Source organism: Leuresthes tenuis, unplaced genomic scaffold (genome assembly GCF_036924035.1).
Source record: "Leuresthes tenuis unplaced genomic scaffold, fLeuTen1.0.hap1 SCAF_6, whole genome shotgun sequence".
Classification (NCBI taxonomy): Eukaryota; Metazoa; Chordata; class Actinopteri; order Atheriniformes; family Atherinopsidae; genus Leuresthes; species Leuresthes tenuis.
In genome coordinates, this window is record NW_027325360.1 from 37,005,981 (window position 1) to 37,078,069 (window position 72,089).

The 72,089-nt window shown below is 39.7% G+C and overlaps 2 protein-coding genes across 3 annotated transcripts; both read right to left on the reverse strand.

Annotated features, from left to right (window-relative positions):
* Positions 1–8,965: 8,965 nt before the first annotated feature.
* Positions 8,966–37,136, reverse strand: fkbp15b (FKBP prolyl isomerase family member 15b). Of its 2 annotated transcripts, XM_072388616.1 has the most exons (30): positions 36,980–37,136; positions 34,737–34,840; positions 34,569–34,647; positions 34,361–34,430; positions 34,199–34,273; positions 33,946–34,044; positions 33,147–33,296; positions 32,956–33,024; positions 29,572–29,715; positions 29,253–29,395; positions 29,115–29,163; positions 28,892–29,008; positions 28,475–28,556; positions 28,293–28,393; positions 28,116–28,185; positions 27,605–27,714; positions 27,428–27,526; positions 21,998–22,092; positions 21,270–21,372; positions 18,018–18,050; positions 17,137–17,308; positions 16,385–16,521; positions 16,031–16,186; positions 15,482–15,634; positions 15,284–15,376; positions 14,951–15,064; positions 14,152–14,259; positions 11,240–11,883; positions 9,866–9,974; positions 8,966–9,678 (listed from the first exon to the last, which is right to left on the reverse strand). In XM_072388616.1, exons 1-30 carry the CDS (start codon positions 37,027–37,029, stop codon positions 9,601–9,603), a joined length of 3,606 nt encoding a protein of 1,201 aa, XP_072244717.1. In that variant the 5' UTR covers positions 37,030–37,136; the 3' UTR covers positions 8,966–9,600. The 2 variants fall into 2 exon arrangements, with proteins under 2 accessions (XP_072244717.1, XP_072244718.1); XM_072388617.1 differs by lacking the exon at positions 18,018–18,050.
* A 657-nt stretch (positions 37,137–37,793) lies between these two features.
* On the reverse strand, positions 37,794–43,147 carry fgf17 (fibroblast growth factor 17). Its single transcript, XM_072387056.1, has 5 exons — positions 43,116–43,147; positions 42,987–43,023; positions 42,615–42,792; positions 41,281–41,387; positions 37,794–38,148 (listed from the first exon to the last, which is right to left on the reverse strand). The coding sequence occupies exons 1-5, from the start codon at positions 43,145–43,147 to the stop codon at positions 37,858–37,860; spliced, it is 645 nt and encodes a 214-aa protein (XP_072243157.1). The 3' UTR covers positions 37,794–37,857.
* Between the last annotated feature and the right edge of the window lie 28,942 nt (positions 43,148–72,089).

The following is a 72,089-nucleotide window of genomic DNA, read 5'->3' on the forward strand; positions in this document are numbered from 1 at the left end:
AAAACAAATAAATAACTATTATGGCTCTGCAGTTAAGTACAGCCGTTTAGTAACAAATAGTCAGCCGGACTCCTCTCACCATAAATACTCGGTTCAGAGGGTGTGTATAACAGTCAGACATGTCCTCATTACAGGAGTTTCCAGTTGCGTTACGTAATAAGCTGCCCTGCAAGGAAACAGTTTGCGTGTGCATTGCAGTATCATAGGACAACTTCCTGTATCCTGTCTCACACTGTTTAACTTCGCAGAGGGCTATGTGCTCACCATCCAAGTCACAGGGGCACTAACACGAGAGGCACCATCTGGTAGCATTATTGAATATACATGTTGGTGTCCTACCTGGCTCCAATCAAAAGAGGACAAACTGGTCAATTTCACAATAACTCACTTACAGAAATGGGATGAAGGATGTAGCAGCAAGACATCAGACAAATTATGTGCAATTTATTGACATGGAGCTTTCTACATAGTTAGACAAAACAAGTAAGGATTAAATTATTTTACCAATCTCATCACTGCAATCCTCACAACAAGCTACTGCTCAAAATCACTAATTCTCTTCATTACCTGCTTTCAAGAAAGACTCTTTAGCAGATTTGAGAAATTGCTTTGTTTTATTGAAAACATTACCAGTATTAGAGCACTAATCTAATCTCACCTTACAGAGAAATGAAAACAAACATTGAATTTGTTGTATTGTCTTTCACAGTCACATATACTTTGGCTGGTTAATGGCATGAATCTCTGTCCTCCTTAGAGGTATATACATTTGCTGTTTGTCCAGAATTTGGAGATGTTTAAAACCAAAACTTGAAATAATCATTCCTAATGAAGTCATTCAGGAGCCAACTATAATTCTGCAATATCCCATCTATAAAGTCCACTTCTGTGGACATAGAGGGACGTTTGCATGGTGATCATGAATTATGGCATGAATTGGTAGTGGGAAGAAACTGTAAATTGCAACATAACAAAACAACTCAAAAGTTTTTGAGTTTTATAATAATAACTGAGGTAGTTACTCAATGATAACTTTTTTTTTTTGGAGAGTTCTTAAGTGTTGCACTTTCAAAGAATGCATAGTATGCTCATACATGACCACAACTAGTGAATGTACCTTTATTTCCCTCACAGGTGTGCAAAATCTGTAAGACAGAGACATTATTTAGCGCTATGAGCAACATTCAAAGTTTTCAATATTTCAATTGGTGTTTAAGCTTAACAATCTAAAACACAGTTAATATACTTCATTGCTATGTTTGACAGGCCTATTTAGTGAAACTGAATAAGGAGAGAGACCTCAAGATACTAGCAGGCTTAAAATCTATAGAAATATATTTAGGGACTATACATAAATCTCATATTTACAATATTACCAAAAGCAAATCTTATTCACGAGACTGTGCTTCCAGATATCTTCAAATATCACCCTTAAAATAAAATACTGTTTTAGACATCTAAAATGTATGTGTCGTGTTTCAAGGGTTTTGGGCTCATCAATTATACTAATTCAGACCACTGGATTTGACAGTTCATAGTGCAAGAATGGGCAGGAAAAATACTATGAGGAAGCACCATGAATGAATAAGACATTTTAATGCTGTGCATTCAATCGTGGCTCATTTTCACAACAAGTCTGTTAAACATGCACTTCTTCAAGTTCATGCTACTTCACCACTGTGACAGCCTGTTATGGAATCCACCAAATAATTAATTGCAAGTGCATGCAAATTTGTCCCAAGAGTGGCATTACATCCCACAACTGTAGGGGGAGCCAAAAAGCAAAACATTGCCAAATTCTCTGGTGATGATTTTTTTTATTTTTATAAATGAATTAAAACAAACAGTAGTTTTGGCTAGTCGTACATACTAAGTTTGTCATGTCCAAATGTCTATCTATCCATTTTCTATGCCTACTTTATCAAATTCAAAGGGTCACAAGGGAACTGAATCTTATCCCAACTACCACTCTGACAGGTCACCAGTCCATCACAAGGTAAACACATGCTCATACACATTCCTTCAGTCAATTTAGAGTCACCAATTAGCATATTTTTGGACTAGAGCAATCTGACATTTTAGTAATACATACAAGCCAGGGTTAACATACTGATTTTGGCTGCACCATAAACCTAAAATTTGAAGTATTTTTCTTCTTTGATGCCTTTGTTCAAAATAAATCAGCATTATTTTAATGCACACAATGACAGAAAATAGTCGTTACTATTATTAATGTTATCATTCTCATCATTATTATTATTATTATTCATTATGCTGGTCCTCCTGCTGTGCAGTTACCTTTGGCCTGTAGTCTGCCTTGTCCTCTCAAAATGAAGACCGTCCACACTCAGGATTAAGAGGTAGGAGGCACTTTGTCTGGAAACGTGTGTGTCCCCAAACTGATCCCACTGAATCCGTTGACCGGTCCCATTGAATCCTTCACAATATCAAATTCACACTGAATGACTAATTTCACAGTAGAGAAAAATTCATAGCAACTATTAACGCAACATCAACTCACACTGACACTAATCTGAACTGAGGGTTGGGATAGATTTGAGAGTCTTGCTACAAAACTATAAAGATAGCAAATGTTTACAATCTTAGTGTTTTCATACGAGCTGTATACTAATGATGGCTTTTTAAAAAAATAACTAAGGTTTGCATTCTCTCATTTGTTTAAGAACAGCCAAGAGGGAATCAATTTCCAGCCTCGGTGCCTGAAGGCCTTGCTACTCAGGGAAGTACGTGACCAACAACCACTCTCTACATTAGATGTTGGGCGAAAAAAACCCAACAGAAATTTAGCTTTGAAATGATATCAGGACTGATGTCTTTGAAAGACAAAGCCCACTCTCACTCTGTGGTTCCTCTCACACAAAGAGACTTGTGGTAACGTAACCAACTGAGTGAAGAACAATCTTCAGATGTCAGCACTTTCAATTACAGAACTTTCAAATCACTGAGAGAGGACCAAGAGTAAAAAAACAGTGATACTGAAATAATGCCAATGAAAGTGAGCCCCAAACACAAGACTATACAAAAACAGACTCATACTGATGAACCCTGATAGATGGGGTGTGTTTGGACACTTTGGTGTTACACCTAGGATGTAAACTAAACTATGAAACAGCATAAATCATGTTATTGAGGAATATTGTAATCTTTTCATGTTGGGAGACATGAGTCAGTGGTGCTGTAATCACTGGATTACATTAAAAAAAATAGTATCTAACCTCCAGGTCTAGTTTATATTTGAAGGGATTGTTCTCCTCTTGGATGTGCCTCCGCTGCATTCTCTCTGAGACTGGGTGCAAGACCACTGGCTTGATCCTGAGGTTGAGGATCTGGGCTGACCTGGACAACTGCTGACTGTCTATGATTTTGGGATTAGGAGCCAGAGATCCCCACCCTTTCTGGTCTGGATGCTTCAAAGGAGTTCGGTGCTGCAAAGCCCTCTTCCTTGTGTTGTTCTGTTGTTCCGCCACAGTACAGTACCAGTCAAAAGTCTGAACACGCCTTACCATACATGTATGGGTAAACTGGGTCCAAATGTTTGACTGGGACTGCATATTTTCATTCAGCTGCACAAACTTTCCAAACCACTGTTTTCAGCTTGATTTTTGACCTTGTTCTCAACAGACTCGTTCATCTCAGCAGAAGGGAGGAAAATCAGTTCCTTCATGGTCAATCGAGGAGAGTTAGCACTGTGGTGGAAAGGACAAATGGGTCACGCAAGGCAGCACTTTAAACGACTAAAAATGGTTTTGAGGATCAAAAACAGATTATCATAACGAGATACCATCTTTGTTTTAACAGAAACGGGGAACAGGCAATGTGTGGGTGTCTGAGTGCATGGTCCAGTTTCTATTACTCCCCTTGGCCCTTCCACTTAGCCCCTCCATTTTTCAAAGATGCACTTTTTATCTAAAGGATCAGGGAGCAGTGGTCATTTTTATGGCTCGTTGACTATCATCTCTAAAAGATAAAGGGGCAATTTACCTTTATAAAAGGGAGTGGTAGTGTATCAAAAAGAGGATTTGGGATTGGCCCTGTGGCTTCAAGATGATAACTTGTGAGCATTCAGCTTCCTTTGCCACACATTGCTGTAGTTTAACACGTCCTGGCCTGAAATTTGCATTTGTGAACTTGCGAGCTTGCAGTTTACAGAACCAGACGTAGGATGTTGAAGGAGTGTAATCTGGATTAAATTCATATGGTGCTTATGTTACTTAGAGTGGGAAAGAGAGTAAGAGACAAAGGTTTCTGTATCCAGACATAGGACTGTATCATGACTGACTGTAGCCTTAACATGTAAAGTATTCCTGAAACAAACACTACATCTCTGCACTATACTTTATATGAACATATAGTCATTATGTCCCTCAGTACATATACAAACAAGTTTCCTTTGTTATGTCTTCCTCTGTTCATTGCCAGATCATCATCGGTTTTCGATGTTGTGTATAGTTGTTTTCGTTGGTAAGTCTGCATTTCGGTCCTCTGCAACATGCACCCTTTGTCTTTGTCATATGTCATTTGTGTAATGTTGTAATGTTGTGTTTATCACTACTTAATTAATATACTCTGAGCTCACCTGTTTTCAGAGTCATGGGGTGGAATGGAACAACATCCAGGAACCCACATCACCATGGAACAAGATGTACAATTATTACCAGGCAGCGAGTCAATAGTCTTCAGCTGCAAGAACAGTTAAAGCTTCTTTAAACTTCCTAGGAAAAAATAGCTGGTGGATCATAAATCTTGGTAAGTTTTTTTGAGGGCAGATTACAACTAATACATATTTTTGAAAGCAAAATGTTTTCTCATTCTGGCTTGATGTGTGATTACAGCTTCTCAAAAGATCGAGGCCCTCTTTGTCATATTTTTTTTGGTTCCACAATGCAAATAATTTCGATGGATGACAGCAGGCAGACTGTAGGGACAAATATGTCCTCTGGATATCTGTATTGATTACTCCAAAAAACTTGTATATATATGTATATATATATCACGGAAAATTAGTGGTACCTTCATAGTTAAACAAGGTATCAAGGTGTCATGTGTACTGTAATTATTGTTTCAGGTGAATTTCCAGATTATCTTTTTGGAATTTAGCAAAACCATTTTCTAATTTACTGGCATACTCATTTACACAGCAACATGTAGGTACATAAATTGAGATTAGGAATATATAATGAAATCAGGGCACCATATAAAAGGCAGAAAATGTACAGATGGGTGATGAATAAAATAAGACGGCAATATGTTTCCTTCCTGTTTTACCATGCATACCTTAGTAATGGTGCAACAAACCTTGGCTATCATGTTTTCTCTGCGTCCCTCTTGATCAGCGGGCCTGGATGAGCTGTAATTGAGAATTTGGACATCTTGCTTGCTGTGAAAACAATAGTTTGCAACAGTCTTTTACTTCATCTGAACTTTCTTATACATTCTACTTCAAACCTAGCAAAATAAAACGGCAACATACAGTCTCCTTGCTCTTCCCAGTAAGGCAACCGGTCTGGTTGCAGACTCTGGGAAATCTTCTCCACTCTCAATAAGTAAGCCAGAATCAGACCACTCTGATGCATTTACCGCAGTGATGCCTGGAAAACAGTCCTCTAACATAAAAAATGAATACAAAGAACTTAATAAAATAAGTAATATAAAATCTGCTGTTTAAATTACAACCCAAATTGGGATGGGATGGAAAATGCACCCAAAAATCATAAATAAAACTAAGTGATTTTGATTTTCTTTGACTTTAATGTATTGCAGACAGTGTAATCCAAAATATTTCATGTTTTGAACGGTTAATTTAATTTAATATGTTAATGTACATCCATTTTTGCATATCTGGCGCAATTTACGGCTAGTCATGGGATACTGATTTGGTAGAAAAACAGAACTCGTGACAGGCGGAGTCTTTTTGGAGCAAAGAGGGCAGAGGATCTGTGAGATTAAAGTGTTTGAAAACATGGTTCCTCAAAGAAATAGTGGAACATCACAAAGGGTTAAAAGTTTTAATGTCGCATCTGTTTTTGGAATATGTTGAAAATGCAAAATCATATGTATATTAATAGAGTTAAGTTGAGGAGACAAACAGGAAACATCTCAGGCTCATGATTTTTTACAACCAAAACAAAGTCAAAGCATGTCTCAGAATTACTGTTTTATTCTCCCCCTCTTTCTGTCTTCATTTTCCGTGTAGTCCAAACTTTTCTCAATTTGGAGTTGAAGTTCAAATTATGTTGTGAGTTGATGCAAAAATAATCCCAGTTTAGATTTTAAACTAAATGCTGTGATATGGGAGGATTACAGGTGTGCCCACCTTCAGAGGCTGTTTCTGAGGTCCTGTTACAGGGAAGAGCCTTCATAATTCGTGGTTTACCCATACGTATATGCTGCTCTGCCTCCCAGCAACAGCTATGGGAGCATAGAGGCCTCAGACAATGAGCTTCATCCAGGATGGAAGATGAAAAGCTTCCATCGCTGAGTTTTTGTCCAGCCAACATCGGATACAGGATGAATAACGGTAACCTGTAAGGTGATACTAACAACATGTATTTGAGTAATGAATGGGTGAGAGTGATCATTTTCTACAATTACCAGAATGTAGCATGTCTGAACATTACTAGGCAAATTACATCCAATTCTCCACCTACCTCTTAGATCATCACTGTTTATGATTTTCCCACCAGTATTACTCTATCAAGACCAAATATACCATACAAAGTAACTGGTAGATCCATATGGCTATCATCAGCTATACACATGCACATGTTTTAAAAGCAGAGAACCAAATGCAATTATAAAAATAAAGAAATAAATGCTGTATCCCACAAAGCCCAGCCTGGTTTTATATGTATTGTATGTGTTTGTCTTTGTGTAATTAATATAAATGTTTTACAATTCCAACACCTTTAATTTGATTACAATGCAACAGTTAACGGGTACTATTTTTCAATTGACAGGTTAAATGTGGCCTCAAGAATATTTCATGAGTGAAATTTCAGAGAAAAATGAGTTGACGACTAAATAAAGATTTTTTTAAAGATTTTTTTAGAATTACAAGCGACTTTACTATGCTACAGCTCAGGGTCAGTTTTTAAAAGAACCCACCCCACAGACTAAAGCGTTCATGCTTCTCTGTCATTTCGATGGCGTAGTTACGGCGTCGACGTGGACCCCTAGCATGTGCACCTCCAAAAAATTCCACGTGTCACGTTGACGCGGACCACAAGGGCTGCGATTGGTCCCCTCAGAACATAATTTCCGGCAGTTGCTTTTTCCGGTCTTAATGGCAGGACACAGCGAAGAAGTTCGTTGACATTTGAAATTATCGAAAGTGCATTTGTTCATCGAGATTGTAAACTCACAACCAGTGTTGTAAATTCACCCGTTCCCAGCCTCAGCCGGTCATCCAGACCACCTCCGCAAATGTCTTCTCTGTCGCCTGCACTTCAATATTTGCAATTTAAGCATTTCTTCTTCAATACTGATGAGCTCCACCTGCAAATACAGCTGCTCCACCTCGGTTGCCATTGTTTACTGTTGTTAACTGTGACCGGAAGAAAAAGCAAGGATTCGGCTATAATCCCTGAAACCAGACAAACGCACAGTCCCACCTCCCTACCTGCACGGTGAATTGCAGAGCAACGTGTTCCCCAGACGCAGAACTTCGAATGCTCAACGCCGTCGACGACGGAGAAGCATAAATTAAGCTTAACAAACTAAGAGACGCTGTATAACGAAACCTACACCTCTGACCATTGTTATTGTTCAAAGTTACCCTTGTAACAAAACAAAGGCTATCCTGAGAACAAAGGCTTAGATTAAATTGCAAATATCACGGCCGAATATACACCGTTTTGTTTTGTCATCTGATGGCCCTTGCCGGGCTCCATACATTACGTTCGCGTCTCTACTTTCAAAGAAGATTCCGCGCACTTTGAAATGGGTGAACGCTTGCAAGCCTACAAACAGCATGCCCGAAAAAATATACTGCCTGTGAAGTGAACATTAATATTAGGAACTTGTCCTTAACCCAATCGATCTCATTAGGAAGACATGAAAAGGCTCTTCACAAACAAAGAATCTCCTATGCTAATATAATCTTAAATTACGTTTATTCTATGATATCCTGTGGACAATTTTCAAAATGACTCATCTGAAGAAAAGGTTTGTGGGTCACAGGTGACCAAAACTAACTTACCTTTAAGGAGATTATAGGTTTTTCCTGTCTGACTTTAGGACGTTAGTTTATGGTTGGTGCTTTTGTTGCTTGGCAACACCGTAGCTATATTTGGCTCTCGAGCTCCACCTGCTGGGCATTGGCAACATAATGTCTGTTTCCAAGCTTTTCTAACTAGGAATGTCTCCAGTTTAGCAGGTCAAAACCGTTTATGGATAAAATAGCTCAGTAATTTTAGTACTGGGCTAAAATCTGGTAAAAATAAGACATTGCATTAACAAATCCTTTTATTCAAAGTGACTTATGGAGCAGCAATATCTACAGGTGAATGTGGGGTACAATATCTTGCCCTGTAGTACTTCAAGATGTTGACTGGGGGACTTGGGAAGTTGTAAGAGATCAGGGTGGCTGTTCGAAGCTCTGTGCCTTCATATGCACAATAATTTCCTGGTTTTCACTCCTGGTATCCTTTTGATATCAATGATATGAAATTTCCATTGAACATGTGAATGCAGCAATTGCTATACTAAATACTATAATAATAAAAAATAAAAATAAAGTAGGTTTCTGAATAAGAAAAAAATATGTGAATGGTTGACAAATAGGCCTGACCTGGATACTCATAACCAAGTTAAGAGTGCTCATGTGATTACTCTGATGCTATTTAATTTAACCTTAGTTACCCCAGTACAAAGAATATTGTACAATCTTAGCAGATTCACTTTAATCACCTATCATACAGCCAAAGCCAATGCACAAGAAATATACTTTACATTTTAAAAATCATTCAATTACTATTGCAAGACAGATACTTGCTTGGTAATCTATGGGCTGACATTCAGTTAAGTAAATCACTTTCTGAGATATCCAATATGAGACAACTAACAAATAAAAATCAGGAGGTGTTATCGTAAAACTGGTTTAACAGAAACAAAAGCCAAAATTCCCATGTAATTTATTTTGTGGAATGAATGGAGTGAATTTCAGCTTAGTATAACAGAGTAAAAGTTCTATTCTTAAAAACCTTTTCATGCCACGGGCTAAAATCATGGAAATGATTCCTGCTGATCCAACAAACTGATTTTGCTACAGTTTCATGTCAAATAAATAAATCTGAGATTCATTATCAACCGTTGAAGCCATTTAAAAGTATACGATTTGTCTGTTGACTATGCTCTTGTTATTTTTGACCAACATCTGAAATGGTAAACTTGGGGTCCTGGATGTTGCAACAGCAACTGCAAATCAGTGGGATGACAGCGCTGAAGAGACAGGTTGCCCCAGTTCATTGTCCAGACCAGCAGCTTCACCATTCCACCACGAAGAAACAGCTGGTAAAGAGACTGCTACCCGTTTGTTGTGTAGAAAATCAAGATGCAGACTTTCATTGTGTTGGTTCCATGTCAGTTTAGCCAGTCCAGATCCTCATCATCCTCTTCATCACCAAACAGAGGGGTAGGTGGTGGACGGCCCTTCAAGCTCTGGCCACAAAAGAGAAATAAGGAAACTGTTGTACAGATGAAACTGAGTCTTTTTAATCTTGTATACATTAATGCCACAATATCGCTGACATAACACTGAGACAAACAGGGGGAAATATAAGGTAAGAGGTGCCAAGAGGCTATAAAATCTGAGAGCTTAGTCTAAAGCCTACAGATCTTTCCTCACCATCTCATCTTCCTCGTCGTCTTCAGTGGGTACAGAGTGGGCTTTGGTAGGAGTTGTAATCTGGAAAAATGGCTCCTCTCCATTTTCCTCACCAATTCCCCTAGTCGGACTAAGAGTATAGCAGAAAAAAGTGGGATGGGTCATACAAGAGGAATGAAGAAAAGAAGGAATTGGGGACAAAGCCAACCAGAACTCAGGCAGTTAGTTTATAAGACAGGATCAAATTAGTAGAGATGGAGGCACAAATATGTTATGATTTTAGTTAAGTTCAAAGGAATCTATGGGGCTTTACGGTTGGTTCACGCTTCACCAGCTCAGTCCGTTAAAGAAATGTCTTCCTGATCTCAATCAAACATTCTAAAAATGTTAAATTGGTCGAAAAGTTGTAAAAGTTTTTTTTTCCACTTTGTTCTTTGTTCCTGCAGATACAAGCAAACCATACATTATCAAGCATTAAACATATATGTGTGTGTGTTATTTGCTAAGAAAAAAATAATTTGGCCATTCCCAGTGTTCTTAAATTAGATGAAGTTTTTTTTTTATGCCGTCTCTGCTACAAAGTAATAAGACATAGCTTGCAAGGGGAACTCCGGTATTTTTAAACCTGGACCTTATTTCTGGCATGAAATACGTTTATCTACTCACCGAGAACAGTTTGGCGAAAGTCGGCATCCATTAGAAGCTAACTCACGATCGGCGTATATCCATATAACGGAGTGAACGGGGCTTAGAGGATGCAGCCTCTAAATAAGGCATTATCTGTCTTTATTTCACCAATACTTTAAGAAGAATGAATGAATGAACGTGTGCTATAGCTCTGTTAGCTCATAGCTCTGTTAGCTCATAGCTCTGTTAGCTCATAGCTGCTGGTGATAAACGTATTTCATGCCAGAAATAAGGTCTAGGTTTAAAAATACCGGAGTCCCCTTTAAGTATACTGCAAGTCAAGATATTTTCTTATACTAAATGATGGTGTTGCTGATAGATTTTTCTGTAGGATGTACACAACCAGTCAGATATTCATCATGTTACTTTACATGTATGCAAACGTTTTTTTTCCTCATTTAAATACATTTTGTAGTTTTGAAGCAGTGTTCAGGGTTTTCGGTGCTGTTGACATATAAGCCCTGTATCTACAGTAAGTGTGCTTGAGAGCCACTTCAAAGCAGTCATGGTAAAACAAGCGGATGTTTACATTAGGCTAACCCTTCAAGTTAATTATCTGACAAATGAGCGTGTTTGAATGCCAATTAGTTTGCTGGTTTTCACCCTTCTGACTTTTACACACCCAACCAATGTGAAAAACAGCAGTCACATGGATATAAAAATTCAAATGGAGAATTGTGGTCCAAGAACATTCACACCAGGACTCACTTAGTGTCCTCTCCAGAGATGTTCTGAAGAACATCTGGTGGTGGAGGTGGGTTGGCTGGGGGTCCAAAGGCTTTCTGAGAAGTGGCACTTATTTCTCCTGTGTTCTGCCTATCCTCCACACACCCTACATCTCCCACACTGTTCACTGCAGCATTTCTTTCCTGATCATCCTCAGGCATTGAACTCTCCTCAGGTCCCTCTTCTGGATCCACAGACTTGTTCAAGTCTTTTTCTTCAGTAGAAGAGTCAGGAGCAGACTGCTGTGCTTGCTCCGGCTGTACCACAGACTCAGCTGCTACTGACTCTTGTGGTACAAGTTTACTGCTTGAAACCTTGTGGAGATCAAGAGCCTCTGAATCCTCTGCCTGGGTTAGTGTATTTGATTCAGTTACTGTCGCCTCCTCTGTTGGACCTTCCTGAATCATCTGAGTATTATTGCTTTGGCAGGAGTCAGAATCAACGACATGTTTCTCTTCCTCCCTGTCTTTTTCAGTTAATTCGCTCTCTCCATTTACATGTTTGGTCTGATTAGATTTCTCCTCCCCTTGTTTCACATCCTGAATGTCTTCCTCCATCTCTTCTTCCTTGTTATGTGGTCTCAGTGAGGATTTATCTGTCCCACTGAGCAGCTGCAGAGTTACATTCTGAAATGGAAAAAAAGAAAAAAACTCAGAAATTAAAGGCCTTCTAAAATGGCTTAAGCAAAATTACTTTATGCCCATTAGAAGTGGTAATAAATGAGGCGATTGTAGCGATACGAATAAGAACTCAGTTAGTATCACAATATTAAAATAGGGAGATTTTCCAATATATAATGTAACATTTATCACTGGTTGAAAGTGAACTAGATAACTTTGCCTAACTTTGTCTGTTAAAGATTCTTTGATGGTGGAGAGGCTGCATATCAGGAGGTAGAATGGTCATCTTCCAACCGGAGGGTTGCCTTAAAATCTCCAGTCCCTTCATTTTTTAAATAGTCATTAAGAATGACGCTCAGCTCTTGGAGGAGCATTCCCATTTTTTGATCAGTGTGTGAAAACCCCCTCTATATATAAAATTCAGACAAAACTGAAGTTGTTGCCTTTGGACGCTTCAGGGAAAAAACTATCTCGCTGTATACTTGCTCTGGATGACCTTTACTCGCCGTCTAGTACTACAGCGAGGAACTTTGGAATTATTCTTTATTATTGGGCTGTCCCAAAACAATTTCTGAAAAGCCTTGAGTTTTCCAAAATGCTGCAGCCAGAGTTCTGATGAGAACTAATAGGAGAGGTCATATCTCTCCAGTTTAGGCTTCTTTTCATTGGCTCCCTGTTACATTTAGGGATGCACCGATCCGATATTTAGATCGGATATCAGTCCCGATATTGATAAAATATATGGATCGGTTATCGGAAAGTACAACCGATTCATGGGGCCGATACCTTTTTGTTAGTTAATACTTCTCCACAAGTACATAAAAAAATCCCATAGGAATCCCACAGGTTATATGATAGACTGCACTAACTACTGTGGGTCCCGCCCCCCTTGGAAATTGGAAAATCTAGCAAGCTTGTTGTCTGTTTTCTCTGCACACTTTCTGGATGCTATTTACATTTTACACTTTTCATTAAAATAAGCTAATAGCTGACACAGATGTTTATTTTCATCTATGAGACCTACATTTATCTTCAAAAATTAAGCTATCCAGCCCGCGTCTAGTCTTCAAAAAGCTGCAGGTAAATTAATCGTCTCGTGTTCTTCTACCGGTATGATGGTGAAGTTTTGACCGCAGATGACCTCAGCAGACCTGGGCTGGGCTGCTCTGCCGCTGCGCTACAGGTGCGGCTGGTCTGGACCTATCCCACCAAGTCGGAGCAAATGTGCAAACAAGCGGTATTTGGATAAACTGGCGGCACAACAGCGAACTAAACAGCTACTTTCTCACAAGAAAAAGCTTTAAAACTTGATGTTACCGGCGCTACAGCGCAATTTAAAAGAGAGTTATGGCGGTTTCAAGTGAGCTATAGCGAGGGGAGGTTCACTTCCTGTTTATAAAATAAAAGTGCAAATTCTAACCTTATGGTTTTCTTTATAATAAAAGAAAACGGCTGTTTTATTTTTGTGAAAATGATCAGAAGTGCATTACTCACTACGGCTGGCTTGAGTAGCAAAAACTCTCAAATCCAACCCTTTTTCTTTTTCTGTTGTTTTTAATTTAATTAAATTGTTCTATTCATTATCTTGAGGTTTACTTTTAGCTCAGTGTACAGAGTCATTGAATGTACATTTTAAATGTAAAAACGTTTCTGAAAAGAAAAACCTACATAGTCTGTTTCAGTGTTAGGATAAGTTTAGTAAGCAAATATTTAAGTCTAACCTGAAGCCTTCCACATAGTGAGGTATACAGTTTGTAAATTCAACAATGGTATCGGATTGGTATCGGGTATCGACCGATATGCAAAACTCAGATATCGGAATCGGAATCAAAAAAGCTGGATCGGTGCATCCCTAGTTAAATTCAGAATAGAATTTAAGATTCTTCTCCTCACATATAAAGCTCTTAATGACTGAGCTCCATCATATCTTAAAGATTTAATTGTAAGGTATTTTCCTAACAGAGCACTTCGCTCCCAAACTGCAGGTTTACTTGTTGTTCCCAGAGTTTCTAAAAGTAGAATGGGAGGTAGAGCCTTCAGTTATCAGGCCCCTCTCTTGTGGAATAAGCTGCCAGTAAATGTCCAGGAAGCAGACACCCTTTCCATTTTTAAGATTAGGCTTAAAACTTTTCTTTTTGATAAAGCTTATAGTTAGGGATGGCTCAGGTAATCCTGAAACATCCCATCTATCTATTTTTCTCTGTCTCAGCAGGTATCCTTTGAATGGTGTTTGTTGTACAAGAAAAACAAGAAAGAAAAAAACCAAACACTTACTTTGATGTTAGTGACAATAGCTGCCAGCACAGCCTGGCCGCTATACGATTCATTGAGGTCAAATTCTGCTCGCAGAGAATGAAATACTCCATTCATTACACGCTTCACCTGCAACAGAACACAACTGGCCTCAGATTGATTGTTCAAAATAATGACTTATGTCATATACATGCATTAGCCTTAGACTGCTGTCAACAAGACATCCTTCTACAAAGAAAGTCAAAATTAGGCAGCTGCGGCTACAATGTGCAACAAAAGTCATAATGGGCTCTCTGATGCCATGAACATTTGATTCAGACTGTATCAGAAATGTGAGGTGGTCATTTGAGATGATTTTGGTTCCATTTATTTATGGTAGATTACGAGGTTTTTAATAAGAGCTTTAAAAAGGTCAAAATGATCTCTGAACATTTGGCTGGATGACTTTAACATGGGCGGAGTATGCACAACTCTTCTTAAGTGAAAGTATGGCTGCTTGGGAAAACAAGTATTTGAATAACTATTTGTTGAATAACTCCTGTCCTTAAAAGGCAAAAGCTTTTAAAACTGCCTCTTCTCGTCTTTTGTGAGCCTTCTCTGCACTAAACAGGCAGGAGTCAGCAGCTCATGAAAATCCATTTACAGCTCGTATTGAATTGTACTGTATTAGGTGTCACAATTTATAGAATGATATTCATCCCTGTAGCTGTTCCCATCAGTATTATTATTGCACCTTTATAGTAATGTTGTAGATGGCCCTTATATTATAGCCTCATGTTAAAGCCTTATTCCATGTGCTTGGTCATGTAAGACACCTCACCTCTGCTGCAGTGTCCCCTGAACTCTCCTGCTCTTCAACTTTCCTCTCCAGTTCAGCCACTCGTTTTTCCAGTTTCTCCCTTAGAGACGATCCCTGCTGCTCCAAGGCTGTGTACTTAAGGAGGATAACGGTCCACATTGAGACATATATACAGGTGAATGGAATAAAAAAAAGGAAAGTGTGTATTTTAAGCTTAGAAAGAGTAGGACCATAACTAAGAACAGAAAAATATTTTTCCCTGAGAGAGGAATATCAGTTGCATATCAACAATGTCTTCATGGTGAGATCTAGCCAAGACTCACAAGTTATCTGACACACGGTATTTCATCTTACTTTTTCCTGAAGAGCTTCCAGATCTTCACTTTGTTTGCTGTGTTGTAGCAAACTCTGTTCTTCTGAATTTCTTGACTGCTTCAAAACCCTAAACTGTGGACATGAGAGACTTAATTAAGATTAAACCAGACATTGCTCATAACACTTTAAAACCAGTATTTCTAAAGTGCATTTATTTTTTATCAAAGTTAAAACTACCTTTTCCTGTAGTTGAGTTAACTTGTCCTGCAGAATGTCTCTCTGTTCTGTTAATTCACCGAGCTCTCGGCTATGCTGCTCTTTAGCCAAAGCCAACATCTGCTCACACTTCCCCTTCCACTCCTCCTCCAGTTCCACCTGTAGCTGATACAACTACAACAAATAAAGGAGATGTGCCATTAATCATAAAATGACTTGTCAATACAAAAAGTGTTGAACTTATTTGGACCTAAAGCTTTGTTTAGTGGAAAGAAAGAAAAACAAATAATTTCTTTTCCAACTGCTAAAAAAAAAACAAATGTTGGGATCTGGGAAGTTAGTAATATGGTTAAGATAGAAAGGCTAATCTGCTGTGAAGGTTGAGTTGTTTCCTTTCACACCCAAAAGCATTTCCTGCACTCGATAGTCATCATAGTCACTTGATAAACAGTAGCAGCCAAAATGTGGACACACGTACAGATATTTAATATCCATTTCCTCTCTGTGGCTACTCCAAGGCTTCATAATGAATAGCTCTTAACGTCAAACAGTCTATTGATGGGATGCAACCTGTTCAGACGTAGCATTGTCATTGCTGGTTCTGGTCTTGCGAAGCTGAGCTCGAAGGTTGTCTAGCTCCTGCTGGTTGTTCTTCCGGAGCTCCTCCATGTCCTCGTCCCAGTGCTGACGCTCTGCCTGCCATTTCTTCTTCCTCTCTGAAAGTGTCTGGAAAAAAAGAGGGGAACCAACTGTTTATAAGAATATGCAGAACATTTTTAAGGCTTCTGTCCATTTACTTCCTCACTTACTTAAATCATCTCATCTTTTTTGATAGTCTATGATATGTCGTGCATACTTACAGTAGACTACTAAATTCCTGCCCACTTTCCCCGACAGAAAAATAAACGCAATACGTATTCTTACCCACTCTAGACTTTCTTTATCCGTTTTAAGGTCCTGCAGCTCCTCTTCCAGGCTGTTGATTTTCAGCTCCATCTCTTTGCGTCTTTGCCTCTCTGAGCGGTACTGAGTCTGGGCTCTCTCTGCTACCTCCTGCACCTCTGAAAGTCAAAAACAATTTACATGGAAAATGTACATACAATCCATTCTACTGATGATCTGACACATGGATGGTTTTGTGGAGTTGCTATTGTACAAACAAATTCTCAAGTCAAAACTTGTTATAATGTAGGATTGGTAATATCTGGATCTGAATCATATTGTTGTATACATACAATCATTTTGACAAATCCACTGTACCTGAAATCATTACCAGATTATATAGTTAGTTTCTTTCAACACACTCAAATAAAAATGTTGATGAACCACTCATATAAGGGCTTATCATGGAAGTGTTACTTCAAATCAATGGCTCACCCCTTCCCCAGCCTGACGTACTACATTGTTATCCTCAGCTACATTTGAATTTTGTTGCAGCATTATGCTGCACTAGGGTAACATGCCTAATAATCAATAAGAATATAAATATTGTAGGTGTAGCCTGTTCGGGCTGAGTCACACACAATATCTTGTCCTGAAGAAAAGACTCTCAAAAGCACCAAATGTATTAAGTACACCTATGTAACCGGCATCTGATTTAATCAAACTATTTCAAATGAGTTGCCATATGTCATCTGATATTTTCCTAATCAACAGAAAATTTCATCAACTCAAACCTTGTAGTCGTGTTTCCAGGGCAGCAATGTGTTTGCAGTGGCTCTCACTGTCTTGCAGGGCACAATTAAGTTTACTCTGGAGCTCCACAGCCTTTTGCTGGTGATTTGAAGCCTCAAGCTGCAGCTGAGACACCCGTGCAGTGGATGAAGCCAGTTCCTCAGTCAGACGGACCTAATTAAGATGCAAGGGAACAGTGAGAGACGTAAGGGGAGGAGACGCACCGATGGCTGGTGATATTAAGGGTAAAAGCCCAGGCCACAGTGCAACAGCAGAATAACAAAGTGACAAGCCTGGATGAGTTGGCTACTGGTGCTAGTGATGTGAGCAGCATGTCCCTGTGGAAGAAAAATGGCGAGTGCCAACTAACACAAAATAATTCAGAAGAAAAAAAAAAGTTAGTCAAAATATCAATGAAGAATGATGTAAATGATGATCCAGTAGCAGCAGTGAAATTGGGATTACATAGTAATTCTTCATGATTCTGGTGCAACCCAATTTGTCAATCCCAAAAGTTGATTTGAAACCATTTATAGTGATTGCAAATTTAAGTGACAGTTACATGAAGTGTCCATTGATTTATTTGATCCAAGGGATGATTAAATGTCTAAGGGACTTATCTGTGGAACTCTTTCTAACTTATCATCATGATGAAATTCTTTCAGGCATAAAGAGTAGCTTTTACTTTCAGAATAAAACCTTTGAAACACAAATGCAACAATTGAGTGTATCTGCACACATGAAATCTTAATGGTTTAAACTGTTCTTGGAGTATCTTATTAATCAATTTATTTATTGTTCTTCATTTTTTAGCTTCTCCTTATTTTGCAGATGTACTACGTGATCCCAATCTGGTGGCAGAACACAGAGGAAACAGGCTCACCTGGCCATAGCCTAGGTCCAGCGGCAGTGCATGCTGAGAAAAGAGAGCAGTAAATGCTAGATTTTCCTTAGCAGCACAGTTGCTAACATAACTAGGCAAAGAGCAGTTGGCAATGAGCAGTTGGCAAAGAGTGGCATCAGCAAATAGACAGTAAATGATTAAATAAATGCCAACATAATCCCCATAAACTGTGGCAACCAAAGTGCATTTCAGGAAAAACCTTAAAGAAGGATTCAGCCAGAGTAGAACAGCTTATGTTAATTTAGATTAACATAGTCATTATAGTTCTTTAAAAACCATTTAACTCTAAACATCAGCTTTTAAAAACTAAGGAAAGTCTTTAACATTGTGACAAAGTTAAGAGGCTCAGCTTCATTAATTTAGTCATTTACATTGAAAGTCAAGACCTTTTTTAATAATGACCTACAAACAAAAGCTTACAAATACAAAAATCCTCCACTCTAAACATCCATTCCACACTCACAGTCGCATCAATTAAAACAGGCATATATAAAAACATGAGTTGGGCAAACTTTACTGAAAAATAAAGATATTTCTATCTACGTACAAAGTAAACTCCAGTAGGCCTACTATTGGTCTTTGATACCTTTATAAATCACTTGAAAACTATTTGATCCTTTTCATTTTTCTATATACACTTTGTAAGATTCATTATCACAATAATCATGGCTAAAATTTATGGCTGTCATACGTAAGTAACAGCAAACAGTTTACATTTCAGATCTTCTGGCATGTTATGAACCTTTCAGACATCTTGGCTAATCAGGAACAGGAACAGTTTCTTTTGCACCACATATGTGGAGCAAATTCCAAGCTAATTGCTGGTCTGCTGCAACTCTTTTTTTTTTTAATCCAACCATAAGACTTTTCTGTTTGGCATTTGTAGGTCAGGAGGAAGAGCAGTCATCTGCCAATCGGAATGTCGTGTTTTGACTCCTGTTCTTCCTAGACCACATGTCAAAGTGTCCTAGGCACGTTTCCACCAATTTATTCATTAGCGTTTGAATGTGTGTGATGGATTAAAAAAAGCACTGCATAAACTAAGAAGTGTTGCACGAGTGAGTGTGTGAATAGGTGAATGAGGCTTGCCGTGTGTATAAGTGCTTTGAGTGGTCAAATAAAGTAGAAAAGTATTACATAAATACAGTCATTTGATTGTGTGAATTAAACTACTTAAAGTCATTTTGATTAGTTCCTCCCACCACCCAAAAACATGCATGTCAGGTTAATTGGTGACTCTAAATTGACCCTTGAGTGAGTGAGAGTGTGGATGGTTGTGTGTCCTGTTGGTCTCTGTGTGGCCCTGTGATGGACTGGCAACCTGTCCAGGGTGTACGCCGCCTCTCACCCAATGACAGCTGGGATAGGATCCACCCCCCCCACGACCAGGCATTGGTATTAAGCGAATATAGAATGTGGATGGACTTTTATCAATAACGTTCAATTCAAGGCATCTTCTACTGTTTTACTTATTTTTGTTGTTAAATTGAGCGATGTAAATAAATTTTCCTTGTCTTGTCATAGAAACGTATAGTAAAAATTGTTGCATCATGAACCAAATAAGATTAACTACACAACTCCCACTCTTTGATTCCCAGTTGTCCACACTTCAGTTGCATGCGTCTCTTATTGCACACATTTTTATGATTTTTATTGCCACTGCCACCAAAAACAGTCATAAGTGGCACAAAAAAAAAGACAAATAATAACATTATCAGGAACGGCTGGTATAATTGGGCTAACAGGCCTCAGCCCTCCCTACATTATTCAATAAAAATGAGAATATAATATATAAATAATTCAATAAAAACTTTAAACAAACAGTTTTTTAATTTTTGATCAGAGCAGGGCAAAACCTGAACTAAAACCCATGAAATCTGTGAAAACGGGCTAATTATCTACAGCCCAAGCGAAGCAACTCAGTTACACTTGACTTTTCTTCAACATTTGAGTGACAGGTTGCAAGTCCCGCCCCCTCCATTTGCAGCTTATTTGGGCTAAATCTGTACAGCCCAAAGCTAGCAGATTTGGGCCAATCACAGATGACTACTTGATTGCGTGTGTAGGGCGAAACTTTGGCAATGGCAAGCATCGACGTTAACGAAGTGGATTTTTTTACTTTCGAATCCGTTTTCTTCAATGTCCTTAGGTGAAAAAAGTAGGGGCACATCATCCAGAGGATATCCAAATTACACGGAAAGAAAAGCGCCAATATCGTAGCTATTGTGTAACTTGGTTTGAGAGAAAGGACTGGCTAATGGCTAACGGCTAACGTTAGAAAGGCTAATGGCTAACAGCCTCTTGAAGCTTCTCTTCAAATAAGGTAGACCACCCCCATTCATGTCACACAGATGGCACATTTTGTGGAGACTCTCTTAACGTTCATTGTTTTTCTGGAGTTACTATTTTAGTTTTGTGCTGATGTTTGGATTATTGTGTTCCAAAGCAAATTGCAATAGGCTGTAGTTGAAACCAATTTTTTAGCACAAGTCCGGGTTGACCTTTTTTTAAAAACCTTTCATGGTGTGAAAGTATTTGTATTTACAGCGAGATGGTAGATGGTATATTTTCCATCAGTGCATTCTTCTAAATAGAGTTTTGGTGGTTTGTTGAAAAGGCCCATGCTGATAGTTTAAACTTAAATTCTAACAGGACACCTTTTATGTTGCTATACGACTACTTGGCTTTTATAATACATTAGCCCCCCCATTCAATGTCACCACAAGCCGTCACTGAACATTATCATATAATATAATTATATCATTAGATATACAATATTATATAATAATATTGTAAACTATCAATCTCTTTTTGAATATAAAGCTTCATTTTTGGCACTTGGCAACTTTACATTTCTAATTTTTTGTGAATTATAGGCCAAACTGTGAATAGCTATAGTTCCTTTTAAAAAAAGAAAAATCAAAGACGACTGAATACTCAAATTCACTGAGTTAACTCTGAGGTCTGAGTGATAATTACAAAATAATGATAAAAAAAAGGTCTTAATTATAAGACTTACATTTCAATCTACTGCAGCCACAAAGGCACGATAAAACAAACTTTTCAAATCCCAGGATCTTAGTGTACGAGTAAATGGGGGGGGTCAACACAAACTAACGCTGCAGTACATCTACATGCAGGAAAGAACCATCTTACTTATTACAATGCCAACCAAAAATCCTAAGCCTCAGATGTTCCCTTTTAAGAACAAGCAGAAAGATAAACTCTCACCTTGTCCTGCTCAGCCTGCAGCAGTCTCCCCTGGTTCTGTTCACTGGATGACTTTAGGGAGTAATTCCTCTGTTCCAGCAGCAGGTGACTCTGCTCCATATACCTTGAAAAACCACAGAACTAACAGATTACATTTAATAAACTTAGACTGATAACTTTCTTCAGTAAAGGTTACAAATTTCTTCTTTTTCTTCTCAAATGCATTTTTGTGGAAATCTATGCCATGGAAGCATTTCGTTGAAGAGGTTGAGCAATGTCATATGGCTTAACTTCAATTGGCTTGGAATTGGCCTGCAGGGTTGTCTTCTCTTGCTAATTTCAGTATTGAGGTTGCTGGAGGCATGCCTTGACCGAGAATCAAACCCGATGATCTTATGTACCAAGGGCATATATATGTCATGTCGTACATATGGTGTCTACTACAGGATGCTATCATGGTAAATTGTAATATATATGTTGCAGAGTGAGTTTGAGATCTATAAGATGCCTCTTTCTTTGCATTACTTAAAAGACCTAATAATTTTGGCCCTTTACTTGCTGGGATTAATATCTATGACATATTTTATGCTGTTGCGTTTTTCACTATTGCACTGCTTTTCATACAGTTTTTGTGGACACAAAATATTTTTTGAAGGAAATAGTATGAAACAATGTCAAATCTAAGGAAACAATATTTGATAGAGTCAAAAACTACCATACTTGAGCCTGTCTAACACTTTGTGACTCACCTCTGGTTTTGGTTGATGAGATCGCCAATCTTATGGTTTTGCTCTTCAATGCGAGAGTTTTTCTCAAAGACTTCCTTCTTCAAACATTCATTTTCCTACAAATAAAATGGGAGTTTTCAAGTTTCAGAACAAGTCCCAATGATATACAAGATACAATAGCTTGCAGAATTACTCAACCCCTTTTTCCTGTTTGTGTGTCTATAATGCAAATGGACCTACAAGATTAAAAAGAGTGGTCTGAAAAAACAGCAGTCTGCTCTGCAGCGAACGATGTACCAACAGACCTCCTTGAACAGTCTTTGTTGGCACGCTTAAACAGTGCTTTGCTATGAAGCTCCTAAATAAGATCTGATGATCAAGTCACAAAGATAGCCAAATATGATATACCTGTGTGCAAGAGTCACATGATCTCAGCATATCTATCCATATATATATATATATATATATATATATATATATATATATATATATACTACCATTCAAAAGTTTGGGGTCACTTAGAAATTTCCTTATTTTTCAAAGAAAAGCACTGTTTTTTTCAATGAAGATAACATTAAATTAATTAAAGAAGCTTAGCTGCAGGTATTGAAGATAAACGAAGACAGGTAAATTTAGGAGGGAGGTGAAGAGAGTGGCAATTCAGTTTGTTCAAGAGGGGCAGAAAGTTAATAAGACAAGGAGGCAAGGCAGCTTAGAGGATGCTTGTGATTGGGAGATGCAGGTTGTGATTGGGAGATGCAGGTAGATTTAGGAGGAAAGCTTGTTGTTCCCCAGGAAATAGTCAGAAGGGGGGCAGAAGCAGAGCAGTGAGGATGAAAAGTTAGGATCTGTTCAGCGGAAGTAGGACGTAGAGGATTTGTTGCAAAGTCTGTTGTCTCATTGTTGAGGTGTAAATGAACAGAGTGTGAGGAAAATAGTGAAGAAAATTTTCAGATGAGGCATTAAGGGACAGTCAGTGGATTTGGATTAGAAGAAGAAATAGTAGTTCGGGGATCAGCAAGGGGAGCACTTAGGGTAAACAGACTCTTGGGAGCAGCAAGGAAGAAATCCAGGATGTATTTAAGTGGAGGGTGTGGCCCATGTGAGACTTTTAAAAACCAGGTGGCCATTTCAGGTGAGTAGGCCTGTACAGCCTTGTATTTACTGGCATTTTTAGTGACTGTAGGACTGTTTAGGTGAGTTTGTCTGCCGAATCTGCTAGTGTGTCTTGTCCTACCTCCACCTCTGGCACCCTCTATGCTTTCATTATCCCCTACCCAAACCAGGCAAGGTTTAATTGTAGAGCACAATTCGTACACAAGGCAATTCACAGTGCTTTACAGGTGCATAAAGAAGGCAAATAAAACCATTAAAAAAAACAACAAAGATATAACAAACAAAATAAATAATAATTAATTAATTAAATTAAAATCAAAGAGTGCAGATAAAATACTTTCAGTTGTCATATGCACAACTAAATTGAACTGTTTTAAAGATCTAAACATTGTCAGAGTTGAGGCCTGTCTCACATCTTCTGGAAGACTTTTCCAGATTTTAGAAGCATAAACCTGAAACGCAGCCTCACCTTGTTTAGTCCTGACTCTGGGCACCAGCAGGAGACCCCTCCCTGAGGTTCTCAGAGACCGAGTTGGTTCATATGGCTCTAACATGTCAGAGATGTACTTTGGCACTAGACCATGAATAGACTCTATTCTCTGAGCGACAGGAAGCCGTGCAGAGACCTGAGCACTGAACTACTATGGTCATATTTCCTGGTTCTAGTCAGGACTTGAGCAGCAGCATTCTGGATGTACTGCAGCTGTCTTACAGGCTGTTATAGTAGTCTAACCTGCTGGAGACAAACGCATGGATTAGTCTTTCTAAGTCTGGTTTAGACACTATTCCTTAGATTCTGGCAATGTTTTTTAGATGGTAGAAAGCTGCTGATATTATTGATTTAATGTGGCGTCTCTATGAGTCCAACATTACCCCTAGATTTCTAACTTGATTATTAGGTTTTAGAGAGAGAGAGTCTCAAGGTGACTGATAATGCTCTCTTTTTGTTTCTGTGGGCCACAGACAATGATTTTAGTTTTGTCTGAGTTTAGCTGGAGAAAATTGTTTTGCATCCACACTCTGATCTGTTCGATGCAGTGACACAATGTATCTACAGGCCCATGTTCTCTTGCCGTCAGTGACACATAGATCTGAGTGTCATCTGCAAAGTTTTGGTAGGACACATTTTAGCTGCGTATTAGCTGGCCTTATGGAAGCATGTACAGATTGAACAATAGGGATTGACCCCTGGGGAACCCCACAGGTCATAGTCATTTGGACTGAGACTCAGTTATTACCGATTTCAACAAAATATTTCCTGACCTCGAGATAGGACTTGAACCAGTTTAAAGCACTACAAGAGATTCCCACCCAGTCTTCTAACCTCTGAGAACTAACGACTGAGACTGTCTGCGTCTGTGCTCAAGTGATTATCGTTTGTCACCTTGATCAGAGCCGTCTCAGTGCTGTGGTGGGGCCTAAAGCCTGACTGGAAAGTATCAAAAGTATTGTTAGACAGGAGAAAGTCAGTAAGCTGTTGGTATACAACTTTTTCTAGGACTTCGCCTAAGAATGGCAGGTTTGATATGGGCCGGTAGTTGTTCAGTACTGTGGCATCCAGAGTGCTCTTCTTTAGAAGAGACTTAATGACAGCAGTTTTTAAGGTCTTTGGAAATGTTCCAGTCTGAAGGGAGATGTTAACTAGATGAGTGAGTTGTGATAACAAACTGCTCAGCACAGACTTTAGAAGTCTGGACAACTCATGAAGGCAGCACGTTGATGAACTCAGACTTCAGATGATCTCTTCCACTGTTTTGTCAGTGACAGGTGTGAAATGTGTCAGCTCTAGGTGTCTAGCTGGCGACAGAGTAGTTATTTGTGTTGTGGAAATTATTGCATTTTTAATGCCTTGAACTTTGTCATTAAAGAATATTGCAAACACGTTGCACTTAGATGTAAAAATTTGTTCTAAAGCAGTGAAACTGGAGGGTTTGTTAATCTGTTTACTGTAGCAAACAGGACACGAGAGTTGTTACTGCAATTTTTGAGAATTTCAGAAAAATAACTCTCCCTTGTTCTACACATAATCTGGTTGAACACACATAGCTTTTTAAATCTCATGATGAACCTGGAGCTTTGACTTGCACCATTTCCGTTCGGCTCTCCGGCACTTCCTTTTCTGTGCCCTGACCGACTCTTCTTTTCTCCATGGCGCCCTTTGCCTACTTATCATTGATCTATTCTAACCCTGACTGGAGCAATGGTATCCAAAACATTTAAGAGACTTGATGTGTAAGAGTTCAACAGATCATCAACATTAGAGCACGGGGTGTTCTCAAACCTAATCATTTCCATAAATTGTGTCCCTGTTCTGTCGTTTATGAGTCTTCCCTGAACAACTGCAGACCCAACTGCTGGCTTGGGTATCACAGACAGGTCAAAGAAAACACAAAAATGATCAGATAAAGCAACATCAATGACATCCACATTTGAGATAACAACACCCTTTGAAATGAGCACATCTAGAGTGTGCCGTCTGCTGTGGAGGGGCTGTGGGATCATTTTCATCAGCAGGGCCCAGAAAACTGATCAGAACCACAAATCTCTTTCCAACAAAGACACTGGTATTGATGGCTATAATATTTACAGAGCTGACCATCTCAAAAGTATTGCCATTTATTTATCATGTTAATGTGCTTTCAGCTACATCAGTGATTAAGTCATTTGAAATCTAAGCTCTTGATCTGGAGGTGTCCAAAATCCTCCATATCACCGCTGTTGGCTGCCAGAAATGCTCTACCATCTCGAATGAAACTTTTACATGAACAGTATTTAAATAAATGGTTCTTATTCCTGTGGAAGAAAAGACGGTTGTTGTGGCGTGAGGAGCAGTGCTGGCTGGCATTAGGGGAGTGACTCTGGGATGCCAGTGATCACTGTCTATCCTCCTGGAGCTGTCGTGGGCCCAACTAGACGAAACACTGATGAAAGGAGGTTCCCACCGGATGCCCCCAATGACATGTTGGTCAGCACTGCTCACTGGTCTATAGGGATTATAGGGAATTATTCACCGAGTCTGGTTAATTTTTTCTTTTTTAAAGCTTACTGTAACTATCTATCCAGTAATCATTTTCTATACCGGCTTAATCCGTCAGTCGGGAAGCGGGGGGGGGCTGGAGCCCATCCCAGCAGTCATCGAGGTACACCCTGGACAGGTTGCCAGTCCATCACAGGGCCACACAGAGACAAACAACCACACACGCTCACTCCTAAGGACAATTTTAGAAACACCAATTAACCTAAAATGCATGGTTTTGGACGGCGGGAGGAAGCCGGAGTACCCAGAGAGAACCCACGCATACATGGGGAGAACATGCAGACTCCACACAGAAAGGCCCCAGGTGGGGATCGAATCTGGAACCCTCTCGCTGTGAGGCGACGGTGCTAACCACCACACCACCGTCCTACTCAGCCAAATTTGAAGTGCCCAGAAAAGGTGTCACTGATTGATTAAATCCTAACTACTACTCCTCATGAATACACATGTGCATCTGTTTTTGCTGATGATATCAGTGATATCATTATAACACTAAGGAAAACAAAAATTCCTTAAATTAAGCCTTGTCTTATTTTTTAGCAATACATGACACACTTTTCAAAACAAGGTTTGGTTTATGACCTTTTTCACTTTGACTGGGAAAAAATGTATCTTATTGCTGTTCGAAATAGTGCATGGATAAGGGCAGTTAAGGGCAGAGATAATGCCTGGTTCACTCCTCATTAATCAAGTATACTTCATGAGCAAAATCTGGCATTGGCAAAAGCGAGGAAAAATTATTAGAAGTCTGACTGGTTGGTTTCAACTATGCAATAAATGCTAATGTTACTTTCAGAAATGCCAAAGCTGATTATTTTCTTATAGAAACTTCAGTTAATCTTACTTAACCTTTTAAATTTTTGAGAACCATCTAATTGTTTGCTAAACAAAATAATGATGTGACGCTGCTGCCATATATTGTCAAGGACTCACTAAAATATCTCTGATACAGTTCAGATGCTCAGTTGTTTTAATGAGCATATTATTGAATCTGGTTCCTTGTCCTCAAGAGGACTCCTTCAGTACTTGCTCAGATGTTTCTTCTGTGAGTACTTGTTTTAGTTTTAGTCCTGTCAGTGTTTCAGACGTACTATACTTTAGGAATTTGGATTATTTCTTGTAGATTTTTTGTTTACATACCCCCGCCCCACAAAATAAATAAATTTCCATCACAGTGTGTAACGCAAGAAAATAGGAAAAAGGGGGTGAATATCTTTGCAAGCCACTGTAAATCTCTTATATTCATGAAATGAGAAGTAATCAACCCTCCCCAAGGCACTGAATGTTTTGTGTCGTACCTGGACAATTCTGTGAATACTGTGCATGATCATCGAGGTTTCCACTGACATGCTAGACACACTCAAAGAATTACTCCCCTGCCTTTGAAGATCATCGATCTATTATTGAGAAAAGGACAAGAATCAAATGTTTTTGAAGCCATTTAAGAAACCTATTCATATAAAATGAGTTTATACCTTCGAGGCCAGTTGATCCACTTTATCTGTTACTTTTCCCACGGCTAACCGAATCTCTGTATTGTGTTGCCGTGCCTCAGTCATCAAGAAGGAGGTCACATCACCAGAACCTGGGGAAAACAAACCAGTCAGAGGGTACGTCATTTCTAACCATTTAAGCACTTAAAGGGGAACTCCGATATTTTTAAACCTAGACCTTATTTCTGGCATGAAATACATTCATCTACTCACCGAGAACAGTTTGGTGAAAGTCGGCGTCCAGAAATAAGGTCTAGGTTTAAAAATACTGGAGTTCCCCTTTAAATCAGTCAATATAATATTAGCATGAGGTGGTTCCTTTAGCTGCAAGACTCCATCATGAAATGCTAACCTGAACCGAAAGTTCAGTGTACCTTACCTTCAAAGAACAAGCTCCCCTAATTTTTCAAGCCCTCAATACAAAACTCTACAAATTGAAAACTCTTAGAAGTGAAGATGAGGGTTTCTTTGAAATTGAACTGAGCAACCTTACCCAAGTATGGGACAGTTTCTGCTGGATAGACCTGGGTGACAGGCTGCATCTGAGATGGGGCAGCATGGGTCTGTGTGCAGGAGTAGCATTATTTAAACAGATTTGATGTATTTCCACCATGTGCTGAGTAAGGCCATAAGGAAAAAAAAAAAAAAAGTGAAATGTGAACAAGCTCACTTGAAAGGCATGGGTGGTGCCTGGCAGCCCAGACTGAGAGCAAACAGAGGTCAGAACAGGAAGTAAGGCTGAGGTTGGAGCAGTGTGGGGATGAGGATGTACTGCAGGGGAAGAAATGCAATTAAACAAATAATCCTGAATGACAGGAAGAATAAAAACATGAGTGGTGGAACAAAGTTCACCATGAGAAGCTGGAGCAGTTGCTGTGATGTGCACAGGAGATGAAGCTGCCGGACAATCCATTGTTCTGCTGCCACTAGTATCCTGGAAAAAGACGCAAAGCAGCGATGTAACAACACCAGAAATCATTTGAGAACTGGCACGCAGGGTTGCATTTCAATGCGTAAAGCTTTGACTGAAGTAAACAGAGCCACTACTTGTCTTGTGAATTAACTTGCTATTTAAAATCAGTTAATAGCCCTTAAGAAAATGTCATGTATATAAACACACTGTTCCATATTTGCATCCAGATACTATAAGGTTTATACGTTTTTAGAAACTTTCTTCAGTTAAAAGCTATAAAACACCATAAAACAACCCTTCTTAAAATACAATTTTAAGAAAAACTTTGAATACAAAAACAGAACTTAAATGCTGACCTCATGCTCTGAGTCACTAGATTCAGGATGGCTGGCAGCTCCTGTAAGAAAGGGTAGCATGGGCTGGCCCATCTTTGCCATGCGAAAAATCAACTTGGCTTTAGTGGCGTCTGGATTCTGAAGTCAAAAACAAGCAAACAAAAAAGAACAGTTGTCATCAACAAAGCTCCTTGGTACATGAAGACATCAAAACAAATAAAAGAAAAGCAGTTCAGGTGCTTACGGTAAGCTGTTCACTCAGAGAGTTCGACTTTGCACGGACTGGTGTCTCTCTTAGGGAAAAAAGACACTTCAGTTTCAAGTAAATGGAAGTAGAGTTCGGGGAAATACAAGTGAGCATTTGCTCAGGCTTTAATCTCACCCTGGTCTGCCGGGACCAGAAGAAGTTGCTGATAATGGGGTATCTGAGATTAAATTTTCCACATTGGGAGCTGGAGAATGAGCAGCAGAGTCTCTGGAGCTGGAACTTGCCCGATCAGAACCACTGTCTTTGGAAAACTTCACCTACAAAACAAGCTCAGTAAGCCTCTCTTCACATTACATCAACAAGACAACTAACTACGAGGAGAGAGGTTGTGTCAGATGTGGCAGCTCCTTTAAAAATGTTCTATTGTAAAAAAGGCATAAATAAGAAAGCAGATTAAGAAAGGTGTAGAAAATTAAACATCAGTGGACATTACCCGTCGAAGCTCTGCTTCAAAGATAAGAGTGCTGTTAGCCGGTACTCTATTAGGTACTCCCTTGGATCCATAAGCCAGACTGGGAGGGATGATAATGAGCCGACGGCCTGCCTTCTTCATCCCAAGCATCCCTTCCTCCCATCCCTGTAAACATGCAAAAGACAGGAAGGTGATACCTTGGAGAACTTGATGCAGTGTTCAGGGTGGATAGTGTCATCCTTTTGTAGGTCAGTTAGTAGTGATCTAATAGGAAAGTATATTAAAGCCAGAGTTACTTTGCTTTCAATTTCAAATGAATTTGGAAAAGCAAGAATCTGAAAACCATGACACCACATTAAATCAACAAAAGTTATCTTCTGTTTTAACTTTTTTATTTTTTGTGTGTTATCATTATTACACGGTTGTTGGTCTTGTGGGGATTCTCTGACTTTTTACAGATCCAGCATTGACCCAACCTCAGCTATATATAAAGGGATAGCCATAAAGGGATGATCAGCATTTATTTAAGTTGATGATGACAAAAGTAAAAGTAAAAAATAACCCTGCATTGAGGATGAGCATCCCTCCAGTCTCACCATTTCAAAGTGATCTAAAATCCATCCAGCCAATTTTCTATACCCACCGAATCCAATGTTGCTAGACATTGAAAAACAGAACTTTATTATCTAATCATCCAGTCAGTGGGTTTATATGATGAGATTAACTGGATTACAGCTATAGTTGGGTTCTGCTCCTTATCTGAGGGTAATTATCCTTTGTTACATGGCAGTGAATGAATGGAATCACTGGCACAAAGCATGCAATACCACAGTAGATAAGTGGCAGCTATCGCTAATAGAGCCACTTCCGGTTGACGTCTTCACCACCAACAACAGCAAACTCAGGCATTCAGAAAGATGGCGAACAAAGAGCAAGATGAAGCTGCGTCCCTCTGTATCTGAGATGAGCTGGTTATGGCACAAACGGGATGTACAACGGTTTTCTTTCTTTCTGACGGCGGTGACAACAGCAGTAATATTGTCTCCTTCGACTTCTGGGTGACGATCGCGGGAAAAAATCTTGAGCATGCGGAGAATACTCGATCCTATCCACTGCCGTCTCCAGGCACGTTAAGTGGGCAATCGGATCGAGTTATCCCGGGGTCTTAATTCGATCGCAAGTAACCCGATACGATCAGGGCCGGATTTAGGAGGATGTGGGCCCCTGGGCTTGAGCCAATGTGCGGGCCCCTGCTTTATCATAGTTATATATATATATACACATATATACACACACACACATATATACACATACATACATATATATGTATATGTATATATATACATATATATATGTGTGTGTGTGTGTGTGTTTTGGTGCAGATGACAAGCAGCAGATACAACTAAGATACAACTAATAAGCCATTTGTCACAAACTACAAACAACCCTGAAATGGTTTCTAGAAAAACAAAACCCCAGATCAGGGTTCCAAACTAGAATATGCTGTCGGCATCACAAAATAAAATCCTTGAATTGCTGCTGTTGTTGCATGGACTTCAACACAAACTATAAAACATTTAGTGCAAGAAAGTGCAACTCTCAAATATACTTTTACAAAGCCATATGAACAAGCAAAATAACCCAGCATTGCAAGCTCTTCACAAGTGGAAATAAAGGTATCAAAACTCAGTGAGTAGAGACTCACATAAAGCTTCCCCAGTATGACTTTCAATGGGTAGAAACTTCAGAAAGCGTTCCTGAGTGTCCTTCAGGTGACACATATCTCAACACAAACGTAAGCTGATCAACATGTGCCACATCTGGCGTGGAGTCAACAGTGATTGAGAAGTATTTCGCCATTTTTACTTCACTGACTATTTCTGATAAATCACGATCCCCCATCAGCTGAATAAACTCCTGGCATGTTTTGGAAGAAAGATATGAGGGTGTCCCTGCACCTGCATTTCCATATTTCTCTATGTGAGACTTCAGAAAGGGATCAAACTCGCTGATTAATTCCAGAATACCCAGATAATTCCCATTATCAGTTCGGCCAAAGATGTCACTGGATCCTCTAAGAGCCAGACCTCTCTCTGCCAAAAACTTGACAACAGACACAACTCTTCTCAACACTTCAGTCCAATATGCACACTCCGACTCAAATTGTTTCTGCAGTTCTGTGTCTATCCTTCCGCTGGCTGTTGCAAGTGTAATATATGTCAGCATTGCTTTTCTGCGATGCTCGCTGTTTTCGTGCTTTTTCATGCGTTCGGATGCGTGCTTCCAGTCACTGAAACCGTTTCAAAGCATGACTGACTTTTAGCATCGCTGTAAATGCTACACGCAAAGCAAAACACAGTTCCGGTGGATGGAGAGTAAAGCAGCCAGTCTTTGGATGTACTCGCCATTTCCGAGCTTGCGTTTAAAGTGCGATCCGGAAAAGAGCCGCTTCTGAAGTTTGTACACCCGTTCCGATGCGTGAAAGCTAGCATTCATATTTTGACAGCTCCCCGGTCCTCGCTCAGCTCAGTAAGCCCGCGCGGACTTCACTTTCCCCCCACTTTTCCCCCAATGCGCAGGATCAGTACTGTCCGCATTATCCGTGGTCATGGTTACGTCCGCCGCGGTGTATGAATGTATGTATGAATGGTTAGAAAGCACGTAGTTATGTGTAGACTTAAGACGTGCTGTATGAGTGCGTGTGAATGGGTGAATGTGGCATGTAGTGTCAGAAGCGCTTTGAGTGGTCAGCTAGACTAGAAAAGCGCTATACAAGTACAGTCCATTTACCATTCACAAAAATACCAAACAGCATCTGGGGCCCCCAAAGCGCCGGGGCCCTGGGCTAGAGCCCCGGTAAGCCCCTGCTAAAGTCCGGCGGTGGATACGATTCAATTTCTTGTCGGATTAAGCTTGTTACATGAGCTGAATAACTCAATTTTATTGTAATTTAGCCATTAATCCGATCCGATTGCCCGTATGTAACCACACTGGGGGGTTATTTATTTATTATTGGCGGTTACACTGAGGTCATTTAAGACTTTTCGCAAACTTTCAGGACAAAACGAGTCACATTCTTTAATAACACTGTAGGTATTATCCTGTTAATGTATGCTGCAGTTATTCTATCCATCTACAGATCACAGACTTTTAACAGAGGAAATATAATGTTATAATTCATCATTACTAAGAGCTAATGAATGACGAATGCCTGATAATTTGTTAAAACAAAAATCATTAAAATACTTCCTGCAACACTAAAAAAACTCCATAAAACGAAGTAAAAACTAGCATGACAAAATAATTTAATTTTTTTGCATTGAAAACAAACTTACAACAAGATGTTTTATATAGATAGAACTTTTCTGAGTGAATTCTTATTTATTACAGTACATTTTAACTCACTTTGATCACTTTCCCAGTTCCAATTTTAAGCCTTAGCAACTTGTCTTTGTTCTGGTTGGAGTCAAATATCTGAAGAAAAAAAAACAGTTGAAATTAAATTCATTGTGTGCCACCTTGTCAAAACAATCTACAAAAACATAAGACAATATGCTGAAATTCATGAAGGCAATTTAAAGTTAATAGTGTGAGACCTGTCCAACTGTGTGATTCTGCAGGAGCCAGCCTGTGTAGACCACCTCCAAAGAGTCTCCATTCTCCACTGCTTGGCCCTCACCGAGACTCAGATCCTGAACCATCACATAATCTAAGGAGGATGAGCTGTTTGCTTTAGCCAAACATACCTGATGATAAAAGGAAACAGACCCTCATTTACTAAAAAAAAAGTATGCAAAAAGTACTAAAAAAGTATTTGAAGTTCATTTGGAAAAATTTAGGCCAAACTGGTTCTGAAGTTCAGTTCATGAAGTAAAGGCATCAGTTTCCACAGCTATCCTGTCATTTTCAACTGTGTTTTAAATACCAAGTCATGGATGAATGGAAATGTTCCATAATGCAACTGGGACAAAACGGAAGTATTTGTAAAAGGTACAGAGGCTAAGAGAAGCTCTGGGATTATCCGGGACTAAATTGATCAGAGCAATTTGAAAACTGTGGCGTCGTCTTTGACAAAGAACGCGTTTTATCAGCTGAAGTTTATACTGCAACTTCTGCTTTCTGCCCCCCCCCCCCCCCCCAAAAAAAAGGGGGATCTATTTAATAGATCTGCTTTTACAATTGCACTCTCAAGAACTCTCCTCAGTGCTTCTGGGAGAGATGTTTTAATCATAGCAAAGGTCAGACCTAAAATTTATGGTGAGGCATGTTTTTCTTATTATGGTCCAAGTCCATGGAATAGCCTTACAGAAGGCTTGAGAGCTGAGCTGCGCTGTCAGACATGTGACATGACAATAATGTCAGTGTAAGCTGTGAGTCTTCTCATGTATTGCTCACCTCTTTGCAGAAGTCTGATGCAGTTTTTTCTGATTCAAACATCAAGGACCAGTTCTGCCTCTGGTCATCATAAAAAGTGCAATAATTGTTTGGCTGTACCTACGAGACAACAATAAACAATGCAATATAAAATTTGGCCTTTATTTTTACAAAAACACTTATGATATATGACGTCAGCCCTCGTTGAGGAAAGCAAGAGAGTCATTCAGTTTGTCAGATCATCTGCATTTATATTCTTGATGACTCAACTAACCATGAAAATGAAGCCCACATGAATCTTAGCAGTGGTCACTTGTTTTTGTTGGCTCAAGTACAGAAGAAGCTTGTACTGCAGAAAAAGAAGAAAGTACATTACATTCAAAACAAATGTCCCAACAGTAATCTCAAACAAGTGACCAAGTCATAGACGTCCAACCTCTTTTGTTGTGTGGCTGCCCAGCACAGCTGCTCCCAGCTTTCCTTGCTTCACATATTGTCCATTAATACTACATGAGACAAAAGCGACAGATTCACTGAAAGTATATTTGGGGAACTGTGACTTTAATGAGAGAATTCATTACATCCTCTAATTTTGTAAGATTTGCAGGAATCTAAGAAATACTTGAAGATGGTTTAAAACTCACTATCTGAAGGCTTGAACTGCTGAGACAAATAAAACAGCAGGAGCACCAGGCGTTAGGGCAGGTTTCTGACTGGCTGGTGCTGTAACCATGTTAAAGACATTGTTCAGCACAACCTCCACATCACAGCTGGATATGAAGTCACTGACATCTCAAATCTTAGAGTCTTACCTGGATTGGAGCTCTTCCTGGGCTGTTTGGGTGCTGTGTACTGGAATGACTCGTTCCCCTGACTAGCTTCCTGGTCTAGTCCAAAAAGGGAAGCCAACTTGGCTCTGCAAAGCAAAACAAAGACAACTAAAAAGACAATCAGACACATTTATGTTTGCCTATAAATGTACAATGTACTGTACATGTACCGTTCATAAAATGAAAGCCCAACCTCAGACATAAAACATGGCCGTATGTTTCCTTCGCATAGATAAAACGCTGTTTATGCAAGCCTTTCAGCTTCATTTGAGGGATTTCAGGTGTTAATGTCACTGCTCAGCAGATAAATTTCAAGCATTCTATCTACACAAAAACAAAAATCCATGAAAACCTTAACAACTGAACATCAAAGTTAAGTCCTGAAAAGTGCTAAACAACCATATTTTTCTTGGCATTGAAAACAAACCAGTAGATCAACTTACACAACATCTTCAAGCCACAAGACTCAGTGAAACATCAAACGCTAACTGATCAACAGCCAGAGTTGTGCTGAACAAAACAACCATTTCTACATCATAAAACACGGCACCAGCACTCCAACATCTTTAAAACCAAAACCTCAACAAGAGCTTTCTATCATCTGATCATTCTTTTTATAAAAAAAATAAATACATAAAATAGATTTGATCAAAGCAATTACTGATCTGGTTATCAAACTAGTTACAAATATTTTTTCATTTATTACTATAACCGATAAATCAGTTAGTCATGACATCATGACATATCAGTCAGTACAAACCCTTGAAACTCCTTCCACTGGTAATCACCAGTATCTTCCAAAACAGACATGTTGAAAGCCCTGAGTCCCTCATCTCCAACAGAGATGAGGGAGGAGGAGCAACCTGTTTGCATATGTGAGCCAGAATCGTTCTTCTGTGCGTTCCAACGCAGGGCTACCCCTAATCTCTCATCCCCAAGTGCCGTCACACCTGTGTGGTAGATCTCACGGTATAGCAGAAGAAAAAGCGATGCACTCCAGCTTTAATGTTAGGTCTCAGCTGAGCAGAGATGGGCTGTGGTTGAAGCTTTCCCGTTACTTCGCTAACACGCAGCATGTGAGAGGAATTAGCTGCAAGAAACACTCCTTCCTCCAGAACAGACCCTGCACTGGCTGCTTTTCCAATAAGCTATCACACAATAGTCATACAGAAAGCACAACACACTCGTCTGTCTACGAATAAGGCAAAGTTTTTCATAGCAAAGTGGCAAAGCATATTTATATCAAGTGAGTCTGGCTCATAACTAAACGGCCACAGTTGTTTTCTGCAGCACCTAAATTAGTTGTCAGCATCAAAACTTCATTGATTTTTAAGTGATATTATATCCTTTAAAAACCTGAAAAAAAACATGGTAATGTACTATTCAAATGTAAAGTAAAGAAACTATTTCATCACACAATATGGTATTTAGAGTACTTCGGTCAATTACAACATATAGGAGCTGTCTGCATAACAGACAAAATAGCTAAGTGGTTAAGACTGATAAATCTAATTTAAAGCGGACCTGAAACTGGCCAAACAGGCTGAAAAGCCTCATTCATGAATACTACTTGGAAGATGGCAGTCAGTTGAGGCATGTGACAACCGATCAGAGCAGAGCAGAGCAGAGATGCAGTTAATTTGAAAGCAGAGGAATTGTATCCAATATAACCTCCAATTCTCCTTGAACAAGCCATTTATCATATTACATTATGCGCTGATTCTTGGCGGCTGACGTTTGCAGATCCCTTACTACAGTGACTTCTGAACATCTGTGTTGTGCTCTCCAACTTGTCCTCAAATATTTATCTACGGTCCAACTCTTAACAGGAGGTTAAACTTAATTAATATCAAGGGGGTCACTTTTTATTTCGGCTCATAATTTAAACAAATTCAAATCTTACCATTACTGTTCTTCACTAGGTATCTTTGTAAAATTATTTTTTATTTTTTAAAAACTAGATAAATCGAAACCTTTTATATGCTTGGCGGGGGGAGAAGACTAACAGTCAAACAAAATGAGCACATTTAAACCTGGGATAACCTGTGTTTTAAACCAATTAAAAAAAAAAACATTTTAAAGTACACGGTTTATTTTTCCTTCCATTTTGTAGTTCAATTTAAATTTGGATCATAAACGAGAGCAGCTAACATGGGCTAAATGCTCGAAAGCTAGTTAGCTCGCAGGATAAAGAGCATTAACTTGGTGAATAAAAACAAACTCACCCTCCCGTAGGTGACAAGAAGTCCCCGTCTTCTTCATCCCCGCCGAACATCTTCAACGTTTTTATCAAATAAAACAAACACACTACATGAGATAGCTGTTTTACATGACCAGTTTGTGACTTCCCTTTCCTGGTTGAGGTGGAATCAGCTGACTTTCCACCTGATCCCCACAAGTACCATAATCAACCACTGGAGGCGCGAAAGAGCACTACAGGATTTTAAATTTTACATCCGAAGAAGTATCTGATTGAAACAGGACTTAAACGATAGATAGATAGATAGATAGATAGATAGATAGATAGATAGATAGATAGATAGATAGATAGATAGATAGATAGATAGATAGATAGATAGATAGATAGATAGATAGATAGATAGATAGATAGATAGATAGATAGATAGATAGATAGATAGATGCTACCTTGTTTTATCATACCTTTTACAATGTTGTTGATGTGGTCATAAGTTTCATTAAATATACAATGGAAATTACATCCACTCTGATGGAAAAATGACACAACAGATCAGATGAAAGCAAATATGCACAAAAGGGTCTCTTTAGCTTTGAAAACACTTGCTTAGATTAATTTATTCAAAGCCATTTTCAAACTTTCCCATTTCTCTGACAAACCAATGAAGACTGAATTCAGGATATTTGGAAATGAGAAAAAGAATGACACAAGCCATTGCATACAACACAGCACAGTTTACATAAAATCCATCTGCTCTTTTCAGTATTTACATGTAATCACTTTACAGCAATATTACTATATTTATTATGAAATTAGAGTCATCATTTACTTATTGAAAATATATACAAAAATAAAATAGCATCTATTTATTCCAACAACACAAATGTCCATGGCTTTTGCTGCATGTTAGGAAGAGGTATGTGATTTCCTGTTACGCTTTGCTCGATGTGCAGGCGGAAATTTAATGAACCCGAAGTGTTTGCTTTGGTCCGTGTTGGGGAAGGGAGGCGGGCCTGTGTGAAGCCTCTTGATGAAATGGACCTCTCTCTGGTTCTCCCTTGTCCTGGAGGCTTTGATGGGCCTCCCTTTCCTGGTGAAAGCCACATACCAGCCCTCATACCTAGCATTCTGCAGGGCTGTATAATTGTTCTCCAGAACTATCTCTGTAAAAATACAGTCCCTGCTCCGGCCGTTGGGCTGCATGAGGAGACAGAAAGGTTTCTTCTTTTAAAGCCGGACAGAAATGGGTTCAATGTGTTCTGATTTATTTAAATACACACCAAAGAAAATGATCACATTATTTCAGTCAATAAATCAAGCAGTTACATCACCAATATGTAGTTCTTGAGCTTAGGAAAGCCAATGTTCTGTCCACAGCTATTTATAATCTACTTAAAAAGAGACCATAGCACTCATTTTAAGCTTTAGGCTAAAGGAATAATTTATTCTATGTGCAAAACAACAAAACATTCAGTTGTTAACCTATGGTGGGAATAATATTTTTCAAACATTAGCAAACTTCAGTTTAATATTGCAGGTCTAGGAAAATAACTGAAATACTACATGTAGATGAAGATAAGGTTTTATTGTTTGTGACACTAAAGATGTACAGGCAACGATTCAGATCTCAAGTCTAAATTTTGAATTTAAATGTATCTGCCTTGACTTTATTTCATACGAAGCAAACTATACAAATGTCAAACAACTCCTTTTTAATTGGTTTTGATATTTCATAAACTGTATCTTTCCATTAGATAGAAAGCTGTAGCTTGCCCTTGCGGTTTTGTCTAAAGCCATAACAAACTTCCACAGTTGTGCCTCTAGTGCTTGTAACAATATTTGAGAAAGAAAGTCTCTTTGTCAGTACGATGTTTTTTATGCATTAATCCTAAGAAAATTTTATTAGCTTCTAATATAGACACACTAACTGTTTCAAGACACTGTGATTAGTAAGAGTTTCAGAGTAAGCGAAGGGGTTTTAAGAGTGGTATCAATCAACCCATGTAAGAAAAACTGTAAAAAAATTTCCAAATATCAGGCAATTCCTTTAGTCAGTGCGATTACATGCGTGCCATCAGATCGGATTAATGGCTAAATTACAATAAGATTGAGTTATTCAGTTCATGTAGACACCTTAATCTGACAAGAAATCGAATCGGATCGGGTTACTTGCGATCAAATTAAGACCCCGGGATAACTTAATCCAAATGCCCACTGGACGAGCATGTAGGCGACAGTGGATCGGATCGAGCGTTCTGCGCATGCTCGAGATTTTTTCCCGTGATCATCACCCGGAAGTCAAAGGAGACGATATTCCTGTTGTTGTCGCCGCCGTCAGAAAGAAATAAACAACGCCATGGAGAATGCACCACTGTGCATCACATTTGTGCCATAACCAGCTCATCACAAATGTAGAGGGACGCAGCTTCATCTTGCTCTTTGTTCGCCATCTTTCTCGAATGCCTTAGTTTTGTTGTTGTTGTTGGTGGTGAAGACGTCAACCGGAAGTGGCTCTATTAGCGATTGTTGAAATGGATACAGCGCTACCTATCGTACTGGGGTATGACATGCTTTGTGCCAGTGATTCGATTCATTCACCGCCATATATCCAAGGATAATTACCCTCAGATAAGGAGCATAACCCAACTGTAGCTATAATCGAGTTAATCTCATCATGTAGACCCACTGAGTGTGTCCACTTCACTGAGCCGTTTAGACTCCTGCCTACTGTAGACTGGAAAAGTTCATCAAAAAGTGGACAGCTAGCTATAAAGATTTAGATTCAGACTATTTTGGCTGAATAATATTAGCTGTAATTAGTTTGGTTTTCTCCCATATGTTACATTTAAAATCGAAGTGGTATACAAATGCATCTAAATGGCTTGTCTTAGTTAAATGTCCTCACAGCAATTTATACTAAATGAAGCTGGCTTCATATCTGTTGTACACAATAAATAAGAGCACTCATTTCCTCATCCGACTCTTGGTGAAAAAAAAATTTCAAATACGTAAAACTGTCAATTAAGCAATGAAATATAGATTTATAAACCTGTAAGACACACACACTGTAATTTAGTGTTTTACAGGTTGTGATTTACGTGTAGAAACAACAGCAGCAAATCTCACCTAATCAACAAACTGCCACAGAATGAGTGTAAGAGCTACATAGCTCAGTAGTTCCAAGTTAATCCTTAATTATCATATGGAAACACATAAAGATACTTTTCCATGATAGACTAACTTCATCTCAAGTCATACGCTGTCTTATGAATCTGGTGTGTCAATTTCTTATCTCTAAACAGACATCATATAAGCAGCAGTCTCAATATTTTAAACCAACGATATGATATAGATTTATGACTTGTCATGTCAGCCAGACATGAAAGCCCATCTTTTCCATTTCCATGAAGGAAGTGGACAGTTGACTTATGTCAAAACATACACAGTCGGAGCACAATGGTAGGGTACTTTCCCCTCATTGCTGTCAGACTTGGCCAATAAGACTGAGTTATTATCACAACCCTGTGAGGATTCTATTTTTCCAGAAAGCTAGAACATCATGTTCTGGACTGTGGTCATAAGTTCTATGACCACGGTGACTACAGATTTAAGACAGTTTAAAGTTGTAGCTCAGAGCCACACTGTATATTTGTGTGTGGACTGCACAGTCAGCTCACTGAAGAAGATTGTATTCCAAAAGTGATTAATTTGTGCATTGAGGTGATGACGACAGAACTTTCTGTGCACTGACAAAGCCTCTGTGGTCAAAAACCTCACATAGGGAGCACTGGCAGTACTGAAAGGTGTTCAGAGTGCATTTAATTGGGGTTCTAATTTTGAAATACTGTTCGCCTTTATTTAGAGTATATTTGGTTATCCTTGCTACAACAGACATGGCAGCCTAATATTATCATAATGTAAGTCAAGTTTTCTTTTTATCTCTTTGTTGTTACAACATTAATTCAAACCTTTATTAAACATTTTAAAAACGAATGTCAAGTTTGGATATACTCCGGCTTCCTCCCACCATCCAAAAACATGCATGTTAGGTTAATTGGTGACTCTAAAATTGTCCTTAGGAGTGAGTGTGAGCACGTGTGGATGTTTATCTCATTTGTCTCTGTGTGGCCCTGTGATGGACCGGCGACCTGTCCAGGGTGTTCCCCACCTCTCGCCCGATGACTGCTGGGATAGGCTCCAGCCCCCCCGCGACCCGACTGACGGATTTAAGCGGGTATAGAAAATGGATGGATGGAAGTTTGAATATTTAGCTATATATATGCAAAATCCACTGTGTACCCCAAAATGGGAATTCAGAAATGTATTTACCTTGCCGACAAGTTTCCCCTTCCGGTTCATGCAGAGGTAGCAGCCACTTTCTGCACCTCTTATTCTCACTCGACTTCCAAAGGTGTCTGTCTCAACAAACAGACGAGCTGCAATTAAGAAAAGAGAGCTGAAAAACTCTGAAAACTCTTTGCTGCAAAATGGATCAGTAAAACAGCATGAAGGATCTGCCTTGTATATCCTACCTGATCTGCATTTGATCTGCCTGGTAAATATACATGCAGACAATGCAGTCTAGAAATCTTGATTGGGTTTTTGTTAGCTGAGTCATTGTGTGAGTATAAGAATCTGCTTTTATACTCCTCCAGTTAGTCCTTCATTTTATCAAGTGGACATCCTCTCGTTTGAGTTAGAAGTCAGGACTTAAAGTCAAAGTACCAACTGATTAGACAATTGATTTCTCTGAACATTAAAGTACTGTGGAAGTAGAATATACACTCTTAATTGATTTTATCCAGCTGTTAATTATCGTCATTGGGCATTAAAACAGCTTTGTGTATTGGGGCTATAAAGACAAAGGGCTTGTCCTAATCAGCTGCTAATTCGCCAGACGATGGCTTCATGGATACAGCAGGGAGGCTAAATTAGCATACAGTCCTGAAAACAGTTCACAAAGGGAGGGACAGGCAGGCTGGAGGTGAAACTGCTGGTTGTGCCTGAGGACATCAGTTCACAGCAGGGATTTTGTGGGTGTGTTGTTGGTGCCTGCAAAATGGAAGCTTTTCACTTAATTCCTCTGAGAAAACTCTTTACTTATTCATGTCCTTCATTGTAGGTCAATCTACCAAGCTCTATCAAGTTGTGAAAGCATTTTTTTATGTACCAATAGCCATACCATACATCTAATTGCTATCTCATAGATGCTGAAAGGCCAAATTAAAGATAAACAATAAATAAAACAAAACAATGTAAATATGAGTCCAAACAAGCCCCAATTTGTATCTACCATGTATTGCCAGCCAACTATCTAACAAAGCACCAAGCATTCTCTGAAATACTCTGAACACAATACATTCCAAATATTCTGAAATAGTTCAACAAGTTAATACCAATGCTACTAAAGTTACATATTTATGTGCCAATACTGAAAACCCTGTTTCAAAATAAACAATATACCACCTTTTTTTTTAGTAGACTTATGCCTTTAAACTACCTGAAGTGGCTCAAGTTACCTCAATGCACGCTATATTTTGCAGGCCTTACAAGCTGCTTATGGAGGATGCAAGTTTATTTCAATGATCACTGATATACTTTTTAAACACGGTAGCAAGAGAGAAAAGGGCGACATAAAACAGCAGCATGAGGCCAGCTCTTACCGTACAGATTTCCATCTTCGGCAGTGGCGGTGACTCTTTTGCCCTGAATCTGGACATGTTTCCCACTGGTGCGACTGTAGAGCTGGTAAACTCTGACCTGCCGGCGACTGAGATTGTCCGTCACTGCACCCTGCGTCCTCACATACTGGTTAAAATTAGGAGACGGGTGATTCTCCCCCTTTTTTATGCAAAGGGAAAAATAAAATACATAATTTTGTCTCTCTAGTCTGGGATAAATAAACGTACTGCTCCTTGTACAACCACCAAAAACAGGTTAAATCGAATCTTTTAACTCGGCACATCACACTAATATCTGATATAGCTATTACAACTTTCTGTGTATGATTTACAAGGCTGAATACGTTGTCTTACCTGAGTGTGACACCACAGGACAAAAAAATGAAAAGATCTGCAAAAGCAAATATAAATAAATGAGTTATTATTAAGAAACCATTTAGTGGTAATTGTACAAGCAGTGTTGAGCCCTGTCAGTCGACTTACAAGTAAATACAGCGCTGGTTTATTCCATACATTCTTCTCGTTATTTCATTCGATCAAAAGATGGATTCTTGAAGCAGACAAATGCCACGAGGATGCTATGAATAAATCCAACAGTTCAAGCTGGTGCATATGCAATTTTGGTCTGTCCATCCAAACCAACAAAGCCTGTGATATATCCTGGAGAAGTTAACTCCTCTCACATTTATCAAAAACCTGATCCAGCCGACTGGGTACCGAGGAGCTCTTTAACAGATCCGCGCAGCGCATGGAAATCAAATACATCCATAACAGAAAGCCTGTTAAGTTTGTATCTACATCACTGGAGTTGAAAACGTGGGAGATTTCGGCTCGGTGCACGTCTGCTTGGGTTAATTCCAGGTTTTAAATAGCCCTCTGTCTCACTGGGATCCAGTTGCTAACTGGCTTAATGTTAAAAGGCAAAAGTCCCTCCCTGAAATCTTTTTTGTCGAGGGTGGGCACAGCACAGAATCCCTAATGATGATTTAATAGGGAGACACACACGTGCAACACACACTCAGAAAGAAAAAATACCCTAATTTTCTAGGATTACAAATATAAAAAGCAAAATCTCCTACCCGTCCCCCCCCAGCAGAAACCTGTTTAACTCATCAATCTGATTGATTTGATGTAGATCATTATTGTAGCATTGTAATAAAAGCACGCAGCCTAATAGCACTTGGCTCTGGCAATTAGGTGTTAAAGAAACTGTTGCAACCCCCACACTTCTTTGATCTTGTGTAAGGTCACACTTCCAACTCATGTTGAAAGAGCCCAAAATACATTAAATAGACACACGTTTTGTGTCTTAACTTAATTTAATATGCAGTCAACTCCCCATGATGAGCTGGACACTGTCTGTCCATGCTTTTGAAAGGAATAAGTTTACACAGGAGAGGAGAGGAGAAGAGAAGAGAAGAGAAGAGAAGAGAAGAGAAGAGAAGAGAAGAGAAGAGAAGAGAAGAGAAGAGAAGAGGAAGAGAAGAGAAGAGAAGAGAAGAGAGGAGAAGAGAGGAGAGGAGAGGAGAGGAGAAGAGAAGAGAAGAGAAGAGAAGAGAAGAGAAGAGAAGAGAAGAGAAGAGAAGAGAAGAGAAGAGAAGAGAAGAGAAGAGAAGAGAAGAGAAGAGAAGAGAAGAGAAGAGAAGAGGCTGATGTAGCAATAATGGGTGTGTATTGACATAGCTGCTGGGTTCATATGGGCATAGTTTGTGAAAACAGCATAACAAGTGCTTCCATCTTGCCCTTCTCACGTTCTCTTGACCTTATCACTACTGTCACCACTGTCAAGTGCAATAAAATGGTTGTTTGTAGTAGTTAAGCAGCTCTGACATGTTGATCTGCTTTCAACTAGCTGGCAGGAGCCAGCAGCTACTGATTCAACTTGTTGATGTCGACTTTTACAGTAAATCACTGTCAGTCCATCAATCAGTATTCCTCTTACACCAGGCACCATCAAGTGTGTTTGTTTGCAATAGATATCAGCTGGTTATCAAAAGACTCATAACAATATGATCCCATTTACATCTAGAACATTTGCATTTACTACCAGGCAACCAAATAAAAATGACAGAATTGTACAAATAGAAACATTAAGAGTGACTGAAACAGTTGATCACTAATTCCATTAGTGAGGTATTTGATTGGTCTCAAATTCATACTATGGCAATGGATGGAGCCAGAGACAAATAGCATTAACCCAATGAGCACTGATCTCACCATTAGAGATTACATACACAGAGAGAAGAAGATGGCTCAAACTAAACCCACAAAAGAACTGTGAAATTGATCTACCTGCATATCCACAATGTCCTTTTTAAGTTAACTATTTTAAGTTAAGGGTACGATCATGTTTAGGTTTGTATAGGTGTTGGAGTTACGCATTTAAGTGTAATGTTTAAGGGTTTGCATACATACTAAACATATTAACTTACTGTTTGCATGGAGACATACATATCCTACTGTGCTATAACCTCATTTGAACTAATGCAGCTCTGGTTAAATTCTGGTTAAAAAGGTTTGTATGTGTGATAAAAATGTAAATAAAAATCAAATCGGTGAATAAAATCTTTTTTACATAATACTTTCACACGCCCCTTATCCTGAATGCATATTTTCGTCTGCATCATATCAATAACCGTCTCATGCCTCTCTGTCGTTCATAAATAATATTTGCTGTAAAAGCTGCCAGGTTTTCCATCACAGTCAAGAGGAGCATGAACACATCAGCTCCATTCAAGCTGCTTTACACTGACTCCCATGTTTAACAAAAGATTTCAAGATTATATTGATTATGAGTTTTCAAGGCCTGACTCCTGATTACACTATTGATCATACTGTACCATTTGAGTCTGAGAGAAGTTTCAGAGCAGGTTAGGTCTGTAATCTGTTCTAGAGACCTGGTTACAAGCCAAAATGGAGTGGCATGTCTGAGTGTTTGTCAGAGATTCTAAAGATGGGAACTGGTCTTATCTGAGCTCTTTTACAATTTCAATAATCAATAGGGCTGGGCACATTAAAGCGTTATTTTTGCGTTAACTAATTAATTCATTATTGCCGACAATTATTTGTCTTTTAACGCAATTTTTATCATTTATTATTTTTATTGTAAACGTCTGTTGCTAACTGGCTTTTATTTTGATAAAGTCCACCGTGAGCGAGCCTAGTACGTTGCTTACTGCTGCGGCGCTCACAGGAAACAGTCAGAAAAGAAAAGAATGGCGGACGAAGCAGGCTATATAAACACGGAGAAGGTTACAGAACTTTTACATGGACATTTTCATTTCAAAGTTCTTCCAGACAGCGCAGTCGGCAGAGCCAAAGTTATTTATAGGCACTGCAATATTGAATTGTTTTATCATGGATCACTTCGATCATATGACTGTACAGTTCCAATAAAAGTGCGTTATATGCTACTTTTGAATTCATTATTGGATTTTGCGTGTAACAATGCGATTTATCGTGATTAATCACAGGAAATCATGCGATTAACGTGATTTAATATTTGCCCAGCCCTAATAATCAATCAATATAATTTATTTTCTTATCATTCAGTTTCAATACCTGTTTTATGATTCATTTTGCTTAACATTACTGGAATGTCTTATTCACCATGTGATCCTGGCCCTTGTTTCCCTGTGGTGAAATACACTTGAGCTTGAGTTTTGAAAAGTGAACTACAAAGGAAGATGAGTATTAACATTAATATGACATGTGTATACAGTCTATTGTTCAGACATGTTGCCAATATGTTAACTGCTATCAAATTAACAACAAGAAGTTAATGTTTGAAGGGGCTTGCAGTTACTCATTTAGTAGCAGATGTGCTCGTTCTCATATTTTCACCTTCATTTCCTGTGGTCGTTTCACTGCTTTCCAGTTTGGCATTGTACATCAGCGTATACAAGATAGAAAGCTGTCTTTCTTCTGGAGCAAATGATCTTTTATGTTGTTTATTCAAGGATTATTGTCAACTTCTGTGAGTTTGGCTACATTCTACCAGAATAAGTAGTATTTGATTTCTTACCAGATTGGTTCAAACATAAATGCATCTAAACAAAGATTCTGATACCTGGAACAAAGTGACATATCACTTTAAACAAGAGACAATACAATGCAAAGTATCCTAAAACTATGTGATTTACTGAATAAGTCACATTTGGCTGACTATAGAAGCATGGCAGTAAAGAAGTTGCAGAATTCTTTTAACTTGATGGTGTGGTTTACTTTTGGAGAACTTTTGCATAACCCGCTGTCATCACTGTGGAACTTATTAATCTTCAGCAATGCTGTGTTGTTTTAACTCGTTTTAACGGCGGCACTAAATTTTTCAAGAACAAAACATAAAACACTCCAAAACGGAGGAACAAAACAAGGCTATGAAACTTACTGTTAAATACATAAACTATGGCTAGGAATAAATTTACAAATAAATATGCTCTGCAGGAGAGTCGCTCAACTTGCAGGCTCGAGGCAAGGCTATGGCTGTGAATCACGAGGCGAGTTATGTAGGTCGAAACAGGACGCAACATACTGGCACAAGACAAGGGAGACGCAGACGATTTGAGCACATGAGGGACCAAGGGGAACAGGTGGAAACTCTTTGGGAATCAGGGAAGACAATCAGACGCTTGACACGGGACGAAGGGCAAGATACCTGGAACAAGAGGGGAAAGTTAGTTATTTTTAAAATAAAACAGGAAATGACGAGACAAGACATGAAACAGAACGTAAATCGTGACAGGTCTTTCTGGCAAAACACATAAATCTGTTTTTATTGTGATGTGAGCTGAATGAATATAAATAAATTGAAATGCGAGTAAATTAGATGTTGACACGTGCTACATCTTTTTTACTCTGTCTGGATAATTAGTTGGATTTTGGGTATAACACTTCACTGAATAGATTGTGTTGAAGTATAATCTCTTCTTTTGACTTCTGAAAATGATCAGATTGCCAGGAACAGTGGTAAAAACTTCCACTTGGCTTCTACTGTACCAAAACAAAATACATGCATTCATAACATGTTTTTCACTTATCATATTTTATAGTTTTAAAGATTAACTAATATTGTTCTTCCACGGGTAATATTAAGCAATAAATTAAGATACACAAATTATCAATTGTTAAAAAATTTGTGTAATTTTTTCCACATATGTGTGTTGGTTTGACCAAGGAATAATTATGTCATTCGTGGGGAACTCGTCTCGTAAATCTTTTTAATTGTTTAAAGAATTGTTTAAAGAAAATTTTTTAAAGAAAAATGTTGAGCATAGAAGTGCTGAGTGTTTGAATTGGGACAATAACCGGGTGAACAGCAGCTTGTGAGATGTGTTTGTGAAGTAGGTGGCTGTGAAGGAAGCCGGCCATGCTGTATTGGGAGTGCACTGTAATTATGAAGGACTAGTCGCTCAGCCCCGGCCAGGAATAAGTTGATGAGTTTAAACTGGAATTGTGGATACACTTTTAGAGCGGGCCGGGTGTAGTCTGTGACGTAAAGCATCCACTCATGGTGATGTCTTGGTGCCAAAGGCCAACCTTTAATAATAATAATAATAATGATTATAATACATTTTATTTATAGGTGCCTTTCTGGACACTCAAGGTCACGGTACATAGGTTCAAAACAATATAACGCAAGCAATGATATTAAAATTACACAGTACAAATGCAATCATAGGGAAAAGGCAAGTTTGAAAAGGTATGTTTTGAGTTTGGATTTGAAGTGTGGGGGTGAAGTACTGTTCCTGAGTTCCAGTGGTAGATTGTTCCAAAGATGAGGAGCAGAGCAGCTGAATGCTCTGCTAAATGCTAAATGCTAAATGTTAACAGGAGGATTTTGAATTCAGTTTGAAATTTTATTGGGAGGCAATGGAGCTGCTGTAGGATGGGGGTGATGTGGTGGGTGGAGGGGGTCCTTGTGATGATGCTGGCAGATGAATTCTGGACTAGCTGGTGACGAGGCTGTGAACAAGAATAGAAGTGGTATGGGGGGTGAGGGAGGGGCGGAGGCGGTTGATGTTGCGCAGGTGAAAATATGCAGACTGGGTAATGTTATTGATATGTGAATGAAAAGATAGGGTACTGTCGAGGATGACACCCAGACTCTTAACCTGTGGGGAGGGGGAGACAGTGGAGTTGTTGATGGTAACTGAGAAAGTGTCAGTCAATAGTGTTGATTTGGAACCGATGAGGAGAATCTAAGTTTTATCACTGTTTAATTTGAGAAAATTGGAAGAGGACCAGGATTTTATGTTGGTTAGGCAGTCTGCAAGGGACGGGGGTGGGAGAGTGGAGGTGGGTTTACTGGAGAGGTAGAGCTGGCTGTCATCCGCATAGCAGTGAAAACTGATGTTGTATTTGCGGAAGATGTTGCAGAGGGGAAGGAGGTAAATGATGAAGAGGAGGGGCCCCAGGACAGAGCCCTGGGGCACACCTGAAGTGACAGGAGAAGACTGAGATGTGAAGTAATTGAGTTGAATGAACTGAGTGCGGCCTGAGCGGTAGGATCTAAACCAGTCAAGTGGAGTGTGGTTGATGCCGATGGAAAGTAATCGGTTGAGGAGGGTGGGGTTTCGATGGTATCGAAGCCTGCACTCAGGTCAAGAAGGATGAGTATAGTGAGTAAATCAGAATCAGCTGCCATGAGGAGGTCATTAGTGATTTTAACAAGTGCGGTTTCTGTGCTGTGGAGTGGACAGAAACCAGACTGGAACTGTTCATACAGATTGTTGAGTGATAGGTGCGAGTGGAGTTGAGTAGCAACTGTTTTCTCAAGAATTTTGTAAATGAAGGGGTGCCAGAGAAGGGAGGCAGAATTTAACCAGAACTGTGGGGAGGGGGTCCAGCTGACACGTGGTGGGCTTGGATTTTTGGATGAGGTCAGAGATCTCTGAGAGGGTGGGCAGGGCAGCTTGAAGGAGGAAAAGGGGTGAGTGGGTGGGTGGAGGTCAGAACTGTCATTGGAGGAGTTTGAACCGAGATCCTGATGGATTGTCTGGATTTTGTTGTTGAAAAAGGACATGAGAGAATTACAGAAAGCAGTTGAAGTGGTATAGAAACTGGGGATCGAGTGATATTGTTGAACAGTGAAAACAGTGACTTAGTAATAATTTGATTTGGATTTAGAAATGCAGTCCTGGTAAAGCAGAAAATGTTTTTTGTACATTTCCTTGTGTATAGTCAGTCCAGTTTTACGATGAAGCTGCCGGCCTTTGGATTTCATAAGCCGAAGTTTGGGAGTAAACCAGGGAGCAGAGACGGAGAAAGAGACAGATCTGGTTTTTAGTGGAGCGAGGGAGTTGAGGATATCATGAAGCCCTGTGTTATATTGTGAGACCAGCTCTTCATCAATGTCCATGAAGAAATCCACACTGGGGGAGAGGGAATCCATGTTTATGTCCTTGATATTGCGAAAGGAGATGAGATGGGGGGACTTAGTGATGGAGAGAGTGAGGTCGACATTGAATGAGAGGAGGAAAATGGTCAGTGATGGGGAGTTCAGCTGATGCACAGTCAGTTTGGGTGACACCAGAGCAGCATATAAAGTCCAGGATGTGTCCTTTGGAGTGTGTGGGGATGTGAGTGTGCTGCTGAAATCCAGAGCTTCAAGGCAGGATGTAAAGTCTCTGGTAAGAGGGTGGTTTGTATTGTCCATGTGTATGTTAAAATCTCCCAGTAGTATTGTTTTTGGGGAGAGGATGGGTAGGTGTGTGAGGAAAGCAGCAAAGTCATTTATAAACTCGCTGTTTGGTTTCGGGATTGGTTGTAGGACTAGGTCCAGGCAGTTGACAGACAGTGGATTCGAAGGAGCTGAAGCCAGGGACAGACAGCACCGAGACTTTGCACGTATTGCGGTAAATCACTGCGAGACCTCCTCCCCGGCTGGAGCCGCGTGGTTGACAGATGTAAACAGACCCTGGAGCAGTTGAGTTGTTGAGCTGGGAAAAGTCATTGGGCTGCTGCCATATCTCAGTTAAACAGATGAAGTCAAACTTATGGTCACTGAGGAGATCCTGGATGAGATGTCCCTTGTTTGTGAGTGAACGGCTGTTTAACAGACAGTGGAGGTGTTGTACCTGGTAACGTGCTGGTTGACAGCACAGCCGGTGTTAGGTGGAGAGCGACGGGAGTTGGACCAGATGGACTTGATTGGTTTTGAAGAGTCCACTCGGAAGCTCCGACGGGACCCCCGGTGGATGTATCTCTGACGGGGGAGGTAAGCGATGTCCGGGTGGAGGTGTAGTGCAGTCGGCGGAGGATCGGGAAGATGGATCTATAGATCTATGAGACCTACATTTATCTCCCAAAATGAAGCTATCCAGCCCGCGTCTAGTCTTCAAAAAGCTGCAGGTAAATTAATCGTCTCGTGTTCTTCTACCGGTATGATGGTGAAGTTTTGACCGCAGATGACCTCAGCAGACCTGGGCTGGGCTGCTCTGCCGCTGCGCTACAGGTGCGGCTGGTCTGGACCTATCCCACCAAGTCGGAGCAAATGTGCAAACAAGCGGTATTTGGATAAACTGGCGGCACAACAGCGAACTAAACAGCTACTTTCTCACAATAAAAATCTTTAAAACTTGATGTTACCGGCGCTACAGCGCAATTTAAAAGAGAGTTATGGCGGTTTCAAGTGAGCTATAGCGAGGGGAGGTTCACTTCCTGTTTATAAAATAAAAGTGCAAATTCTAACCTTATGGTTTTCTTTATAATAAAAGAAAACGGCTGTTTTATTTTTGTGAAAATGATCAGAAGTGCATTACTCGCTACAGCTGACTTGAGTAGCAAAAACTCTCAAATCAAACTCTTTTTCAGAAAGCCAAGGAAAATCAAGCGCTCTGACCACAGCTGCACAACGTGCCATTGAGCCCAGTCCAGCCCAAGCAGGTCCTGCCCTTCCCAGCCCCTAACCTGTCCTGTCCAGCTCAGCCCCACACAGCCCAGCTCGTCAATGAGTATTTCAGTTCTTTTATTGTTGTTCTGTTGAGTTTTAATTCAATTAAATTGTTCTATTCATTATCTTGAGGTTTACTTTTAGCTCAGTGTATAGAGTCATTGAATGTACATGAATGTACATGAATGTACATAAAGTAAAAACTTTTCTGAAAATAAAAATCTACATATTCTGTTTCAGTGTTCTGTTTTACTTATTTAAATTTATTTCTAACTTTTATTTCATGTTATTTTATTATCAGCTGGTTCACACATTTTATTAACAAATAAACAATGGTTCATTCATTATATTTAGATCTATTTTAGATCCATTATATTATATTTAGATTGTTTTATTTAATTTTAGGATAAGTTTAGTAAGCAAATATTTAAGTCTAACCTGAAGCCTTCCACATAGTGAGGTATACAGTTTGTAAATTCAACAATGGTATCGGATCGGTATCGGGTATCGACCGATATGCAAAACTCAGATATCGGAATCAAAAAAGCTTAATCGGTGCATCCCTACTTTTCATGATCTATTTTTATTTGTAAATATATTATGAATATCAGCTTGTAGCTTGTAGCCATGTTCATTGTTTGTAAGAGTTTTCCTACTAAATAATATATCAAAACAGGAATGCAGAAATTTCCTGGCACTGATACTTGTTTGAATTCTACTGTTTTTTATAGCCTTTGTATTTGGTGATGTTAGTGCTTTTTATCGTTTAAGATTGCCTTTTTTGCACTTGCACACTATGTTCATTGTTTTTAAAATAGTTTCAGTTTTTCTTTGCACTGATATAATAATAAAATCAACAATAATAAAATGTTTGGGTAAATTACATAATTACATGTGGAAATTATTTCCACAAGTCAAGGAGCAGACGGGTACTGATGATTGATTGATTCGAGAACAGAAAAAGTTTGAAGGTGGACTCAATAAGTATTGCAAGGAAACTCTGAAAAATTCATTCCAGTTCTATGGGGGCATGTTTTAAAATATGTTTATGTCATTTAATACCTGTTTAAAGCTTTTTGGAGTTATCTTTGACCTTATTATAGAAAACATTTTGAGAAGAAAATTCAAATTTGATCATGAATCGGCCACAGGAGATATTATAAGAGGTCACAAATTAGGCTGATAAAGTACACGTCAGCTTCTTCTGATTCCATGAATAAACCAGAAGGTTTATAAAAAGGAATATTTTAAATCTCATACATTGTCTACGTCAATTAAAACAAATTAAAAAAAAGTCTAAATAAAAGAAACTAAACCATTTAAAATTGGGAATGGTGACTGACCAACTGACTGACTTGGTGGGGGGGTGAACCGGTTTGTTTGTACTCATTTGTGCTGCTGTGTGTGTGAAATCCTGCTGTTTTATGTGAATTTGAAAAAAAAGTTTTTTGTGTGAGGAATCAAAAATCAAGGTTGCAACTCATCCCATCCCTGACTCTCTTCATTTTTAGTACCCATTACATGATTAAAACACACATTCATTTAAACTTAACATCTGTTGAGTTATATGAAGTGTGTTCTATTATAATTGTATTTGTTGCAGGGCTGCCGTGTATTGTGTGTTTTGTTTCTGGTTCAGGTCGCTGGTTTGAGTTGCATTGCATTGATATCCTTGCATGCTTTGACATTTTTATTCTGCGACCAAGACCTGCAAATGTTCTTATTATAATCACATTTTCTTTTATCATATTGTCACAGTATTTCAGTTTCCAGAGTAAAATGATTAAGCTGTGATTTAACTGTATTTCTCCCTGTTTCCAGCTTGTGAGGTTGTATTTTGGACCCTTTTTTTAAGTTGTTACAAGAGTGTTACAAATTCTATTTTGAGTTGAAGAATAGGGTGCAGTTCAATTGTTTTCTTTTGATTATTAAATTACAGATTGGGGGGAGTTACTAAAATCCTGGGAGGTAGGTTTAGAGGTGTGTACATATTTCATTGCATTAGAATGTACAGAGCTGTGACATGCATTGTTGTCTCATTTGGATTGGTGAAAGGTCATTGTGTAGAGATCTGATTGGAAGCATCTGGGTAGGGCAAAAGTTAGGGCTACGACCTTAGCTTGAGTCACAGCAAAATAGGTTGAGCATTAATCTAGTTCTAAATTAGCAGTAAAGGTAGCATTTATTAGCAATAGCAATAAAGCTAATATTGATCTAGTTTAAATTTGTAATAAGTTAGCAAGTATTAGCATTAGCAATAAAGCTAACAATAATCTAACTCCAAACTAGAAATCACAAAAGCAACACGTTAAATTAGCTTAGCATTGACTTAGCATTGGTTTTAACTCAACCAAGAGCATAAGCCTTCTATTAGCCTTCAAGGCTAACATTAACATTAACACCGACAGCAGCCTAGCCTATTCATTAGCATAATTGTCAGCATCTAATTGAACTGAGCCTAGCATTAAACTAGCATTAGTTTGAGCTTTAGCTTAGCTTAAACTTAGACATTGAAGAGTTGCTTTAAAGAAAAAGAAGAAAAAAAAACAGTTTAATAGGGGAAGGAAGTAACCAGGTGAAATAATGGATGCAACACCAATCCAGAATGTCAAGAATCCAGAACATTTCAAAGATATTCAAAAAATATCTAAAAAAAACTAACAAAAAATCTGTTCTCACCTTGGCCAAAAGGTGGCCCTTTTGATGCCGCTGCTGGTGAGAGATTAAGGATTGGGATTAAGGATCAGAGATCACAAACCAAAAGATAAGAGCAAAAAGAGACAATGAAATACAGAGCTTGAATTCAAAGTTTTAAGCTTGTTTGAAAATGCACTACAGAAGCCTTCACTAGAGAAGGAATTTGAAGGAGGGTGTAGCAGAACAGAAGAGGTAACAGGTAGAAATGAATGAGATCAACCAACACTCCTTTATCAAGGAGATCCTAGATCCTGCAGGACTATATCCAACACTGTCAGGAGTAAACATACATGGAGATTTTGAAATGAAAGATCACATAACACCTCATGAACGTCCAGCCACTTAACATCCAGAACCACAAATAGCTACATCAAGCAGACATGAAGCTCCCCAGCCAGACGCTGTCCCTAACTCAGATCAGGAGACAGAGAGACAGCCCCCACAGTATCAAAAATCACCAGTTCAAAAGGCATCTTTTGAGGAGGCAGAGACAGCCCCCACAGTATCAAAAATCACCAGTTCAAAAGGCATCTTTTGAAGATCCTGAGAGTGCTACAGCTTCAGTAACAGCACATTCCTCAGATCACCAAAAGTCACATGAGGATCGGACCACTACTCCCCCTGTAGGCAAAACTATACTACAATACATGACTCCCAGATATTGTAGTACAGGCAGAAAGACATCCAAAGTTTTAGACTGCTATGTAGGATTTAACGATTAACAATTAGGAGCATCGTACTTGGCAGAGCTTGAGCATCCTATGGTTGATTTGCAGCAAGAAGTAAACCAAGCAGAGAAGCATGATTCAAAACAAAAATCCGACACACAACATGAAGATGTCAAAACCAGTAAAGATAAAAGTTACGATCTGAGATACAGACCCAATATTCACCCACCAGATAGATATACTGATCCAGGACAGTATCCAATTTTGATAAAAGGGACCCAAGGACATTATGTGCCATGGCAGACGCTTGACCTTGCAGGGCTGGTTGTTAGATTGCCTGATATTCACGAAGGTGCAAGCAAATGGATAAAAGCTTTCAAAGAAGAAACTGTGGGCAAACTGTTAGCTGTGGGAGACATTAAAGCAGTGTTTGGAGCCCCTTCCATGGAGGACATTTTGAGACACAGTAAGAATGATTGAGTCACTGAGCAGATGGAACTGAGTTTAATGCAAATCAAGCTGCATTGTGGGAAGCACTGCGTGCTGAGTATCCGTCAAGAGTGGAGCTGCGTATGTTGCAGATCAATTGAGAAAATGGAAACAAGAAATGCAGGAAGAAATTGAAAAGACATTGGGCCTCATGCAAGAGCATTTTCGTATTTTCATTCTAAATTTCTCTCACTTTTTTCGTAAGAAGGTCTCGTACGAACACGTCACGTCAGATTCAACAAACGCTCTTAACTTTGGAAAAAGTGTGTAAACGACTTGCGTAAATGATGAATGCCACCCGTGCGTATTTAAGTGCACGTGCACGAGGATAGTAAATATGCATACTCCACGCCCAAAATATTACCATATAAGGCTACGAGTCCTCTCTCCTATGCCAGGAAGTGTTGAGTGTTGAATCATGAGAATGGCATCAAGGCGCAAAGAGAACAACTTTACGGGCTCTGAGATTGAAGTTCTGCTTTCAGAGATCTAAAAAGGAAAATCTGTCATTTTTAGCAGTGTCACCAGTGGAACTGCAGGACCTGCTAAAGCAAACAATGCAATTACGAGTGCTGTTCATTACGTGTTACTTGTAGTTTGTAATGTCACCGAAATAAAGAAGAAATGGTTTGATATGAAAATGGCTCACCATGTGCAGGTGCTCAGTGAGTGCTCAGTTAAAGTGCAATCACCCCCCCCCCCCCCCCCCCCCCCCATATTTATGTATGATTGCTTCAAAGTAATTGAATATACAATCCATTAATTTACTATTTTACGAAACTCCTACGACACGTCTGGATCACTTGTAAATTCTGTTTGTACCTGAAAGACAATTTAAAATACGAAAACATTGGTGAATGTGCACATTCTCTTAAATAACTCGTACGCACGACTTAAGAACAAATGCTCCGGGAGCATGCGGTGCACGCAGTTGAAAAATACAGACAAGATGAACGGAAACGGAAGGAGAAGGACAACGACATCCAAAGGAAACTTGCACAGTTTTAGTTGGGAGAACTGCAAGGGAAGCAAAGAGTTAAAAGGTCAGTCCACAGTCTAAGCACAGAGAGGTGCCACGAAGACTGAGACGGTATTGTGGAGATCACATGATGGTCTCCTGGTGGCACCGGTGGCTCTGTTGACAATGCTGATTTCTGATGTTCACAGTGTCACTGTGTCAGGGGAGAGGTACTGAAAAAGGTAAAACAACAAGGATATTGGTCACCGTACATGCATGCAATGGTTGATGAAGTGTTGGGTCAGTGTGAAATCTGTGCACAGAACAATGCGCGAAGGGGTGTGAAGACACCAGTGGGACACATTCCGGTGCCAGAAGGACCATTTAAATCATTGGTCATAGACTATGTAGACAAGATTAAAACAGTACATAAAGGATGCATGCGAGTGGTGATTGATCGTTTCAGCCGATGGGTCGAAACAACTCCATCCAAGGAGTTAGAAGCTGACACAGTGGTAAAGGTTTTGGTAAGGGAAGTGATTCCCCGGTTTGGCATTCCATCAGAGATTAGCTGAGATAATGGCTCAGTGTTTGCGCAGAAAGTTGCAAAGGGCATTTTGCAGCAGCTGCGGATCAAGCAACGCTGTGGGGCCCTTTATCATCCACAGAGTCAGGGGATGGTTGAGAGAATCAATGGAACCTGGAAAGTAAAACTGATAAAATCTGTGCTTCAACTAAACTAAACTGGGTGGATGCTTTGCCGCTTGCACTAATGAACTATCATATGCAGACCCATAGGGTCACGCACCAATGGGTCATGAAATGCAAACGGGTCGACCTATGTTGAGGGGTCCCTTTAAAGGGCCCCCACTTGAGCAGTGGCAAACAAAGTTGAAAGCTTTGAAACAACTAACTGCCATCCATAGAAAATATCTGCAGGAGAAGGCCAGAAATTTGAATCTCGAACAGCTGGTTGAAAGACCAGTGGTACCAGGCGACTAGGTGTACATCAAAGTGTTCCAGAGCAAGTGGCACAAGGCGAGACGAGAAGGACCGTACACAGTGGTGCGAGCAACGCCAACAGCAGTTCAAGTGGAAGGTAGCAACACATGGTACCACTTGAATCACTGCACTGAGGTTCGGACTAAAAACACAGACAAGGTTTAGTCTGAGGGAAAGGATGAACAAAATGAATGTGTTAGGATCTCTGACACTGATGGGCATCCAGGTGTGGGTGTTGGCAAACAGCATTCGTCCAAGAGAGCAGAGTCTGGAGATGATGGACAGGTTCCCACAAACAGGAGGGGCTGGAAGGGGTCCCGTGATGAAGCCACCAGAGGAAGTAGCCAGACTGGGTCAGATGAGTATGATGCAACAATACACTTGCACTCAGACCATGAAACACCAGAAACTTTGCCAGCAACACGAACTAGAATGAAACGTGAACATGCATCTGAAACGTTTAAATTACTGTACATTGATGAGGAGGAGACCTGGATCATGGTTCCAGAGGAGAGGACCAAACCACCGCCTCTGGACATCACTACGAAAGTGCAATCTGGTAAGACCATGTTGTCCTCAAGTCAGAGAGAGTTTGATCAGAATGGATGTAAAGAGGGAAAGATTTGTCAGGATAGTCCCAGGCCAGCCCGAGAGACGTAGTTTCTCCAACGTGTCCTGGGTCTTCCCCGTGGTCTCCTCCCAGTGGGTCCTGCCCGAAACACCTCACCAGGGAGGCGTCCTGGAGGCATCCTAACCAGATGCCCAAGCCACCTCATCTGACTCCTCTCCATGCGGAGGAGCAGCGGTTCTACTCCGAGCCCCTCTCAGATGACTGAGCTTCTCACCGTATCTCTAAGGGAGAGCCCAGACACCCTGCGGAAGAAGCCCATTTTAGCCGCTTGTATTCACGATCTCGTTCTTTCTCGTCAATCTCACACTCCATTTTTCCCTCACTCGTGAACAAGAACCTGAGATACTTGAACTCCTCCACTTGGGGAAGAATCTCATTCCCGACCCGGAGAGAGACGTCAGAGAGGAATTCAAGTCATTGTAATCATAATCCAATATAATTCAATTAATTAATTTTAAAATAATCCAATTTATTCATATAGAGTCAATTCAAAAACAATATCCTAACTAAGGAAACCAACAAATTGCACCGAAACTTATCTACAGTCCAATCTCCCGTCCTGAGCATGCCTGAGGCGACTGTGGAAAGGAACGACTCCCTTTTAACGGGAAGAAACCTCTGGCAGAACCAGACTCAGGAAGGGTGGCCATTTGCCTCGACCAGCTGGGGTTTGAGAAGACAGAAAAGAGGGGGGAAAAACACTATAACACCATTCAAAGGATACCTGTTGGAACAGGGAAATTAAGTTAATAACCACAATAGTGTCACATGTACCATAATAGCATTTGAGAAATTAAACAGGGGGAAAAAGAGAGCAAAGTGTGGAAAGGTGTGACAGATGAGGTCCCCCAGCAGTCTAAGCCTATAGCAGCTTAACTATGGGATGTTTCAGGATCACCTGAGCCATCCCTAACTATAAGCTTTATCAAAAAGGAAAGTTTTAAGCCTAATCTTAAAAGTGGAAAGGGTGTCTGCTTCCCGGACATTTACTGGCAGCTTATTCCACAAGAGAGGGGCCTGATAACTGAAGGCTCTGCCTCCCATTCTACTTTTAGAAACTCTGGGAACAACAAGTAAACCTGCAGTTTGGGAGCGAAGTGCTCTGTTAGGAAAATATCTTACAATGAGATATTTAAGATATGATGGAGCTGCGGGGCGGGGCTCTTTGGGTATGTAGGCTCCCCAGAGGGCCGCGCTCCCAGTTCTACAAGTTTGGCTGCCCCTCAATTTTAATCGCTCACTATTAGAAAATATTGAAGAGCCAGAAGGGTGAGGGGAGGGGTCTTCTTCCCACACCCCTGCTTCCTGGTTGCTGCTCGGGGCGGGAGGGGCCAAGAGGATTAATTAATTGTTCTGCTGGTTCAGGGTCTGTGGTGGCTGGGGGGCTGCTGGCCCCCCGGTGTGCCCGCTGCGCTACACCCCGGCGGAGTTGAGGGAGGGAGGACGTGTGGATGTATGGGACGTGAAAGTGTGTGTGGTAATGATTGGGCCTGGATCTGGGACTTGCTGTCGCCTGGCCTGCCTGTGCTTCTCCCGATGGGGGGGGGCAGTTTTGCCTCTCCCCGCTGCTCGCGACTTCACCCACCTGTGGGCACGTCTTGACTCCCAGGGCACTTGGCCAGGGGCGCTGGGGCAGGCGCTGACCCACTGTATGGCTGTCTGGGGCGCTTGGCCCTCCTGGGTATTGGGTGGGGCCTCTGCCGGGGGGTTTGGGGGCGCTCGGGCTCCCGGGGCCCGGGTCCAGTGCATGGCCCATGCCTGGGCGGCTGGGGCCTGGCGGGGTCGGTGGGCTGTTACCCCTGGTTCCCAGAGTGCCTCTGCCCTATGCTTATGGGGGCTCTGTCCGGGGGCTTCCTCTGCAGTCTTCTGGGTGGATGCGTGGTTGTCCCTGCGGTGGGCTTCCTGGGTTCTGTGCTCTGTGGGGGCTGCTGGTGGCCTGGGTCTTGTGGCCCTCTCTGCCTGCTTCTGATTGCTTGGGGGGGGGCTGTGGATTGTGGCCCTATACACTTATACACTCATAACTAAGCACGGTTATCATGTAGGTCCTGTGCCATGGGTGTTGCATGTTCTCACACACACACACACACACACACATTCATTAGTCCAGTAGCATGGTCGCTAAGCAGTTGATGTATTATCATGTCGTCTCAGGTCATCTATATCCACAGCTGTGTTGTATGCGATTGCCGCTTCTTGTGCTTGTTTTTGTTTGTTTGTGTGTTTGTTTTTTCTCTGCTTGTCTGCTTTCAGGTGCTCCTGGTGGCTCTAAGGCTGGATTCCCCTCAGAGGCCGTGGATTGTTGTCTGTTTTGTTTTTACAGGTGTAGCAGCTGGTTGTCTGGTTTTTGTTTCTATTTTTGTTCTGTTTCCTCTTCTTTCCTCTTCTTTCCTCTTCTTCTTTCCTTGTTCCCCGGTCCGGTTCAGTTCTATTATATGTCATATATTGTAAACAGAAATAAATAAATGGGCATCAAGGGGTGCTTTACATTTATAAAACTTCCCTTGGTAAAGTAAATCTGTTTGGCATCAAAGGTATTCAGACTACAATTCTGCTGCCATAATGCTGAACAGGACAAGGGAAAAAAAAAAAAAAAAAAGATATGATGGAGCTCGGTCATTAAGAACTTTATATGTGAGGAGAAGAATTTTAAATTCTATTCTTAATCTAACAGGGAGCCAATGAAGAGAAGCTAAAACTGGAGAAACATGATCTCTGCTGTTAGTTCTCATCAGAACTCTGGCTGCAGCATTTTGGATCAGCTGGAGGCTTTTCAGAGAATATGTGGGACAGCCCAATAATAAGGAATTACAGTAGTCCAATCTTGAAGTAACAAATGCATGAACTAGTTTCTCTGCATCACCTTGAGACAGGATGTTCCTGATTTTAGCAATATTACGAAGGTGAAAGAAGGCAGTCCTAGAAACCAGTTTTATATGTGCGTCAAATGATAAATTCTGGTCAAAAATAACTCCAAGGTTCCTCACTGTAGAACTAGAAGCCAAGGAAATACCATCAAGAGTAATTATACAACTAGACAATTTCTCCCTGAAACACTCAGGTCCAAAGATAATGACTTCAGTTTTGTCTGAATTTAAAAGCAGACAGTTCTGAGTCATCCAGGTCTTTATGTCTTTAAGACAGGCTTGTAGTCTGACCAACCTGTAGGTTTCATCTGGTTTCATAGATAAGTACAGCTGAGTATCATCAGCATAACAATGGAAATTTATGCCATGCTGTTTAATGTTACCTAATGGAAGCATGTATAAAGTAAAAAGAATCGGTCCAAGCACTGAACCCTAAGCAACTCCATGACTTACTCTGGTGTGTGAGGAAGATTCTTCATTTACAAGAACAAACTGGAATCTATCAGATAAATATGACTTAAACCAGCCTAATGCAGTGCCTTTAATCCCAATAACATGTTCAAGTCTCTGTAACAGAATGCTGTGATCGATCGTATCAAATGCAGCACTGAGATCCAACAGGACAAGCACAGAAACAAGTCCGCTATCAGAGGCTAAGAGGAGATCATTGGTAACTTTCACCAGTGCTGTTTCTGTGCTATGATGCACTCTGAATCCTGACTGAAACTCTTCAAACAGATTACTTCTATCTAAATGATCACAAAGTTGAGCTGCGACAACTTTTTTCAAGAACTTTAGTCATAAAAGGGAGATTGGATATAGGTCGATAATTGGCCAACACTTCTGAATCAAGAGTAGGTTTTTTAAGTAATGGTTTAATTACAGCAACCTTAAAAGTCTGAGGTACATATCCTATCAACAAAGACCGATTGATCAAATCCAATATGGAAGTGTCAATTAAGGGGAAAACCTCCTTGAACAGTCTGGTTGGGATTGGGTCTAAAATACAAGTTGATGGTTTAGAAGAGACTATTGCAGTTGTTAGCTCAGAAAGATCAACTGGACAGAAGCCGTCTAAATACAAATCAGGACCTAACAATACTTCTAAAGCTGCTCTACTTGATGATACATCAGTGATAATAGTGGGAAGGATTCCATTAATCTTCTCTCTGATAGAAACCATTTTTTTTATAAAGAATCTCATGAAATCATCACTGCTGAGAGTTAAAGGAATACATGGCTCAACAGAGCTCGGACTCTTTGTCAGCCTGGCAACAGTGCTGAAAAGAAACCTGGGATTATTCTTATTCGCTTCTATCAATGATGAATAATAAGCAGTTCTCGCTTTACGAAGTGCTTTCTTATACGTTATTAAACTATCTTTCCAGATTCTGTCTCTCCAACTTTCTTGCAGTCTGCTTCAAAGCACGCAACTGTGAATTATACCAAGGAGCCAACCTCTTTTGACTGATGACCTTCCTTTTCAGAGGGGCAACATTGTCCAGTGTTGTACGCATTGAAGCTATAGTGCTGTCAACAAGAGAGTCAAGTATTGCTGGAGTAAAATGTAGGTAGCCGTCCTCTGTCATATCAGCACATGGCAGTGAAGAAAAGGATGATGAAATTAACTCTTTAAATCTGGTTACAGCATTCTCTGACAGACACCTTCTATATGTAGAATTCTTCTCAGAAGCCGTATAGTCAAGTAATGTAAATTCAAAAGTTATCAAAAAATGGTCAGACAAGACAGGATTATGAGGGAACACTGTTAACTGTTCACTCTCAATGCCATAAGTCAGCATAAGATCAAGGGTATGATTAAGGCAGTGAGTAGGTCTGTGAACACTTTGAGAAAATCCAATAGGGTCTAATATAAAATTAAAGTTAATATTTAGGCTGTCATTTTCAACATCTACATGAATATTAAAGTCACCCACTACAATGACTTTATCTGTACTCAGCACTAACTGGGATAAAAACTGAGAATTCAGACAGAAACTCAGAATAAGGGCCAGGCGGACGATACACAACAACAAACACAAGAGGTTTTTGTGATTTCCACTTTGGGTGGGAAAAACTGAGAATCAGAGATTCAAAAGAGCTAAAACTAATCTTAAATCTAGGACTGATAAATAACCCTGATCTGAAGATAGCTGCCACTCCTCCTTCTCTGCCTGTGGTTCGAGGAACGTGAACATTTAAATAGTCACAGACTACACAGACACTGGAATGCAAGGAAATCTACAACATCAACAGCAGACTAAAAGCCTTCACCAGCCTTCACCAATGAAACTGTGGAAGACAACCCTGGCGGCCAGTTCGAAGCCAACTGCACAAGTTAACATCAAGTGTGGTATCTACCAAGGATATGTTCTGTTGCCACTGCTGTTCTGCATAGACCCCCTCAGGCAAATCATCACAAAGAGTTGCTATGGATACTGGTTCTGAATGGAGCTTCTATATTGACAACATCAAACTGTATGCCAGGACTGTGACATGAGACATCAACTCACTGATACACCTCCCTGGGATATACAGTAAGGACATTGGAATGTCATCTGGACTAGATAAATGTTGCCAAATGTGTTGGGATCTTTGGGTTTTCTGTGTTTTTGGTGGCTGTTCCTGTTTTTTCTTCAGGCTATACTCAGTGTGGTTGATTGGGGATTCAACGCACCTGTAACTGCCTGATACCTTCCTGCTTATAAGTCTGGGTCTGCACCAGTACTAGTTTGTCACAGGGAAAAGAAGGTGTGCAAGGTGTGGAGGGGATCATGAATATGGGAAATGTGGGACAGGTGTGAAACCAAAATGCTGTAACTGTGGAGGAGAACATAGTGTAGCATACTGGGGATGTGAGGTTATGAAGAAAGAGATAACAGTGCAGCGGATGAAAGTGAATGAGAAAATATCGTATGCTGAAGCTGCCAGGAGAGCGGGAAAGGAGGATGATAAGCAGAAGCATAGAGAGAAACAAGTGGTGACGGATGTTGGGCAAGAAATTGAAAAGAAAATGGTGGAGGAGAAAAAAAGATTGGTGACATTTGTAGCAGGGGTCATAAATGCGACTGCAGATGTTAAATCTAAAACCGAAAGAATACAAATCATAGTCAAAGCAGCAGTGCATCATCTGGGTATGAGAGGGATACGATGGGAAGAAGTGAGAGACGAGTTAAGTATTCAGGCCAGTCAAGATTCATCATGTATTGGATAGTATTAATAATAATGATAATCCTTCAATGGAATGCAAGAAGTCTAATTGCTAATGGTCAGGAATTTAAACAATTCATATATAGTCAGCAGGAAAAACCAGACATATTGTGCATACAGGAATCATGGTTAAAACCAAATTTAGAGTTTATTATCACAGGATACATGGCAGTCAGAAGGGACAGGGAAGAAGGGGTAGGAGGTGGGTGTGTCACGTTTGTTAAAGAGGGCATTCCTTACAGGGTTATCGATATAGGAGTTGAGATGGAGACTATTATAATAGAAATATGGATAGGGAAGAGAAAGTTGGCAATAATAAATTTTTATAACCCATGCAGGAAGTTGGATATAAAGAAACTGGAAGAAATGGGGGGCAAGAGCAATGGAAATACAGTGTGGTGTGGAGATTTTAATGCACATAATACATTGTGGGGGAGTGAGAAAAATGACAGTAATGGAGAAATAGTAGAAGAAATGTTAGATGGACAGAATCTGGTTTGTGTGAATGATGGAAGAGGGACAAGGATAGATGTAAATACTGGGAAGGAGTCGGCTATAGACCTGACAATAGTGACGAATGTATTAGCACCACTGTGTGACTGGAATGTGTATCAAAAAGGGACCATAGGAAGTGATCACTACCCTATATATAATAAAATAAATATAGAGACAGTACAGGACACGGAGAGAGTAGGGGGAAGATGGATCTTAGAAAAAGCGAATTGGATAGAGTTTACAAAGGAAAGTGAAAAAAATCTGGATCGGGTTAATGATAACGTGGAGGTGGAAATGATGGAGAGAGACATAAAGCAGGGGATTATATCAGCAGCAGACAGATGTATACCTAAAAGTTCAGGGAGAAAGAAAAACAAGTTAGTACCATGGTGGGATGAAAAATGTAAACAAGCAATAAAAAGTAGAAATAAAGCGTTTAAATTAGTTAAAAGGTACCATAACTTTCAACACATGATTCAATATAAGCAAGCACAAGCAATGGTAAGGAAAACAATAAGACAAGCAAAGAGGTCGTATTGGAGGAAATTTTGTGGATCGATTGGGAGCAAAACTAAGATAGGAGAAGTATGGGGAATGTTGAGGAAAATGGGTGGGGATAGGAAGGATTGGACTTATCCAGTCCTGAGTTCTGGAGAGGAAGTGGCTATAACTAATAAAGAAAAGGCGGAATTAATGGTTAAAACTTTTGTTGCGGTGCACAGTTCAAATAATTTAACTGAGGAGGGAAGAAATGGAAGGAAGAAAAAGAGAGACGAATACAGGGAGGTGTTAATAAGAAAAGAAAGTAGAGAAAACGAAATAGATGTACCATTTACAATTAGAGAAATGAAACGAGCAATAGAGAATACAAGAAGGAGTGTGCCAGGCAAAGATGGGATATGTTACACTATGATCAAACATTTAAGTGAGGGGGGATTAACAAAGATATTAACATTATTCAATAAAGTCTGGAAAGAGGGGAAAGTACCACGAAGTTGGAAGGAGGCAATAATAGTACCAATTAGGAAGCCGGGGAAAGATCATAGTAAGACAATAAATTACAGGCCCATAGCACTAACATCCCATATAGGTAAGATAATGGAAAGAATGATAAATGAAAGAATGATGTATTATATAGAAATAAGGGGATTGGTAACTAGACATCAGAGTGGGTTTAGAAGAGGTCGGAGCACTATTGATCCAGTAGTATGCATTGAAGATGATATAAGAAAAGCACAAGTAAATAGAGAAACAGTGGCAGCAGTGTTTTTTGATGTGGAAAAGGCATATGACATGTTGTGGAGAGAGGGATTGCTAATTAAAATGCATCGAATGGGAATTGAGGGAAACATGTTTAACTGGACTATGGATTTTTTAAATGAAAGAGTTATACAAGTTAAAATAGGGTCGGAGGTGTCAGAGAGCTATGTGGTAGAGAATGGCACACCGCAGGGGAGTGTGATAAGTCCAACGCTATTTACAATAATGATAAACGATATATTCGACAGTGTACCAGCAGGAATGGGAAGATCTTTGTTTGCAGATGATGGGGCGTTATGGAAGAGGGGAGGCAACATAGATCACATAGTTAAGAAACTACAGGAAGGGATAAATCAAGTGGAGAAATGGGGAGAAGAGTGGGGTTTTAAATTTTCAGTGGAGAAAAGTAAAGTAATGTTCTTCTCAAAAAAGAAAATTAGTGAAAATAAAAAGTTAAACTTGTACAGAAAGAACTTGGAGAGAGTAAGCAGCTTTCGATTCTTAGGAATGATAATGGATTCTAGATTAACATGGAGGGAGCATGTGAAGGGAATTGTAGAGAGAAGTAAGAAAGTATTGAATATTATGAGGTGTTTGGCTGGGTTAGAGTGGGGTGCTGATTTTACAGCATTAAAATATATATACATAGCATTAATAAGGTCTAGAATAGATTACGGTTGTGTGGGATATGGATCGGCAGCAAAATCAGTCCTCTCGCAAATAGATATAATTCAAGCCAGAGCATTAAGAACTTGTCTCGGAGCAATAAAAACAGCACCAATATGTTCACTACAGGTTGAAGCAGGAGAAATGCCACTAGGGCTCAGAAGAAAACAGCTAATAGCCAACTACTGGATAAATTTAAAAGGACACAAAGAAGAACATCCAGCAAAGACAGTTCTGGAGATGTGCTGGGAAAAGGGGAAGGAGGAAAAAACGAGTTTTGGGTGGGTCAGTGAGGGTTTAGCAGAACAACTAAAAATACAACATGTGGAATTCAGCCCAACAGTTCTTTGGACAACAATACCAAAATGGATGCTACAAGAAACAAATGTAGACTTAAACATGTGGAACATCAAGGAAAGAAATAAAACAGCAGATATAGTGCAGGAATTTTATAACTATGTGGAGGAAAAATATAGAGAATATGTGTATATATATACAGATGGGTCCAAAGAACAGGCAACAGGAGTAACAGCAGCAGCAATGGTGGTTCCCATTTATAATAAGACAATTTCAAAAAGAACATCAGATCATTTAAGTATATATGCAGTAGAATTATGTGCAATATTGATAGCAATTGAATGGATGGAGGGGGTGAGGGATAGGAGAATAGTTATATGTAGCGATTCATTTTCATCACTCTTAAGTATTAAAAGCGGAACAGCAAAAACACATCAGGAAATTTTATATGAAATACAGTTAAAAACATCCAGGTTAATGCAACAGGGGAGGGAAATAGTGTTCATGTGGGTACCAGCTCATGTAGGAATAAATGGAAATGAAAAAGCAGACAAAGCTGCTAAGGATGCAGTAAAGAAAGAGGTGGTGGAAATGAAAGTAAAATTATCAAAAACAGAAGGGAAAAGTTTAGTATGGAAAGAAATAAACAATCAGTGGAATCAATATTGGAAGAATCAGGAAAAAGGAAGACATTTATATAAATTACAAAGTATAGTAGGCGAGGCAGGGTGTTATGGACAGAACAGAACAGAACAAGTCATTATTAGTAGGATAAGAATAGGTCATTGTAAACTGAATAATACACTTAAGATAATGGGGAAACATCCAACTGGGCAGTGTAGCTGTGGGGAGAAAGAAACAGTGGAACATGTGTTGATAGCATGTCCCAGATATGGAAGGGAGAGGGAAATAATGAAGATAGGGCTGCAGAGGGCAGGAATAACAGAATATAATTTGAAAAACATAGTAGAATCTGCTAAGTCTAAGGAAGGGAGGAGAATAACAATAAGATTCTTGGTAAATACTGGAATAATTAAAAGAATATAGAAAAGAAGAAATAAGAAGGGAAAAAAAGAGAGAAATTTAGTCCAGTAGATGGCGGCATATGCAACACCAAGGATGCCAGCTGCCATTAAACATCAAAGAAGAAGAAGAAGAAGAAGAAGTACTAGTTTGTAATGCCTTGCCAAACTGTGTAATCTGGGTTTTTGCACCTTTTTTTCAGAAAAGAGAAATCTTGGAATTACCTTATTTTGAGTTTTGTGCCTGGAAGTCAGCACGTGGAATTTTCATGAGGTGCGTTGAGCATTTTCACTTTAAGTCACAAGCTACTTACTTATTTGAAAGCCACTCTGCACTGCCACCACGTCAGTCACAGGAGCATAACTGTTTTAGGCCTGCAAAGGAAACTCAATCCAGTCGATAAATCGCTCTCCACTGTACTATCAGACTGTACTCTCCTTTCTCAGTAACAGTTTGGACCTGCTTACCGTTTGGGGCATTCTTCAGCACAATTCCCTCTCGGTAAAAAAACATTAAATCAAAAGTTGTCATCAGTTTTGTTTTATTTTTTTGTCTGCATCTGGGTCCTGTCATATAGGTGGGATGGGGAAACTAGGGTTGTATACACCCTGGTGTTCAAGCCAACCCCTCCCTATTGCTTCCTGATTAGGCTGAGGTGACTTAAGACACCTGTGGCCTCATGGCTGTCTCTTTGTCTCTCTCTGGCTGCTGTGTTGGTTGATTCTGAACTCTCCACTCCCTCTTTTGCCTCGTCATATTGGTATCTATTAGTGCTAATGAATCAAGGTATGTGTGAACTGCTGATTTATGTGAGATTGATGTGAAGTGGTACTAAGACATCAACTTTTTTTCCTTTTCATAGTTCTCCAAAGGCTTATAGACACTGATTAAGCTAGGTTAGCCGGTGCACCTTTTTATTAAGGTCATTGTCAGCTGCTGTTTTGCCTTGGTATCAGTCTCTTACCCTTGATATATTTGCACGTAAGCCTGGAACAACTAGTGTTTGTAATATTGTTGTTCCGTTTCCTTTTAGTGGCATTGGTAGGCTCCTAGTGGAGGCTAGGCACGGTAGTGTGGTTCCCCTCACCGTTTGTAGTGTTAAAGTTCACAATTTGCAGTGATTGCCGTGAGCATGCATGGTGGGTAAGTTGTTGCACTCCTGAAACACACACTTGGGTAGGCTTTACAGATTTTCTTTCATTAATTGATATTAATACGTTTGGTTTTACTTTAGAATCACATCTCTGTCTTGTCAGCGAACAAACTTGTGTCTGTTAATTAATTGAGGTCTTAGTATTTCTTGGGGTGAGACGTGGCGTTGTCTGGTCTGGTTCTGGTGGTCCCCACCCACCCACTCACTCTACCAAATAGGCATTTATAACAGAATGATATCAAAGAAACTTTGGGCAAATTTGTGGGCAAGAATTGCCTATAGGCTCAATATATTGGTAAAGGTAAATGTGCCTGTTTACAAAATACATTTTTTACAGATGAACACATTCTATTCGATGTCGATAAAGGAAGGACAATTGGGCTTTACAGATTTTTGGGGTGGCTTTAAACAATAGAACTTGCTTCCTACACAGCTCTCCTTAGGAATACTGTAGCCCCTGTTAGAAGTGAAAGGAGAACTGGTGGTCTCCAAACAGCTTTAACCACATCGTAAAAAATCTCTGCCATAAAGAGCAACTGGCCACTCACTTTGACCCTGCAAAAATAAAGGCAAAGGTTCAGAAACTGGGTGGTCTCCTTTATGAATGTTCAAAAGAATAAATTTTATAAAAGTGGAACAAGAACTCATCTCTTCAGCAGCAGGAGAGGGGCTCCTTCTGACCTTCAAGACCTCCAAGCCCACAACCAGGTCTATCTTCACTGCTCCTTGTTGACTGTTTCAGCTACTGGAGAATGTTAGACTTAAAGTGTGCACAGACATTTGCATCCCATGTTGCTGGACTCTAGGCATTTTTAATTGCAATGAACAATTCTTTGTTACAAAGGCTGATGACCCTTAGTATTGCAATGCCATTTGCAAGCTGACCATTTGAGTTGCCAAGTTTGACACAGCTGATGCAGGCAATAAAATTGAACTAGTTTCCCCACCCCCTTTATCCATAATGAGTGCTGTCCTGCCAAGCTTTTCAACACTCTCATGATCATGTACCAGCAATCCTGTTCTAATCGCACCATAAATATTTCATGGTGGACAATAAAAATGTATGGTATTGAATGTAATTACATTTAAGATATAATATCCACAGATTAAGAGCTAATGTGTGGCAGACAACATTGTCAGGGTGACCAGACTGTGTCAATCCCCCTAATACTCTGAGCACTGCTTCCACTTTGTCTGCGGGTCAAGAAGCTGAGAACATGTCGGACATCAAAACTTATTGAGTGACACACAACTTTGATTCTCATAGGAACAGACGATGTGATTGTTGTGGGAGTTTCCAGAGATGGGAGGATGGTGAGGGGCAGGGGGGTTGGTGATGAAAATAGCTGGTCACTGTCCACTTACACCAAGGCTACATGGTCAGGAGCAAAATTTCAGTGAGCAATGAATACACTCAAGGTGCATATCTAAGAGGGTTAGTTGGAAGGTCACGCAGCAGTCAGCTTGCTCTCTGAATACAGAAATTGTTGTAAATGGTGATAAACAAGCTACCACTTTGAAGTTTTGACCAAAACTCCAAAGACATTTGTTAACTTATCGGTTTTACTGGTATTCATTGGTCAATTTATATGAATGCTTCTGTTACTTTTCTAGCATGGATTCTATGTGGATTTGCTTTTGTACTAAAATTACTAAATAACTAAATGAAAGGGATTTCTGGTTAACTGCTCCAGTGCCACATTTTCTGGAAACATTTTAAATTAAATATTCGTTTAATATTTGGTATATGAATAGGAAAGTATAGCTCTAAAATCTGGATAGATCATGTGATACAGTTAGAGCAACAATGAGCACAATTTCAAAAGGTTTCCAACATAACACAAAATCCTTTATATCAGCTGTTTGTAAGGAACAAGAGAGTTCCTAGTTTGAGTCTCAGCTGTGTGGAGTTTGCATGTAAGTGTGTGTACTCCGACTTCCTCCCACCACCGAAAAACATGCATATTAGGTTACTGTGTCTTTAAATTGTCCCCAAAGTGAATGTGAGCATGGATGGTTGTTTTTCTCGTTTGTCTCTGTATGGCCCTGTGATGGACTGGCGAAATGTCCAGGGTGTACCCTGCCTCTTGCCCAATGACAGCTGGGACAATTTTAGAGGTACCAATTAACCTAAAATGCATGTTTTTGGACAGTGGAAGGGAGCCATAGTACCCATAGAGAACCCTCGTATACATGGGGAGAACATGCAAACTCCACAGGCCCCAGGTGGGGATCGAATCTGTAACATTGCTGTGAGGCGACAGTGCTAACCACTACACCCCGTGCAGCCCCTACTTTGTTTTAAATGGTAAAATATTCAATAGAAAATATGGTTCTTGTGGCATTGTAGGCATTAATATTAGTGATGGTAACATTTAACCATAAAGTACACAAAATGTTATTTAGTTACCAAGAAACAATTGAGGAATGATTGAGGAACTAACTCATAGTCAACTAGTACTTAATGATTAAATCATAATCAAGGTTTGTAAATTAATCTTAATCAACAACCGTAAAATGAGATTTCACTTTTTTTGGAACTCAAAACCATAATAATATCAGTGGTAAAGCTATTATTAATTCATCATCAATGAATCGAGGAGCAGATAGGGGTTAAGATGTTAAAGATGGAACTTGTGGATGTTATTCAGATTGTTTTAAAAGAAAGCCCCTTTCTAAAGGGGTTAAATAACCTCAATGAAATTAAACAAAATATAACAAAGAGAAGGCACGAGGGGGAAAAAACATGCAAGTAATTCGACCTCAGAACACCAGTATTGGAAAAGTGGCCATTTATTAGAAATTAGTTATGGATGGAAAAATATGTGACCTTTGCCTCCCAGAGGAGACATTAAGCTATTATAGCTCACTGGTTTGGGATTTCAAGGACTCATTGAAAGCCATTTTCAAGATTTATTCTGTCATCAGTTGATGGTAAGACTACAGACATATATGTCCCTTATGTCACCGGGCCTCACAGTCAAAACAGATCTCAGACCACCAAGGTTTTCTTCAGGGGAATCACTTCAAATTAAGAGAAGTGTAATGTCTGAAACCAGGTGGGCTTTTTCTTCCCCTCGCAGAAGCAATCAACAACCAAACATGAATGATAATCCTGTTTGTATTATATAGAGTGAAACATAAAAGTGTACAG

Coding starts and splice junctions, on each gene's coding strand:
- fkbp15b (XM_072388616.1), bottom strand. CDS start 37,029: ATGTTCGGCGGGGATGAAGAAGACGGGGACTTCTTGTCACCTACGGGA. Junction 27,715..28,115: donor AGAAACTGTCCCATACTTGG/GTAAGGTTGCTC, acceptor TGTTTTCCCCAG/GTTCTGGTGATGTGACCTCC. Junction 15,065..15,283: donor TGGAAGCTCTTCAGGAAAAA/GTAAGATGAAAT, acceptor ATCCTCCTTAAG/TACACAGCCTTGGAGCAGCA.
- fgf17 (XM_072387056.1), bottom strand. CDS start 43,147: ATGTATGGAATAAACCAGCGCTGTATTTACTT. Junction 41,388..42,614: donor CGAAGATGGAAATCTGTACG/GTAAGAGCTGGC, acceptor TCTTAATTGCAG/CTCGTCTGTTTGTTGAGACA. Junction 38,149..41,280: donor AGGGGAAACTTGTCGGCAAG/GTAAATACATTT, acceptor CTCCTCATGCAG/CCCAACGGCCGGAGCAGGGA.